This window comes from Arachis hypogaea, chromosome 20 (genome assembly GCF_003086295.3).
Source record: "Arachis hypogaea cultivar Tifrunner chromosome 20, arahy.Tifrunner.gnm2.J5K5, whole genome shotgun sequence".
Taxonomy (NCBI): Eukaryota; Viridiplantae; Streptophyta; class Magnoliopsida; order Fabales; family Fabaceae; genus Arachis; species Arachis hypogaea.
Genome location: NC_092055.1, coordinates 80625690 through 80686979, shown reverse-complemented (window position 1 = coordinate 80686979; position 61290 = coordinate 80625690). Strand labels below are relative to the sequence as shown.

The following is a 61290-nucleotide window of genomic DNA, read 5'->3' as shown; positions in this document are numbered from 1 at the left end:
GGGTGCATCAAGAAAGGATTGGTCAAAGAAGATGGATGATGCTCTTTGGGCATACAGAACAGCATTCAAAACTCCACTTGGAATGTCCCCATATCAATTGGTGTATGGGAAAGCTTGTCATTTACCACTGGAGCTGGAACACAAAGCTCTCTGGGCTCTCAAGATACTAAATTTTGACAGCATTGCTGCTGGTGCAAAGAGGATCCTGCAACTGCAAGAGATGGAGGAATTTAGATCTCAAGCCTATGAAAATGCCAAGATTTATAAAGAAAAGGCAAAGAGAAGACATGACCTGCATCTGGCACCAATGAGTTTTGAAAAGGGGCAACAAGTACTCCTTTACAACTCCAAATTGAGACTGTTCCCTGGCAAACTCAAGTCAAGGTGGTCAGGACCCTTCCTTGTCACAAAGGTCTCCCCATACGGGCACATAGAAATGATGGACTAAGGTTTAGAGAGGACGTTCACTGTGAACGGACAAAGACTCAAACATTATATGGGCAACATGGGGAAAAACCCCAGAGTAAAGTATCATCTCATTTAATTGAGGAATCATCGAGCTAGCGACGATAAAAGAGCGCTCTGTTGGGAGGCAACCCAAACTCAGGTAGTTTCCTTTTCATCTTTATTTCAATAAAGGTCACAAGTTATTTCCCATGTATTGCGAGGAGCTAAGTTTGGTGTTTCACACCAAAACAATCCAAGAGTGAAAGTGTAATTCTAAGTTTGGTGTTCCACCGAAGATATTAGTTAGAATCATACTACACTCCAATGGCAAAATGCTAGCTCCAACTAATCAGGGGAACCACTTAGCAGTAGTTTAGTCTTTAGTTAATAGTTGCTTAGTTAATAACAACGTATGAGGCCCTCTGCAAGTATGCAATCTGTTGTACTAGGCAAGGAACTAAGTTTGGTGTTCACACACCAAATTAAGTTCTGAAATTCACAAGCATACATGCAAGCTAACTATTTCTCAAGTGCTTTGGGAACAAGCAACTTCCAATAACCTTGCAGGAGCCTTCTGAGGAAATGGTGCACCATCATCCAAGGAAGTGAAGGAGTAAAAACTATGGATGATGACAACAAGGGGACAGCTAGAAACCATCACCCGAAGGACGTATTGTTACTTAATTCCATATACTTGAAATGCTAAAAAATATGGAAGTCCCAAGGTGCCCTTGATTAATAGTTACTCATTAGTTTAAATCATTAGAATTTAATGTTTGTTTTTATTGCTTTTGTCATATGTGTGCTGTCCACGATACCTGCTGCATCTTCACCTTGCTTATTTGTATGCTTGTCCTCTTTTGAATCAAATGAAAAGAGAATGAGTGTTTTATAAAAGACCAGAGTGGAGTTCATACTATGGAGTAAGTTCCTGAGTTTGTGGTGTGGTCATAAGTTAGCTAAGTTGGTTCAACCACAAGGTGGGAAGACAACTATTTGTCATGAATACTATGCTTTGAACATACCTATGAGACTAGCTAAATAATAAGATCCTAATAAGAAAAAGGGAAAGAACAATCAAAGTTGAAGAATAAAAAAAATAATAATAATAGTAAGAAAAGAGGCTAGGCACCAAGGGTTTGAGCCTTGAGGGATGTGTCTATGGTGTTCCTGTACCAAGGATCTGCTTGGATTACTAAGCTCTTAGGGGTGCTTTATCACTTGGTAACTTGGGTTAACTAACTCGGGAGTATCAGCTGAAAGTCCACTATCAAGAGCAATCTTTGCTACAGAACATTTAGTAACCCAAAGAGGTGCTGGACACAAAGACCTCAAGGAAAGAAAATAAATAAACCATGTGCCTGTGGTGTGTATGTATGGGGGAGAGACTTGAGGAAGTAAGTCCTTAGGGGTGCTTCAACACCTAGCACCTTGAACCAACTGGTTTGGGAGTGTTGGCTGAAAGCTTATTTTAAAGAGTTGCCCCCTTACAGAGCACTTAGCCTAAGAACACAAATAAGCCCTGAAATGACAACAAAAGGATTAATGAATAAAAGTCTCATGGGATGCAATCACAGTGAGTATTCTAGGACATGATAAAGGTCTAAAAGCCAGTGAAGGAATGAACCTAAGTTGCTATGCATGAAACCACCATAAAACCAGAAACATGACTTCCACAAGAATGACTCATTTCTCTTGGCATTCCATTCATCATTCTCTTATTCCAGTACTTGCTTAGGGACAAGCAAGCTTTAAGTTTGGTGTTGTGATGCCAGGGCATTTTGGCCAGTTTCACTGACCTTTTCTTTACTGTTTTTAGGGTAGTTTCTTGCATTTTCTTAGAAAATAAGCTCTTTTTGGGTAGATATTCACTTACATCTTGATTCAAGCATACATTGTGCACTTTACATGATTTCATGAGGATTTTGCATGAATTTAATGACAAATTGGATGTTGCATTTCCCATGACTTGGATTAGAACTTTGATGCACTTTATTGCTTGATTTCAGGACAAAAGAAGCAAGGAAGAACCACGTTAGCAGCCACGTTAATCTAACTAATGTGATCTCTAACGTGGAATGGGAGCTAACTTGCAAAGTTAATGAGAAAAGTAATCGCCAATAACGCCCTCGAAGCCATCATAGCCCACGTTAAGAGTCACGTTAACTTAGTTAACGTGAACTCTAACGTGGAAGAAGACAATAAGGCCAACGTTAGTGACACTCCCCTTTGTCACTAATGTTGGAGCAAGCCCATAATTGGCCACGTTAGTTGCCACGTTAACTTAGTTAACTTGGCTTCTAACGTTAAGAAGCAAAAGGGAAGCCAACGTTAGTGACATTCACCTTTGTCATTAACGTTGCCCATGCCTCCGTAAGCCACGTTAACTCCCATGTTAACTTAGTTAACGTGGAAGCTAACGTGGAGAGAGCAATTGGTCGCCAACGTTAATGACACTTACCTTTGTCACTAACGTTGGGGTGAACCACCAAGAGCCACCATGAGCAACGTTAACTCCCACGTTAACTTAGTTAACGTGGAAGCTAACGTGGATAAAGAGATGATGAGCCAACGTTAGTGACACTCACCTTTGTCACTAACGTTGGAGATGGCTAGCATGACTATGTTAGAAGCCACATTAACCTAGTTAACGTGGACTCTAACGTGAGAAATAGGGGCACATTAGAACGTTAGTGACAAAGGTAAGTGTCACTAACATTCTCGAAGGATTGGCAAGCTTACGTTAAGAGCCACGTTAACTAAGTTAACATGGACTCTAACGTAGGGAAGGGGGAGGTTTATCAACGTTATTGGGAAAGGTAAGTCCGAATAACGTGTGCGAAGGACCAAGAGGCAACGTTAGTGGCAACGTTTGTGCCACTAACGTTGAGGTTAACGTGGCTCATACTTGGGTGAGCAACGTTAGTGAAAAAGGTGATTGTCACTAACGTTCTCGAACCCACACTTTCACTTAATGTTAACACCACTAGTGAAAAAGGTAAGTCCTTGCCTACTTCACACTTTCTCTTTGCAAGCAAAGCTAAGCCCAATGATGAAGATAACTGCTTCAAACTTAGGACCCAAAGTCCCATACCCGAGACTTGAGGAGCCAACTAGAAGATCAGAAGAGTAGTATATATAGGAGTAGCTTTGAATTAGTTAAGGGGATAAAAACTTTAGGGAGCCTTTGGCCTAGAATTACTCTCTGTATTTTACTTTCTCTGCACTTCTAGTTTACTTTCAGCATGTATTCTCCATCTTTGTTTTCATTTTCCAGAGCTATGAACAACTAAACCCCTTTCATTGGGTTAGGGAGCTCTGTTGTAATTTAATCATTGTTATCCTCCAATTTAATCATTGTTGATTCAAAAATAATCCCCGGCAACGGTGCCATAAACTTGATTTCCCAATCCACCATCATTTAATGACAGACTCTCAAGGATTGAGAATCTACTTGAAGGCATAGAGAAAGAGATTCAAGACAACAAGGCATTCAAGGAGGAAGTGCGAGCAAATTTTAAGAACCAAGGAGATACCATCAAGAGGTTGGAATCTTTTCCTTTTCATCCAAATACTTGCTCATTTCCTAGAAAAATGCTTGAAACCACCCTAAAGCATACAAAAAATGGCTAGTAAAACTAGCCAAGATAACCTGGCATCACAACACCAAACTTAAATCTTGCTTGTCCCCAAGCAAGAAAAGAACTATGCACAAATAATTCTCTTAATTGAAATGTATTGAAGAATTGCTTAGGATGCCTTAGTGGGTGAAGTGAATAAGTGGCAGTGGGGTGAACTCTAATTTGTATGCTTATGCAAGGATTCCAGTGCTCATTAGTCCTTACATTTGGAAGTCTTAGATCTTAGAACTTTCATTCAAATGATATTATGGAAATCTCTTTATAGATTGTCACCTTGAAGCAGCACTTATTTTCTAGCATTTTTCTTTCTTTTTTTAGAATTTGGCCTCGACTCTAGGTGTCATGTATCAAAGCGGCTTTTTAAGATAAGCTTTCAATCAATACTCCCAAACCAGTTGGTCTAAGGTATTAGGTGTTGAAGCACCCCTTAGGATTTACTTGCTCAAGCCTCTCTCTTTGATACAAATCCACCACAAGCATTTAACTAGGACAATAACTCTTTGAGTTCTTGTTTCTTTCTTCTTCTTCCTAGTAATTGATGCTCAGAGCCTTGGGCTTGTTCTTTGTTTTTCTTTTTCTTTTGTTTTCTTTTGTTTTCTTTTGTTACTGCTTCTTGGATTAATAGATGTTCGAGAAATTCCATAATACTTCTCTAAACTTCATTTCCTGTCTATGAGCTCCCAGGCAAGTTTTCACAAACATGCAACCTCAATACACAATCATACAATCAGAACCTCCACTCCTCTTAATCTTTTGCTTGCCCCAAGATTTATAAAATTCTTCAATATTTTTCTTTCAAAAGAATGATTTCTTTGTTGTATTCTTAGAGATATTAGGTGCAAGTAAAATTCAAGATGATAATCATGATATCATAGTAACATGTTACAAATCAAATATCAAATTATGCTTATTCACAAGGAGTAATCACACATGCATACAAAGAAAATAGAAGACAATCATGCAATTTAAAGTGCTGGAAATAAGTAAGAGGAAAAAGGAACTTTACCACCTTGTAGTTCATCTTCATTGTTGTTGCCCTTTTCCTCCTATTCTTCCCCTTCCCACACCAGACATAGAATGATCGCTTATACTCAAGCAACAATTAAAACAGTGGTGATGGGGTCTATGATGGATCATGAATGTCTTAGAATGAAGTGTGTGTATACATGTGTTTCAGCAAGCAAGGTTAAGGATACAATAAAGGCACAAGAGATACAAACAGAGACATTTTGATTGCATTAATAAGTGGTGTTGGCATGGTACTTTGCATGAAAGTTAAGTGGCAACACCAAACTTAGAGTGACACTTTCAATTTAGAATGTTGAAAGTACCGAGTGAAGATTGAAAATCAAATTGTTGCATGGCAACACCAAACTTAGAATGCAATCATATGCCAAATTATTGAAAGTGAACTAAGCAAAGCAAAGAAATGTTACCTACGGTTGGGTTGCCTCCCAACAAGCGCTCTTTTAATGTCATTAGCTTGACATGTTGTTCATGCCTTTCTTCCTCTTCTTCCAGTTTGTTAAGAGGAATGACCTCAAGAGGAAAGAGGAGCCAGTTAATGCCCCTTGTTTTGAGTACTTCTCCCCAGCAAGCTTCCTTTTGTTGTTAGCTTGTGTAAACTTGCTTGTTGGGGTAGGGGTGGGATGGCTTTTAGTTGACCTTTTCTTCTTCATGGATATTGTCCTTCTTTTCTTGTTCACCATCCTCTTTTTAGTGCTCATGTTGATTGCCTTCACCACCTTGATCTCAGGACTTGGGTGATGTATTATGGTTGGAGCATCTTCTTCATCAAGATCTTCTTGAATTGGTGGTTCAATGAACTCACCTTCTATGCAATTCTCTGTTTCATTGGAGTGTGGCTTCCCTTGATTGACTTCCTCCCTTCTTCTTGACCTTTGAATGAACTCCTCTGTTTCTGGAGAGAGTGAAGTGGTCTCTCTTTGTGATCTCAGCTCTTCAATGAATTGTTCTTCAGAATAGAGTTGTGCATTCTGCCTCAATTTTTCTTTATGGTCTCTTTCTGCTATTTTCTCCTCTTCGTTTGTCTTTATTATTTCTTCAAGGAGGAGTTCTATCCTAGCGAGTCTCTCTTCTTCTCTACTTTTTTTGAGCTCTTCCATGATGACTTCCATCCTCGCAAGTCTATCTAAAGGCGGTTGGGTAGGTTGTAATGGTTGGGCGGGGTTGGCTTGTAAATGGAATTGGTTATTTTGTGGTTGTGTGTTCTGAAAGTGGTATGACTCTTGTGGGTAGTGGATTGAGTTTTGTTGATGGTGAAATGAATTGTATTGATTTAGGATAGACTTTTGTGCTAAGGCATACTCAAATGATGGAGAATTTAGGTATGTAAAACTTGGAGGTGAGGTTGGATAATTGAGAGGTGATGGCTCTTGTTGAATGGGGTATGAATGAGTGAAATCTCTTTGATTTTGATCTTCCTAGCCACAACTTGAGTAGTGATCAATTTCACCAAAATATGGACCATTTTGTGGCTGGGGAAAGTACCCCATTTCATGTTCTTGATATTTCCACCCACCATGAGCATAGTAAAGTGAATCATTCTGTGGTGGTGGAGAGTTTCCCATGAAGTTTGATTGACTAAAATATGATAGATGCTCCTTTCTTTCCTGCAGAAAGCTTTGTCTCAAACAATAATCACCAAAAGAAATTGGAATCTCTATTGTGACAGATGAGGAAATTCCCAGTGAGGCAATATCACAAACAGTTAGTTAGCAAAAGAAAATAAAGTAACAAAAGAAAACAAAGACAAAAGAAAAGTGTCTAATCTAGTAAATAAATCAACCGGTAGTTTGTTAATCACAATTAATCCCCGGCAACGGCGCCATAAACTTGATTTTGAAACTAAAAATAAAATGGCTAGTAAAACTAGCCAAGATGCCCTGGCATCACAACACCAAACTTAAATCTTGCTTGTCCCCAAGCAAGAAAAGAACTATGCACAAAGAATTCTCTTAATTGAAATGTATTGAAAAATTGCTTATGATGCCTTAGTGGGTGAAGTGAATAAGTGGCAGTGGGGTGAACTCTAATTTGTATGCTTATGCAAGGATTCCAGTGCTCATTATTCCTTACATTTGGAAGTCTTAGATCTTAGAACTTTCATTCAAATGATATTATGGAAATCTCTTTATAGATTGTCACCTTGAAGCAACACTTATTTTCTAGCATTTTTCTTTCTTTTTTTGGAATTTGGCCTCGACTCTAGGTGTCATGTATCAAAGCGGCTTTTTAAGATAAGCTTTCAATCAATACTCCCAAACCAGTTGGTCTAAGGTATTAGGTGTTGAAACACCCCTTAGGATTTACTTGCTCAATCCTCTCTCTTTGATACAAATCCACCACAAGCATTTAACTAGGACAATAACTCTTTGAGTTCTTGTTTCTTTCTTCTTCTTCCTAGTAATTGATGCTCAGAGCCTTGGGCTTGTTCTTTGTTTTTCTTTTTCTTTTGTTTTCTTTTGTTACTGCTTCTTGGATCAATATATGTTTGAGAAATTCCATAATACTTCTCTAAACTTCATTTCCTGTCTATGAGCTCCCATGCAAGTTTTCACAAACATGCAACCTCAATACACAATCATACAATCAGAACCTCCACTCCTCTTAATCTTTTGCTTGCCCCAAGATTTATAAAATTCTTCAATATTTTCCTTTCAAAAGAATGATTTCTTTGTTGTATTCTTAGAGATATTGGGTGCAAGTAAAATTCAAGATGATAATCATGATATCATAGCAACATGTTACAAATCAAATATCAAATTATGCTTATTCACAAGGAGTAATCACACATGCATACAAAGAAAATAGAAGACAATCATGCAATTTAAAGTGCTGGAAATAAGTAAGAGGAAAAAGGAACTTTACCACCTTGTAGTTCATTTTCATTGTTGTTGCCCTTTTCCTCCTATTCTTCCCCTTCCCACACCAGACATAGAATGATTACTTATACTCAAGCAACAATTAAAACAGTGGTGATGGGGTCTATGATGGATCATGAATGTCTTAGAATGAAGTGTGAGTATGCATGTGTTTCAGCAAGCAAGGTTAATGATACAATAAAGGCACAAGAGATACAAATAGAGACATTTTGATTTCATTAATAAGTGGTGCTGGCATGGTACTTTGCATGAAAGTTAAGTGGCAACACCAAACTTAGTGTGACACTTTCAATTTAGAATGTTGAAAGTACCGAGTGAAGATTGAAAATCAAATTGTTGCATGGCAACACCAAACTTAGAATGCAATCATATGCCAAATTATTGAAAGTGAACTAAGCAAAGCAAAGAAATGTTACCTACGGTTGGGTTGCCTCCTGATTAGCGGATAATTTATACGCTTTTTGGCATTATTTTTAGTATGTTTTTAGTAGGATCTAGTTACTTTTAGGGATGTTTTCATTAGTTTTTAAGTTAAATTCACATTTCTGGACTTTACTATGAGTTTGTGTGTTTTTCTGTGATTTCAGGTATTTTCTGGCTGAAATCGAGGGACTTGAGCAAAAATCAGATTCAGAGGTTGAAGAAGGACTGCTGATGCTGTTGGATTCTGACCTCCCTGCACTCAAAGTAGATTTTCTAGAGCTACGGAACTCAAAATTGCGCGCTTCCAATTGCGTTGGAAGGTAGACATCCAGGTGATGCGCATAAACTAGTTATGCCACGATTTAGGAAATTGCACGATCGGCAAAATTCCTTCCGGAAAGTGCACCGGTTATCGTCAAGTAAAAACTCACAATAGAGTGAGGTCGAATCCCACAAGGATTGGTTGAATGAGCAATTCGGATTAGAAGTGTGTCTAGTTGAGCGGAATCAAGAATTAGATGAGAATTGCGGAATGAAAAATTGGCGGGAAACATAAATGGCAAGAAATTGAAATGGCAGAATCTTAAATTGCATGAATTAAAGAGCAGAAGCTAAATTGCTGAAATTAAAAGGGAATGGGGGTGATTGCATGAATTGAGTTACAGAATGTAAAGAGAAAGTGGAAATCGGAGATGGGGAATTCATTGGGTTATAGGAGTTATTGAGATCTCCGAATCAAAACATGTTTATCTCTTCCTCAACCAATGCGTTCATTGAATTTTGCTTGGCAATCTTATATGATTAGATCCCAATCCCTTGGCTCACCAATTCTCTCTAAAAACAAACAAATTCCCAATCCCTTGGTTTAAATGTTCATAAGAAGAGATGATGCTCGATCACTGATTATACCACACAGTTTCATGAACCACAATTTGGTAGGATTACATGTCACAATATCCATCCAAACCCCAATCCAATTCACTGTGAGAAAGCTTCTCTAGCATGAATCCTCCATTCCTTTCCCAAGGTTCCGAAGGATTCCAATTATGGGTAGTTTCTTTCCCAAGACAACTACCCAATGGAATTAGATCGAGAAGCTTTCTAACAAAATTCAAGAGAAAAGATTGAAGAAGAAGATAAACTATTATTGATTCATTGAATTACAATAGAGCTCCCTAACCCAATGAAAGGGGGTTTAGTGAGTCATAGCTCTGAATTCAATTACAAAGGTATGAAAACTAGCAAAATGAAAAGGTAAAAGTCCCTCCTAACTTAAATTCTATCCTATTTATACACTTTCTATATTGAGCTTCTATTGTGTTTCTTGGGCTTTGAGGCCTCTCCCTGCTTTCCTTTTGCTTTGGGTTTATGATCCATAATCTTGATGAGGCTGCTGATCCACATTCTGTAACATTCATTGAGCCAACTTAGTGATAATCAAGTAATGACACATGACTCAACAAATTGAAATTTTAGACTCATCAATCCTTCAGGCCCAATCCCATAAACCATGATATTCAATTGGGTTTCATACCAGAGTAAGTTTAAGTTAATGTTTGTGCTCAAAAGCTAACTTAAACTGCAATATTTTTGGCCCAGAAACCTTTTCCAATAGTGGCGTTTAAGTTGCAGTTTAAGCTTAAACTGCAGCTTAAACGCCAGACACTTCCAGTGATGCCTTTTGTGGAAGCACGTTTAAGCTTCAGTTTAAGGTTAAACTGAAGCTTAAACGTGGAAATGGAAGAAGGCAGCCCTGGAGGGTAACGTAGTCGAACACGTTTAAGCTTCAGTTTAAGGTTAAACTGAAGCTTAAACGTGGAGATAGGAAAGGCAGCCCTGGAGGTCGAACACGTTTAAGCTCCAGTTTAAGGTTAAACTGGAGCTTAAACGTGGAAATAGAGAAAGCCATCCTGGAGGTCGAACACGTTTAAGCTCCAGTTTAAGGTTAAACTGGAGCTTAAACGTGGAAGCGGAGAAAGGTAGCCCTGGAGGTGTCGAACACGTTTAAGCTCCAGTTTAAGGTTAAACTGGAGCTTAAACTTAAACGTGGAAATGGAGAAAGGTAGCCCTGGAGGTCGAACACGTTTAAGCTCCAGTTTAAGGTTAAACTGGAGCTTAAACGTGGAAATGGAGAAAGCAACCCTGGAGGAGAAAACTTGGTCGAACACGTTTAAGCTCCAGTTTAAGGTTAAACTGGAGCTTAAACGTGGAAATGGCTCCCTGGTGCATTCCCCATTTCTGGCGTTTAACTTCCAGTTTAAGGTTAAACTGGAGGTTAAACGCCACTTTCACCCTTTCCTCAGCTTTCATGATTTTGGCCGTTTAAGTTCCAGTTTAAGCTTAAACTGGAACATAAACTCCACATGTGATATTCAAGCTTCCTTTATTGATTTTTGTTGCTTCCTTGCCTAGCCTCTTCTTTCCTGAAATCATCCAAACAACTGCATCAAAGTCTTGCAAATTTTCATGAGAATCTTCCATTCATAGCATTCAAGTAATATAACTAAAAACTCATGAAATTTGCATAAAAATCATACTGTTTGGATGGTTCATTGCTTTGTTATTCATTTAACCATTCTTGGTTACTTTAAGCTCAAGAAAGTGCATAAAACAACTAAAACTAACAGAAAAATGCTAGTGAAACTCGCCTAAGATGCCTTGGCATCACCAGGGCTTTCCAGCAATATATAATAGTTCATACTTTGGCCGAGTTTAGACGACGCAAAAGGGCGTTGAACGCCAGTTCTACGCTGCAGTCTGGAGTTAAACGCCAGAAACATGTCACGAACCAGAGTTGAATGCCAGAAACACGTTACAACCTGGCATTCAACTCCAAAAAGAGCCTCTGCACGTGTAACATTCAAGCTCAGCCCAAGCACACACCAAGTGGGCCCCGGAAGTGGATTTATGCATCAATTACTTACTTCTGTAAACCCTAGTAACTAGTTTAGTATAAATAGGACCTTTTACTATTGTATTAGAGATCCTGGATTGTATTTTTGATCTTGTGATCTCGTTTTGGGGGCTGGCCATTAGGCCATGCCTGGACCTTTCACTTATGTATTTTCAAAGGTAGAGTTTCTACACTCCATAGATCAAGGTGTGGAGCTCTACTGTTCCTCATGAATTAATGCAAAGTACTACTGTTTTTCTATTCAACTCAACTTATTCCGCTTCTAAGATATTCATTCGCACTTCAACATGAATGTGATGAACGTGACAATCATCATCATTCCCCCACGAACGCGTGCCTGACAACCACTTCCGTTCCACCTTAGATTCGATGATTATCTCTTGGATCTCTTAATCAGAATCTTCGTGGTATAAGCTAGATTGATGGCGGCATTCATGAGAGTCCGGAAAGTCTAAACCTTGTCTGTGGTATTCCGAGTAGGATTTTGGGATTGAATGACTATGACGAACTTCAAACTCGCGAGTGCTGGGTGTAGTGACAGACGCAAAAGGAGGGTGAATCCTATTCCAGTATGATCGAGAACCTCAGATGATTAGCCGTGCTGTGACAGAGCATTTGGACCATTTTCACAAGAGGATAGGATACAGCCATTGACCACGGTGATGCCTCCAGATGATTAGCCATGCAGTGACAGCGCATCGGACCATTTTCACAGAGAGGATGAAAAGTAGCCATTGACAATGGTGATGTCCTTACATAAAGCCAGCCATGGAAAGGAGTAAGATTGATTGGATGAAGACAGTAGGAAAGCAGAAGTTCAGAGGAACGAAAGTATCTCCATACGCTTATCTGAAATTCTCACCAATGATATACATAAGTATTTCTATCTTTATTTTCTGTCTATTTATTATTTATTTTCGAAAACTCCATAATCAATTATTATCCGCCTGACTGAGATTTACAAGATGACCGTAGCTTGCTTCATACCAACAATCTCCGTGGGATCGACCCTTACTCACGTAAGGTTTTATTACTTGGACGACCCAGTGCACTTGCTGGTTAGTTGTATCGAAGTTGTGAATGAAAAACGATTTATTAAGACGTGCGTACAGAGTTTTTTGGCGCCGTTGCCTGATATCACAATTTCGTGCACCAAGTTTTTGGCGCCGTTGCCGGGGATTGTTTGAGTTTGGACAACTGACGGTTCATCGTGTTGCTCAGATTAGGTAATTTTCTTTTTGTTTTATTTTCAAAAAAAAATTTTTTTTCAAAAATCTTTCAAAAATTTCTCATCTGTTTTCGAAAATTATTCTAAAATTTTTTTAAGAATGAATTCTAGTGTTTCAAGAAGCATGTTGAAGCCTGACTGGCTGTAAAGCCATGTCTAAATTCATTTGGACTGGGGCTTCTGATGGATATTTTTTGTGGAAAAACGAATTTCTCCAAAACTCCCAAAACTAACCGGCAAGTGCACCGGGTCGCATCAAGTAATAATAACTCACGGGAGTGAGGTCGATCCCACAGGGATTGAAGGATTGAGCAATTTTAGTTTAGTGGTTGATTTAGTCAAGCGAATCAAGATTTGGTTGAGAGATTTGTGATTTGTATAATTTAAATTGCATAGAAAGTAAAGGGAATGGGTAAATTGCATGAAATTAAAGAGAACTGAAATTTAAAGTGCTGAATCTTAAAGAACAAGAAATTAAATGGCAGAAACATAGAACGCAAGAAATGTAAATTGCAGAATCTTAAAGTGCAAGAAATGTAAATGGCTTGAATTGTAAAGGGGATTGGGAATTGGATTTGCAGAAATTAAACAAGGAAAAGTAAAATTTCAACAAGCAGAGAAGTAGAAGATCACTTGGATTGAATTGGATCTATAAACAGAAATGTAAATGAGATTGAAAAACATTAAACAGAGGATGTAAAATTGGAATTCAGATCTCAGGACCCAAGAGACTAGATAATCAAGTCTAGATCTCAATGCCTTCCTAGATCTAACAAGAACAATTGCAAAGGAAATGTAAATTGCAGAGAAAGTAGATGAAGAAGCAATTAACAGAAATTTAAATTCAATTGTGCAGTAAAGAAACAGAGAGGTCTCAGGATGAGATTGAAACATATTTCCTTCAATTCTCCAACCCAAGATCCAAGACAATTGTAATTGAAATTAAAAGCAAGAAAACTAAGAGGAAGGGAATTCAATTCTCCTTCCCCCAGACTTAGAAATTAAAATTCACTCAACACCAAAAGCTCTCCAAAAACTCTCTATGAAAACTAAAAGGAAAGCTCTCTGAAAAACTTCCAAAAAAAAAAACTCTTTGAAAAACTTAAATCCTATGCTATTTATACACTTTCTTCAAATGGTCTTCAAGCCTTCAATTGGGCCTTTGATCTTGATGGAATTGGGTTGATAGAGGCCTTGGTTGATTGCTCTTGGAGTTTGGAGAAGAACCGAATTGAACCGGGTTTGGAATCATGAAAGCTTGAGTAAAAGTTTGAGTAAAAGTTTGAGGCAAACTTTTACTCAAACTTTTCACATCAGCCACCCTCTTTTGCTGATACCAACGTTTGGGTAAAAGTTTGGGGTCAAACTTTTGCTCAAACGTTGGCCTCCCCTTGCACACTCATGGCGCCAATGTTTGCCAAAAAGTTAGAGGCAAACGTTGGCGCAAACTTTTGCTCTCCAGGGTGTGTTGTTCATGCGCCAACGTTTGCCAAAAAGTTTGAGGCAAACGTTGGCGCAAACTTTTGCTCTCCAGGGTGTTGATTTGTGATGCCAAAAGTTTGCCAAAAAGTTTGAGGCAAACTTTTGCTCAAGCTTTTTGCCCAAAAGTTTGCACAAAAGTTTGAGGCAAACTTTTGCTCCAGCTTTTTACTCCCTGGTTCATTTTCACTTATTCCAAAAGTTTGAGCTAAAGTTTGAGGCAAACTTTTGCTCAAACTTTTTGTCCTCGCTTCCTCCTATCCATTCCTCCTTGCTTCAACCTTTCTCCAAGCTTTCTTCACCTATCGTTAATCAACCAAACACATCAAAGCTATGCTCAAAATCATGAGATATTCATTCTTTCATAATATGTGACAATTATAGCATAAAACCTCATGAAATTGCATTAATTCATCTATGGTTGATTAAATCGAAGGAAGCATGAAAATCTACCCAATTGGCTTGCTTATGGCTCAAGAAAGTTCATAATTCAATTGAAAACAAAAGAAAAAGGCTAGTGAAACTAGGCTAAGATGACTTGTCATCACAACACCAAACTTAAAGCTTGCTTGTCCCCAAGCAAGAAATGATTTATTGAGAAGAAAGAATGAAATGGAAGAGGATGTTTGTGCTAGTAGAGTGTTATTGGTAGTTCATGGGGTTTTATGTGGATATGTAAACACTCACCTCTTATTGACTCTTAAGCCTAGAAAGTCTCCTTCAAGCTTCAAGTAACATACTGCTATGACCTCTCATTATTTCTTTATCCTTGGCTATTATTTTGTTCATAAGCTTTATTTGAGTGTCATGTGTAGCAAGTTCATTTCCTTTTCTTTATACTTGACACATTATTCACTATAGACACTTGGCTCACATTCCTTCTTAGAACATTGATGCCCAGCACCTCTTTGGGCTACTAAATGCCTTGTAGTTAGGTTGCTCTTGATAGTGGATTTTCAGCTGATGATCCCGGGTTAGTTAACCCAAGTCATCAAGTGTTGATGCACTCCAAAGAGCTTAATAATCCAAGCAGATCCTAATACAAAGACACCACAGGCATATATTCTAAGGTTCAAGCTATTGGTGTCCATCTTTGTTTCTTTTTGTTTTTCTTTTGTTCTGCCACTCTTTGGCTATTTTTTTTTCTCCCCTTTTTTTTTTGTCTTTTTGTTTTTCTGTCTAACCAAGGATTTTTATTTGATTGAGATTCATAGACAGTAGGCCACTTTATACATAGAAGGAGACATCCTAGTTCTCTTATTCACTAAAAGTGAGTTATCATACAATCACACATACATACCACCACTTACTTTTATTGTACTTCTATCTAACAGAGAACTATCTTACTTCACATTCAAACATTTCTTTTATTGAATTGAAAATGCAGGGGACAAAGCATGCTTTTTGTTCAGTGAAAATAAACACACAAGCACACACATAGACTAGCTTACTTATTTTAAGAGAAACAAACATGATGCAAAGACTATTAATTATAATAACTACTTAAAGATGCAAGGACCACTTAAAATAGACACAATGCATGCTTTTTTTTTCTTTGTAGTGATGAACAAGGAGCAAGTACACCTTTCATTTGTCATGCTTTTTCTTTCTTCTTTCATACACCTGGTTGCTGGTGTTCCCTGTGTCCATGTCTGTTGTCTGTTGATCCCGCCAGAAACCAGCTCTATTCATCGCTTCCTCTACTCTATCTTCAAGCTTCATTGCATTGCTTACTTCTATCTCACTTCTCCTTTTGAAGAATTCATCAAAAGTTGGAAAAGCTGGATCCATGTTGTGCAGATGCTCTCCAATATAGTTCAGCTTGATTTGACTATTTATGTTGTAGTCGGCTTGGACTTCATATCTTGCATCTTGGAGTGTTGTGAACTCTTTGAGAGCCCTCAAATTTTCAGCTTGCATTTGTTCCAACTTTCCAAATGATTCATGAGATTGAAAAGCATGCTCTTCTTGCATCACAAGGAATTTTGACTCAAATTCACTTTGTTTGTTCATCATTCTTAGCTCCCGTTCTTCTTGTTCTTGTTGGTTTTTCATGTATAGTGAATGGTATTCCTCTTGCCTTTCTTGAATTCTCATGTACTGTTGTGATAATCTTCCAATTGCTTCCTGCATTTGAGTCATGTCCAGATTGTTATGTAGGGGAATGTGCTGCTGTTCCTCCTCCTCTTGTGGCTCTTCTTCCTCTTGTAATTCTTCTCCCTCCATTGGTTCTTCTCTTTTCCTTCTTCCATGTATTCTTCGGCCTTGATGTGCTTCAGGAGCCATCATCATTCTTTCAATGGTTATAGGCATGCCTTGGCTTAACCACATTGGATTCTCCTCTTCCATTGGCACTTTAGCCTTTGCACACAACCTCGAAATGGTACTTGGATAGTATAACCAAGACCCGGCCGAGTTCTTCTCAGCAAGCTTTTGAATGTCTTTTGCCAGGATTTCATGAACTTTTACCTCTCCTCCCACAATAATGCAATGCAACATAACAGCTCTATTCCTGTTAACTTCTGAGGTGTTTACTGTGCCCAGAATTGATCTTTTCAACAACTCATACCATCCCTTTGCTTCCGGGGTAAGGTTAACTCTCTTCAAATACTTGTATTTGTTCTTGTCATCTCCTTCCCACTCTGAGTTCTCCTTACAAATATCTCTAGCAATCCCATCATAATCCGGATCACCATTTACCCTTTGGTGGTATCCCGGTTCACTAAAGCGGACTGATTTTAGTCCCAAGACTTTCTTGATTGCATCCGAGCTAAAGTCTACTTCCACTCCCCGCACATAGCTCTTGTATGTTGGGGCCTCACTCATGTCAAGCCTTGAGACATTGGCATAGAACTCTCTTATGATATTAGCATTGATTCGGGTGATTGGTGATATGAGTTCCTCCCACCTCCTCTTTCGAATTTTGTCCTTCATTTCTTGGCATCCATCATCCGGCAGCAAGAGTGGAATTTCTGGATATATCTTCTTCTCATTCATCCATTCAATTTGCATCTAATGGTACCGAGATTTGAATCTCCATCGGTCATATTCAGGGGTGCTCTCCTCCACCATGGGATCTTTCCCTCTTCTTCGTTTGGTTCTTGAGGAAGAGGCCATGATCACTTAGTTATTTGAGACTCTTGAGGTTAAAGGGAGTGTGAAGAATGTTGGATATTTTGATGTATATTTGGAGCAAGAAGAAATTTGAGGCTGAGCTTATTATGATGAGAAATGATGAAGGGAATGGAGTTTAAATGGTTGTGGTGCAAGGATTCGGTCATATGCATGGCTTGAAGGTGGTGTGTCATTTAAATGAACAATGAAGGGCTAGGATGCTATTGGATACTATGTGAATCAAAGGTGTGCATGTAGGGATGAATGAAGACAAATCTTGCTTCTTCAATTGCCTTTGTCGTGATCATCTCAAGGAGTGACAGATTCTCTTTTTGAGGCATGTGATGAGATTTTGTCCTCATGCTATGCTTTCCTTTGTCTTGTCTCTTTCATAGAGTGTTCTTTGACCACCTAGTCATCACAATAAGACAACAAGCATTAGTTTTATCAAACTGTGGCAAGAGTGCTTCTTTTCATTTACACTATATGAATAACCATTCCTTATATCCATTTGAATCGTGACTTTTCTTGGAGGACACCAAACTTAATATTTGGTCATATAGTTGAAAATATGTGTGTCTTCCTCCAACTAGTGAAATTGAAATCCCACTGTCATTCTTGGTTAAATGTTTAAATGAAATGTTTTCAAATTTTTTTTTCTTCATGAAGGATCAATTGTGTCCCCAAATCCGTGCATCAAAGTTTGATGAACACCAAACTTGTCTCTTGCTTAAGGGGTAAATGTGAGATATTAGTAGTAAATCACAATTGATGCCTTTATCACAGAATAAGATTTCTTTTTAATTGAAAAGTCTCAGTAAGAGATAATGTATGATCATTGATGCATGATTTTTAAATTTTCATGAGAAGAGAAACACCAAACTTAGTGTTTGGTCATATGCTAGGCATATAGTATGAAAATGTTTGTACCACTGGTTTGGTGTGCTTGAAGGCACACCAAACTTTAGAAGTCTTAGCATATGTAAAAAAAAAAATTTTGCATGTATTCATTAAGTATGTCCATGAAAAGAAAAAATTCATGCTCAGTTGATCATAGCTTATTGAATGTAAAATGACAATAATCTTAAATCATGGGTTGCCTCGCATGGAGCGCTCTTTTATTGTCACTAGCTTGACATTGGAGCTTTCTTTTATGGTGGTTGAGGATTGTAGTGCCTCAACTTGTCTCCCCTGACTGTGATCCTCTTCTTTGTTCTCTGGTGTTCAATTTCAGCATGTTCCAACGAGAGTATGTTGCTGACAGTGTAATAGTCATCAGTCTGTTGGCTTGCTCCCAGTTGTTGATATATCAATTGCACTTTGTCACCTTTGGAAAGCCCCTCTGTTGGAATCTTCCTGTTCTTCCAACCCCTTTTTGTTTTGTTTCTGCGTTTCATCCCCTTTTTTGTTGGTCTTTCTTTTATGGCTGTAGGCTTACCTTGGGAATCTCTTTCTTCAGTGGCTAATACTCCAATACCCTCTTGGACTTTTTCATCCTTCTGCACAATCTTCTGCCTTGGGATATTGTTGTGAATCACCTTGTCAATTTCCATAGAGTCCCTCCTCCTATTACTATACTGGGCTTCTGGTAATACTTTCAGAGTGACACTCTTATCATGCATCCTGAGAGTTAGTTCTCCTTGCTCTATGTTTATGATAGCTCTAGCAGTGGCCAAGAATGGCCTTCCCAGTATAATAGAATCACCATCATCCCCATCTGAATCCAGAACCACAAAATCTGCAGGGGTATATGAAATTGTCCACCTTGACCAGAAGGTTTTCAATCATACCCCTGGGGTATACCGTTGACTTATCTACTAGCTCTAGAGATATCTGTACTGGTTTAACTTCCTCTATATGCAACTTTTTTACCAAGGAGGATGGTATTAAGTTGATACTTGCTCCTAGATCGCACATTGCTTTAGTGATGGTTAATTCCCCAATGGTGCAAGGTAGCAAAAAGCTCCCTGGGTCCTCAAGCTTAGGAGGAAGCCCTTTTTAAATCAAGGCTCTGCATTTCTCAGTAAGCAGTATGGTTTCTTTCTCATCCCAACTTCTCTTCTTATTGATGAGCTCCTTCAAAAACTTGGCATACAGAGGCATTTGCTCAAGTGCTTCCGCCAAGGGAATATTTATCTCCAACATCTTGAAAGTCTCAAGGAACTTGTGAAATTGTTGGTCCTTTGCCTCCTTGTTGAATCTCTGGGGATATGGCAGTGGAGGTACAAAGGCCTTCTCTGCTTGTTGCTTTTGATTCTTTGTTGGCTCTTCAATTGCTTCATTACCCTTTTTTGGAATTTTTGATTGTTTCTCCTTTTCTTGAATTTGTTTTGAAGCTTGCTTTCTTGCCATTGCATCATCATTATTGGCTTCTTCTGTGTGTATTGGCTATTCCTCTTCTAGTGGTCTCTTGCTGCTCTTCAATGTTCTCCCGCTCCTTAATTGTATTGCCTTGCATTCTTCCTTAGGATTTGGGATTGTGTCACTCGGCAGTGAACTTGAAGGTCTCTCAACAGAAATCTGTTTGGAGATTTGTCCAATTTGCCTCTCTAGGCTCTTTATGGAGGCTTCATGGTTCTTGGTTGTCATTTCCTGGTGTTTCAACATTTTATCCATCAAAGTCTCCAAGTTAGTGAGTCTTTGAGATTCAGGTAATACTTGAGGTGGGTTATGAGATGTGGGTGGTGGATGGTAGGCATTTTGGTTGGTGGGTTGGTTATTGGATTGGTACTGGTTGGGGTTGGGGTAGTTGTTTTGAGGTTTTCTGTAGGGGTTCTGGTTAGTTTGCTGCTGGTTGTGGTTTTGGTTGCTTCTTAAGTTGTTTTGGTTTGAGTTCCTCTGCCATGGTTGTTGGTTTTGGGTGTGATTATCTCCCCATCTGAGGTTTGGGTGGTTCTTCCAGGATGGATTGTATGTATCACCATACACTTCATTTGGTCCTTGGTTGTGCATATACTGTACTTGCTCTTGTTGTTGTTCTTCTTGAGTTTCTTCATTTTGCCCCCATGTGGATGATGGTTGGCTTGTGTTAACTACTGCAACTTGGAGGCTATCAATCCTCTTGGCCATTTGCTCAAATTGTTGTTGAATTTGCTACTGCATCATCTTGTTTTGAGCCAAGATTGAGTCCACTCCTTCTAGCTCCATTACTCCTCTCCTTTGTGATGGTTGGCGATTTCTTTGGTGAGCAAAGAAATATTGATTATTGGCCACCATGTCAATAAGATTTTGAGCTTCTTCTGCTGTTTTCATCAGTTGCAATGATCCTCCAGCTGAGTGGTCAAGTGATTCTTGAGCCTTTAGAGTGAGTCCTTCATAGAAGTTCTGTAGCTTGTCCCACTCAGTGAACATTTCTGGTGGACATTTCCTCAGCAGAGCCTTGTATCTCTCCCATGCTTCATACAGATTTTTAGCATCCAATTGTGTGAATGTTTGCACCTCAGTTTTCAGCCTGATGACTCTTTGAGGTGGATAAAATTTGGCTAGAAATTTAGTCACCAAATCATCCCAGCTAGTGATGCTTCCTTGAGGAAAAGTTTCAAGCCATTGTGCGGCCTTGTCCCTTAATGAGAACGGGAACAGCAGAAGCTTGTAGGTCTCAGGATTCACGCCATTGGACTTGACAGTGTCACAAATCCTTAAGAAGGTAGATAGATGTTGATTTGGATCCTCCAATGGTCCTCCCCCAAACGAGCAGTTGTTTTGGACCAATGTAATGAGTTGTGGCTTCAATTCAAAGTTATTTGCATTGACATTAGGGGTGAGAATGCTGCTTCCATAATGTCTAGCATTTGCAAAGGTATAGGAGGCCAAAACTCTCCTCTGGGGTGGGTTGTTGTTGTTATTGTCTGCTCCACCAGGTGGATTGGTTAAATGTTCCTCCATATCTTGGAATTCTTCTTCTGATTCCTCTTCTCCAACAATATTTTTCCCTCTTTCAGCTCTTCTTAACCTCCTGAGAGTTCTTTCGTCTTGTTCATGAAAGGTGGGTGTGGTTCTTCTTGTACCTGACATACAAGCAGAACATAATAAACACACAAATCAGTGACACTTCGATCTACTGCTAGAATGAAGTTTTAGTTAGCTTAAGCAAAAATTCAAACAGTTAGTGGGTTAGTCAAGATTAGAGAAAAATAAAGAAAAAGTGCTTGATCTAGATCACCACCTCACTTAATCATTGTCAATCTAATCAATCCCCGGCAACGGCGCCAAAAACTTGATGTGTATTTTTGGAAAACGAATTCCAAACACACAAATCTAACTGGCAAGTGCACCGGGTCGCATCAAGTAATAATAACTCACGGGAGTGAGGTCGATCCCACAGGGATTGAAGGATTGAGCAATTTTAGTTTAGTGGTTGATTTAGTCAAGCGAATCAAGATTTGGTTGAGAGATTTGTGATTTCCAGAATTTAAATTGCATGGAAAGTAAGGGGAATGGGTAATTTGCATGAAATTAAAGAGAACTGAAACTTAAAGTGCTGAATCTTAAAGAACAAGAAATTAAATGGCAGAAACTTAGAATGCAAGAAATGTAAATTGCAGAATCTTAAAGTGCAAGAAATGTAAATGGCTTGAATTGTAAAGGGAATTGGGAATTGGATTTGCAGAAATTAAACAAGGAAAAGTAAAATTGCAACAAGCAGAGGAGTAGAAGATAACTTGGATTGAACCGGATCTAAAAACAGAATTGTATATGAGCATGAAAAGCGTTAAACAGAGAAAGTAAAATGAGAATTTAGATCTCAGGACTCAAGAGACTAGAAAACTAAGTCTAGATCTCAATGCCTTCCTAGATCCAACAAGAATAATTGCAAAGCAAATGTAAATTGCAGAGAAAGTAGATGAAGAAGCAATTAACAGAAATTTAAATTCAATTGTGCAGTAAAGAAACAAAGAGATCTCAGGATGAGATTGAAACAGAATTCCTTCAATTCTCCAACCCAAGATCCAAGACAACTGTAATTGAAATTGAAAGCAAGAAAACTAAGAGGAAGGGAATTCAATTCTCCTTCCCCCAGACTTAGAAATTAAAATTCACTCAACACCAAAAGCTCTCCGAAAACTCTCTATGAAAACTAAAAGGAAAGCTCTCTGAAAAACTTCCAAGAAAAAAACTCTTCAAAAAACTTAAATCCTATGCTATTTATACACTTTCTTCAAATGGTCTTCAAGCCTTCAATTGGGCCTTTGCTCTTGATGGAATTGGGTTGATAGAGGCCTTGGTTGATTGCTCTTGGAGTTTGGAAAAGAACCGAATTGAACCGGGTTTGGAATCATGAAAGCTTGAGTAAAAGTTTGAGTAAAAGTTTGAGGCAAACTTTTACTCAAACTTTTCACATCAGCCACCCTCTTTTGCTGATACCAACATTTGGGCAAAAGTTTGGGGTCAAACTTTTGCTCAAACGTTAGCCTCCGCTTGCACACTCATGGCGCCAACGTTTGCCAAAAAGTTAGAGGCAAACGTTGGCGCAAACTTTTGCTCTCCAGGGTGTGTTGTTCATGCGCCAACGTTTGCCAAAAAGTTTGAGGCAAACGTTGGCGCAAACTTTTGCTCTCCAGGGTGTTGATTTGTGATGCCAAAAGTTTGCCAAAAAGTTTGAGGCAAACTTTTGCTCAAGCTTTTTGCCCAAAAGTTTGCACAAAAGTTTGAGGCAAACTTTTGCTCTAGCTTTTTGCTCCCTGGTTCATTTTCACTTATTCCAAAAGTTTGAGCTAAAGTTTGAGGTAAACTTTTGCTCAAACTTTTTGTCCTCTCTTCCTCCTATCCATTCCTCCTTGCTTCAACCTTTCTCCAAGCTTTCTTCACCTATCATTAATCAACCAAACACGTCAAAGCTATGCTCAAAATCATGAGATATTCATTCTTTCATAGTATGTGACAATTATAGCATAAAACCTCATGAAATTGCATTAATTCATCTATGGTTGATTAAATCGAAGGAAGCATGAAAATCTACCCAATTGGCTTGCTTATGGCTCAAGAAAGTGCATAATTCAATTGAAAACAAAAGAAAAAGGCTAGTGAAACTAGGCTAAGATGACTTGTCATCAGCTTCCAACCAAACATTATCAAGAGCAAGCTAGTTGTTGCTAATCCACCTGCTGCAGTTCCAGATCCAAAAGATTTACATGCTAAAGCTTGACTGGCTATTAAGCCATGTCTAACCCTCAGATTGGAGCTTTAGAATAAGAGTTCAAGATTCTTGGAATTCATGTTAAAAATTTTAGAATCCTTATTTTTCTTTTTCACATTAATTTTCGAAAAATATAAAACAAAAATCCAAAAAAATTAATAAAATCATAAAAATCAAAAATATTTTGTGTTTCTTGTTTGAGTCTTGAGTCAATTTTTAAGTTTGGTGTCAATTGCATACTCATCTTGCATTTTTCGAAAATTGCATTCATGCATTCATAGTGTTCTTCATGATCTTTAAGTTGTTCTTGATAAACCTTCTTGATTGATCTTCATATTATATTGTTTTGTATTGTATGGTGTTTTTCATATGCATTCTTGAATTCCTAGTGTCTAAGCATTAAAGATTTCTAAGTTTGGTGTCTTGCATGTTTTCTTTGCATAAAAAAATTTTTCAAAAATAAGTTCTTGGTGTTCATCTTGATCTTCAAAGTGTTCTTGGTGTTCATCTTGACATTCATAGCATTCTTGCATGCATTCATTGTTTTGATCCAAAATTTTCATGCATTGCATCATTTTCATGTTTTTCTCTCTCATCATTAAAAATTCAAAAAAATCAAAAAATATCTTTTCCTTTTTCACTCATAAATTTCAAAAATTTGAGTTGACTTTTTCAACACTTTTTAAAACTTAGTTGTTTCTTATGAGTCAAATCAAATTTTCAATTTAAAAAAAAAATCTTATCTTTTTCAAAATCTTTTTCAAAAATCAAATCTTTTTCATTTTTCTTAGTTATTTTCGAAAATTCTAAAAATATTTTTTAAAAATATTTTTCTTAATTTTATCTCATAATTTTCGAAAATAACATCATCAATTAATGTTTTGATTCAAAAATTTCAAGCTTGTTACTTGCTTGTTAAGAAAGATTCAAACTTTAAGTTCTAGAATCATGTCTTGTGATTTCTTGTGAATCAAGTCATTAATTGTGATTTTAAAAATCAAATCTTTTTTAAAACTAATTTCAATCATATCTTTTCAAAAATATCTTTTTATCTTATCTTTTTCAAAAATTTGATTTTAAAATATCTTTTCTAACTTCTTATCTTCTTATCTTTTCAAAATTGATTTCAAATTTGTTTCAACTAACTAACTAACTTTTTGTTTGTTTCTTATCTTTTTCAAAACTACCTAACTAACCCTCTCTCTCTAATTTTCGAAAATATCTCCCTCTTTTTCAAAAATTCTTTTTAATTAACTAATTGTTTCAAAATTCAATTTTAATTTATTTCTTCTTTTAATTTTCGAAAATCACTAACCATTTTTCAAAAATTATTTTCGAAAACCTCCCCCTCTCATCCTCTTCTATTTATTTATTTACTTACTAACATCTCTTCCTCACCCTTGTGTTTCTTTCTTTACATTACATTCTTTTCTTCTTCTTTTCTTCTACTCACACAGGGACCTCTATACTGTGGTAAAAAGGATCCCTATTATTATTATTTTTCTGTTCCCTCTCTTTCATATGAGTAGGAGCAAGGACAAGAATATTCTTGTTGAAGCAGATCCAGAACCTGAAAGGACTCTGAAGAGGAAACTAAGAGAAGCTAAATTACAACAATCCAGCAAGCACCTTTCAGAAACTTTCGAACAGGAAGAGGAGATGGCAGCCGAAAATAATAATAATGCAAGGAGAATGCTTGGTGACTTTACTGCACCTAATTCCAATTTACATGGAAGAAGCATCTCCATCCCCACCATTGGAGCAAACAATTTTGAGCTGAAACCTCAATTAGTTTCTCTGATGCAGCAGAACTGCAAGTTTCATGGACTTCCATTTGAAGATCCTTTTCAATTCTTAACTGAATTTTTGCAGATCTGTGATACTGTTAAGACCAATGGAGTAGATCCTGAAGTCTACAGGCTCATGCTTTTTCCTTTTGCTGTAAGAGACAGAGCTAGAGTGTGGTTGGACTCTCAACCCAAAGATAGCCTGAACTCTTGGGATAAGCTGGTCACGGCTTTCTTAGCCAAGTTCTTTCCTCCTCAAAAGCTGAGCAAGCTTAGAGTGCATGTTCAAACCTTCAGACAGAAAGAAGGTGAATCCCTCTATGAAGCTTGGGAGAGATACAAGCAACTGACCAAAAAGTGTCCTTCTGACATGCTTTCAGAATGGACCATCCTGGATATATTCTATGATGGTCTGTCTGAATTAGCTAGGATGTCATTGGACACTTCTGCAGGTGGATCCATTCACCTAAAGAAAACGCCTGCAGAAGCTCAAGAACTCATTGACATGGTTGCTAATAACCAGTTCATGTACACTTCTGAGAGGAACCCTGTGAGTAATGGGACGCCTCAATATGATTTCTCAGAATCTGAATGGAATGCAAGCTGCATCCAACAGTACTCAAGAGGCGCCTTCTGAAGAAGAGGCCTATGATCCTGAAAACCCTGCAAAAGCAGAGGTGAATTACATGGGTGAACCATATGGAAACACCTATAATCCCTCATGGAGAAATCACCCAAATCTCTCATGGAAGGATCAACAAAAGCCTCAACAAGGCTTTGATAATGGTGGAAGAAACAGGTTTAGCAATAGCAAGCCTTTTTCATCATCCACTCAGCAACAGACAGAGAACTCTGAACAAAATACTTCTAATTTAGCAAACTTAGTCTCTGATCTATCTAAGGCCACTGTGAGTTTCATGAATGAAACATGGTCCTCCATTAGAAATTTGGAAGCACAAGTGGGCCAGCTGAGTAAAAGAGTCACTGAAATCCCTCCTAGTACTCTCCCAAGCAATACAGAAGAAAATCCAAAAGGAGAGTGCAAGGCCATTGAAATGATCATCATGGCCGAATCCGAGGAAGAAGGGGAGGACGTGAATCCCAAGGAGGAAGACCTCCTGGGGCGTCCAGTGATTAATAAGGGGTTTCCCTCTGAGGAACCAAAGGAATCTGAGACTCAACTAGAGACCATAGAGATTCCATTAAACCTTCTTATGCCATTCATGAGCTCTGATGAGTATTCCTCTTCTAAAGAGAATGAGGATGTTACTAAGGAGCAAGTTACCAAGTACCTTGGTGCAATCATGAAGCTGAATGCCAAATTATTTGGTATTGAGACTTGGGAAGATGAACCTCCCTTGTTCACCAATGAACTAAGTGATCTGGATCAACTGACATTGCCTTAGAAGAAACAGGATCCTGAAAAGTTCCTAATACCTTGTATCATAGGCACCATGATCTTTGAAAAGGCTCTGTGTGACCTTGGTTCAGGGATAAACCTCATGCCCCTCTCTGTAATAGAGAAACTGGGAATCTTTGGGGTGCAAGCTGCTAAAATCTCATTAGAGATGGCAGATAATTCAAGAAAACAGGCTTATGGACAAGTAAAGGACGTGTTAGTAAAGGTTGAAGGCCTTTACATCCCTACAGATTTCATAGTCCTAGATACTGGGAAGGATGAGGATGAATCCATCATCCTTGGAAGACCCTTCCTAGCCACAGCAAGAGCTGTGATTGATGTTGATAGAGACAAATTAGTCCTTCAATTGAATGAGGACTCCCTTGAGTTTAAAACTCAAGGACATCCTTCTGTAAACATGGAAAAGAGGCACAGTAAGCTTCTCTCATAACAGAGTCAACCAGAGCCCCCACAGTCAAACTCTAAGTTTGGTGTTGGGAGGCCACAACCAAACTCTAAGTTTGGTGTTGAACTCCCATATCCAAACTCTAAGTTTGGTGTTGGGGAGTCTCAACAATGCTCTGAACATCTGTGAGGCTCCATGAGAGCCCACTGTCAAGCTATTGACATTAAAGAAGCGCTTGTTGGGAGGCAACCCAATTTTTATTTATCTAATTTTAATTTATTTTTATTGTTATTTCATGTTTTATTAGGTTCATGATCATGTGGAGTCACAAAATAAATGTAAAAATTGAAAACGGAATCAAAAACAGCAGAAGAAAAATCACACCCTGGAGGAGGATCTCACTGGCGTTTAAACACCAGTAAAGAGCATCTGTCTGGCATTCAACGCCAGAACAGAGCGTGTTTCGGGTGTTGAACGCCAGAAACAAGCAGCATCCTGGCGTTCAGACGCGAGAAATGCACAGTGAAGAAGAGCTGGCGCTGAACGCCAGAAACAAGCATCTGGGCGTTGAACGCCCAGAACAAGCATCAATTCGGCGTTTAAACGCCAAAATTACATGCAAAGGCATTTTACATACCTAATGGGTGCAAGGATGCAAATCCTTGACAACTCAGGATTTGTAGACCCCACAGGATCCCCACCTACCTCCACTCACTCTCTTCCCTCTTCTCAATGTTCATCCTCTCTTCCCAATAAACACTCTTCCCCAAAACTCTTCACCAATCACCTCAATCTCTCTTCCCTATCACCACTTTACCACTCACATGATCCACTCTTCCCCATAAACCTACCTCATAAACTCTACCTACCTTCAAAATTCGAAATCAATTTCCCACCCAAAACCCACCCTTATGGCCGAACCTTACCCCCCCTCCCTTCCCTATATATAGCCCTCCATTCTTCCTCATTTTCACACCACACAACCCTCTCTTCTCTTCTTGGCCGAATACACCTTTCCCTCCTCTCCTCCATATTTTCTTCTTCTTCTTCATCTATTCTTTCTTCTCTTGCTCGAGGGCGAGCAAAATTCTAAGTTTGGTGTGGTAAAAACATAAGATTTTTGTTTTTCCATTACCATTGATGGAACCTAAGACCGAAGAATCCTCTAGAAATGGGAAAGGGAAGACAAAAGCTTCCACCTCCGAGCCATGGGAGATGGAAAGATTTATCTCCAAAGCTCATCAAGACCACTTCTATGATGTTGTGGCCAAGAAGAAGGTGATCCCCGAGGTCCCTTTCAAACTCAAGAGAAATGAGTATCTAGAGATCCGACATGAGATCCATAGAAGAGGTTGGGAAGTTCTAACAAACCCCATCCAACAAGTCGGAACTCTAATGGTTCAAGAGTTCTATGCTAATGCATGGATCACAAGGAACCATGATCAAAGTAAGAATCCGAACCCAAAGAATTATCTCACCATGGTTCGGGGGAATTACTTAGATTTTAGTCCAGAAAATGTAAGGTTGGCGTTCAAATTGCCAATGATGGAAGAGAACGCACGCCCCTACACAAGGAGAGTCACCTTTGATCAAAGGTTGGACCAAGTCCTCATGGACATATGTGTGGAAGGAGCTCAATGGAAGATTGACTCAAAAGGTAAACCGGTTCAACTGAGAAGACTGGACCTTAAGCCTATAGCTAGAGGATGGTTGGAGTTCATTCAACGCTCAATCATTCCCACTAGCAACCGGTCTGAAGTTACTATAGACCGGGCCATCATGATTGGAGAAGAGGTGGAGGCTCATGAGATTATACCTCAAGAACTGTACAAGGTGGCTGACAAGTCCTCCACTATGGCAAGGTTAGCTTTTCCTCACCTCATTTGCCATCTATGCAATTCGGCTGGGATTGACATAGAAGGAGACATTCCCATTGAGGAAGAGAAGCCCATCACTAAGAAAAGGATGGAGCAAACAAGAGAGCCCATTCATGGAGCTCAAGAGACGCATGAAGCTCATCACCATGAGATCCCGGAGATGCCTCAATTGCATTTCCCTCCACAAAACTATTGGGAGCAAATCAACACCTTCCTAGGAGAATTAAGTTCCAACATGGGACAATTAAGGGTGGAACATCAAGAGCACTCCATCATCCTTCATGAAATTAGAGAAGATCAAAAAGCAATGAGGGAGGAGCAACAAAGACAAGGAAGAGACATAGAAGAGCTCAAGGACATCATTGGTTCCTCAAGAAGGAAACGCCACCATCACTTAGGTGGACTCATTCCTTGTTCTTAAATTCTCTGTTTTTTGGTTTTCTTTATGATTAAGTGCTTATCCATGTTTGTGTCTTATTACATGATCATTAGTATTTAGTAACTTTGTCTTAAAGTTATGAATGTCCTATGAATCCATCACCTATCTTAAATGAAAAATGTTTTAATTCAAAAGAACAAGAAGTACATGAGTTTCGAATTTATCTTTGAACTTAGTTTAATTATATTGATGTGGTGACAATACTTTTTGTTTTCTGAATGAATGCTTGAACAGTGCATATGTCTTTTGAAGTTGTTGTTTAAGAATGTTAAATATGTTGGCTCTTGAAAGAATGATGACAAGGAGACATGTTATTTGATAATCTAAAAAATCATAAAAATGATTCTTGAAGCAAGAAAAAGCAGCAAAGAACAAAGCTTGCAGAAAAAAAAATAGCGAAAAAAAATATAGAAAAAGAAAAAGCAAGCAGAAAAAGCCAAAGCTCTTAAAACCAAAAGGCAAGAGCAAAAAGCCAATAACCCTTAAAACCAAAAGGCAAGGGTAAATAAAAAGGATCCCAAGGCTTTGAGCATCAGTGGATAGGAGGGCCTAAAGGAATAAAATCCTGGCCTAAGCGGCTAAACCAAGCTGTCCCTAACCATGTGCTTGTGGCGTGTAGGTGTCAAGTGAAAACTTGAGACTGAGCGATTAAAGTCAAGGTCCAAAGCAAAAAAAAGAGTGTGCTTAAGAATCCTGGACACCTCTAATTGGGGACTTTAGCAAAGCTGAGTCACAATCTGAAAAGGTTCACCCAATTATGTGTTTGTGGCATTTATGTATCCGGTGGTAATACTGGAAAACAAAGTGCTTAGGGCCACGACCAAGACTCATAAAGTAGCTGTGTTCAAGAATCAACATACTGAACTAGGAGAATCAATAACACTATCTGAACTCTGAGTTCCTAATAGATGCCAATCATTCTGAACCTCAATGGATAAAGTGAGATGCCAAAACTATTCAAGAGGCAAAAAGCTACAAGTCCCACTCATCTGATTGGAGCTATGTTTCATTGATAGTTTGGAATTTATAGTATATTCTCTTCTTTTTATCCTATTTGATTTTCAGTTGCTTGGGGACAAGCAACAATTTAGGGTTGCCTCCTGATGAGCGAATAATTTATACGCTTTTTGGCATTGTTTTTAGTATGTTTTTAGTAGGATCTAGTTACTTTTAGGGATTTTTTCATTAGTTTTTATGTTAAATTCACATTTCTGGACTTTACTATGAGTTTGTGTGTTTTTCTATGATTTTAGGTATTTTCTGGATGAAATTGAGGGACTTGAGCAAAAATCAGATTCAGAGGTTGAAGAAGGACTGCTGATGCTGTTGGATTCTGACCTCCCTGCACTCAAAGTGGATTTTCTGGAGCTACAGAACTCAAACTGGCGTGCTTCTAATTGCGTTAGAAAGTAGACATCCAGGGCTTTCTCGCAATACATAATAGTCCATATTTTGGCCGCGTTTAGATGACGCAAAAGGGCGTTGAACGCCAGTTCTACACTGCAGTCTGGAGTTAAATGCCAGAAACACGTCACGAACCAGAGTTGAATGCCAGAAACACGTTACAACCTGGCGTTCAACTCCAGAAAGAGCCTCTGCACGTGTAACATTCAAGCTCAGCCCAAGCACACACCAAGTGGGCCCCGGAAGTGGATTTATGCATCAATTACTTACTTCTGTAAACCCTAGTAACTAGTTTAGTATATATAGGACTTTTTACTATTGTATTAGAGATCCTGGATTGTATTTTTGATCCTGTGATCTCGTTTTGGGGGCTGGCCATTCGGCCATGCCTGGACCTTTCACTTATGTATTTTCAACGGTAGAGTTTCTACACTCCATAGATCAAGGTGTGGAGCTCTGCTGTTCCTCATGAATTAATGCAAAGTACTACTGTTTTTCTATTCAACTCAACTTATTCTGCTTCTAAGATATTCATTCGCACTTCAACATAAATGTGATGAACGTGACAATCATCATCATTCCCCCACGAACGCGTGCCTGACAACCACTTCCGTTCCACCTTAGATTAGATGATTATCTCTTGGATCTCTTAATCAGAATCTTTGTGGTATAAGCTAGATTGATGGCGGCACTCATGAGAGTCCGGAAAGTCTAAACCTTGTCTGTGGTATTCCGAGTAGGATTCTGGGATTGAATGACTGTGACGAACTTCAAACTCGCGAGTGCTGGGCGTAGTGACAGACACAAAAGGAGGGTGAATCCTACTCTAGTATGATCGAGAACCTCAGATGATTAGCCGTGCTGTGACAGAGCATTTGGACCATTTTCACAAGAGGATAGGATGCACCCATTGACCACGATGATGCCTCCAGATGATTAGCCATGTTGTGACAGCGCATCGGACCATTTTCACAGAGAGGATGAAAAGTAGCCATTGACAATGGTGATGTCCTTACGTAAAGCCAACCATGGAAAGGAGTATGATTGATTGGATGAAGACAGCAGGAAAGCAGAAGTTCAGAGAAACAAAAGTATCTCCATACGCTTATCTGAAATTCTCACCAATGATATACATAAGTATTTCTATCTTTATTTTCTGTCTTTTTATTATTTATTTTCGAAAACTCCATAATCAATTATTATCCGCCTGACTGAGATTTACAAGATGACCGTAGCTTGCTTCATACCAACAATCTCCGTGGGATCGACCCTTACTCACGTAAGGTTTTATTACTTGGACGACCCAGTGCACTTGCTGGTTAGTTGTATCGAAGTTGTGAATGAAAAACGATTTATTAAGACCTGCGTACAGAGTTTTTTTGGCGCCGTTGCCTGATATCACAATTTCGTGCACCACCTCCCAACAAGCGCTCTTTTAATGTCATTAGCTTGACATGTTGTTCATGCCTTTCTTCCTCTTCTTCCAGTTTGTTAAGAGGAATGACCTCAAGAGGAAAGAGGAGCCAGTTAATGCCCCTTGTTTTGAGTACTTCTCCCTAGCAAGCTTTCTTTTGTTGTTAGCTTATGTAAACTTGCTTGTTGGGGTAGGGGTGGGATGGCTTTTAGTTGATCTTTTCTTCTTCATGGATATTGTCCTTCTTTTCTTAGTCACCATCCTCTTTTTAGTACTCATGTTGATTGCCTTCACCACCTTGATCTTAGGACTTGGGTGATGTATTATGGTTGGAGCATCCTCTTCATCAAGATCTTCTTGAATTGGTGGTTCAATGAACTCACCCTCTATGCAACTCTCTATTTCATTGGAGTGTGGGTTCCCTTGATTGACTTCCTCCCTTATTCTTGACCTTTGAATGAACTCCTCTATTTCTGGAGAGAGTGAAGTGGTCTCTCTTTGTGATCTCAGCTCTTCAATGAATTGTTCTTCTGAATAGAGTTGTGCATTCTGCCTCAATTTTTCTTTATGGTCTCTTTCTGCTATTTTCTCCTCTTCATTTGTCTTTATTATTTCTTCAAGGAGGAGTTCTATCCTAGCGAGTCTCTCTTCTTCTCTACTTTTTTTGAGCTCTTCCATGATGAGTTCCATCCTAGCAAGTCTATCTAAAGGCGGTTGGGTAGGTTCTAATGGTTGGGTGGGGTTGGCTTGTAAATGGAATTGGTTGTTTTGTGGTTGTGTATTCTAAAAGTGGTATGACTCTTGTGGTTAGTGGATTTAGTTTTGTTGATGGTGAAATGAATTGTATGGATTTAGGATAGACTTTTGTGCTAAGGCATACTCAAATGATGGAGAATTTAGGTATGTAAAACTTGGAGGTGAGGTTGGATAATTGAGAGGTGATGGCTCTTGTTGAATGGGGTATGAATGAGTGAAATCTCTTTGATTTTGATCTTCCCAACCACAACTTGAGTAGTGATCAATTTCACCAAAATATGGACCATTTTGTGGCTGGGGAAAGTACCCCATTTCATGTTCTTGATACTTCCACCCACCATGAGCATAGTAAAGCGAATCATTCTGTGGTGGTGGAGAGTTTCCCATGAAGTTTGATTGACTAAAATATGATGGATGCTCCTTTCTTTCCTGTAGAAAGCTTTGTCTCAAACAATAATCACCAAAAGAAATTGGAATCTCCATTGTCACAGATGAGAAAATTCCCAGTGAGGCAATATCACAAACAGTTAGTTAGCAAAAGAAAATAAAGTAACAAAAGAAAACAAGGACAAAAGAAAAGTGTCTAATCTAGTAAATCAATCAACCGGTAGTTTGTTAATCACAATTAATCCCCGGCAACAGCGCCATAAACTTGATAGCACAGAAACTTGTCTCTCAACAAATTTCCCTTCGGCAAGTATACCGAATTGTCGTCAAGTAATAACTCACAAAAGAGTGACGTCGAATCCCACAGAGATTAACGGATTAAGAAATTAATGGTTGATTAATTATCCTAGTCAGACGATTCATATTGGAGTGATAAGCAACAGGGAACTGTAAATTGACAGAAAAGTAAAGAAAGCAATAAAGTGCAGAAAAGTAAAATGGCAAAAAAAGTAAATGTAAGAACTAAAAATAAAATGAACATTGGGATCAAGAGATATTGCAATCCTCCGGATCATGTTCATTCTCATCTCTTCCTCAATCAATGCGTTCATTGATCTCCTTGGCAATCTTAAGTGATCGAATTACAATTCCTTGTAATTCAATCTCTCAAATCTTGATCAATAGCCAATTCCTTGGTCAATTGCTCATGAGAAGAGATGAAGTATGGTCACTGATTATACCACATGCATTCCCAAATCAAGTGTTGGTAGAATTATAGTCACCATATCCTTCCAACCCCAATTTGGTCCAACATGAGAAAGCATTTCTAGCATGATCTCTTCATTCCTCTTCCAAGGTTCAGAAGAGATCCAAGTATGAATAGCTTCTTTTCCAAGATAACTACCCAATTGGATGAAGATTGAAAGCTTTCTAGTAAAATCAAGAGAAAAGAAAGAAGAAGAAGAATGAGAACTACAATTGATCCATTGAATCACAATAGAGCTCTCTAACCCAATGAAAAGAGTTAGTTGATCATTGCTCTACCAAAATAGAAAAGAAAGAAAGTGCAGAAAAGTAAAGGTGAAGATTAAAATAAAAATTAAAACTTCAAAATTCATAAATGAAAAATACAAACTAGAATTAAACTCCTACTAAGAAAAGAAAAAGAAGAGAAAAGGAAGAAGAGTGTAGGAGGGGAGGGGTCCGAAGACCCACTCCCTTTGGAGTGTGCCAACTCACAGAAGTTCGAATTGATCTTCACTCTCTCCCACTTCCTTCAATTCTCCGTTTCCAGTTCATTTTCAAAGTAAAAGCTAAGGCCTTTATATAGGCTCTCCTAAATTACAAAATAAAATTAAAAGCAAATTACAATGAAATGAAAATTTCTATTCTAGATGCTTCTTGTGGCCTTGATTGGTTGACACTTGTGAGCTTGCTTGCTTGAGCTTTGAAGTAGACTTGAGAGAGAAGTGAATCAAATTGAGGTCCAAGATGACTTGGTGTTGTTGTTGCCGTTAGCCCTACTAACGCTACAAGTGTGGCGTTAGTGCTAAAGTTAGTGTGGCTAACATCACACTTGCTACCTAGTTGGTGTTTTGGGGCTTAAAAGATGCCTCCGGTTTCTACTCAAATTTTATTCCCACTATAGAGTATTATATATCTTTGGAAAGCTCTAAATGTCAGCTTTCTAATTCAACTGAAATCATCTCAATTGGACCTCTGTAACTCAAGTTATGCTCCTTTCAAGGGGACAGGGTTGCTGGCATAGTGGCTGGCGTTATTGGCAAACGTGAGTGCCAATAACATCCGCGATCAGGGGCTGAAAATTGCCCGTTTCTGAAGCTTAACTTAATGTCCATCCCATACTATTATATATTGTTGGAAAGCCCTGGATGTCTGCTTTCCAACGCCTTTGGAAGCGCATCATTTGGAGCTCTACAACTCGAGTTATACTTCATGGAAGGTGATGAGGTCAGCTGGCCTTACTACAGGTTGATACCATGTTCATCTTTGCACTTTCCGGGCAGGTTTTCTCCCTCAAATTTAGTGTCCACCATGTAGTGCCATATATGCTTGGAAAGCTCCAGAATCCTACTTTCCAATGCCACTGGAACACCTCATTTGGAGCTTTGTGGCTCAAGTTATTCTTGTTTGAAGAAGGCATGGTCAGGCTGCCGGGTGATATTTTTGCCTACGTTAATGTCCAAGTTAACTACACTAACGTGGCCATTAACGTGGGTCTTCCTTTGCTTCGCCAACGTTAGTGGCACTCACCTTTTCCACTAACGTTGGCGTTTTTCTTTCCTTCCACGTTAGTCCCCACGTTAATGTAACTAACGTGGAAGCTAACGTGAGTCTTCTAGCCTTCGCAAACGTTAGTGGCACTCACCTTTACCACTAACGTTGGCGTTTCCCTTTCCTTCTTTAAAGTTAATGCCATTAACTTTCTCACTAACATTGGGACTTCGCTTTTCTTCCACGTTAGTGCCCACGTTAGTGAAGCTAACGGGGTCGCTAACGTGGGTCTTCTTGCCTTTTGCTAACGTTAGTGGCGTTAACGTTCTCACTACCTTTCCAAGCTTTCCTTCCTTCCACTTTAATGGCCACGTTAGTGGCGCTAATGTAGCCACTAACGTGTCTCTTCTCTGCTTCTTTTGGTCTGAAATCAAGCAAACAAAGTGTATCAAAGTAACATACAAGATAAACTTTACTATACTAAGTGTGCTAATAATGCTCAAAATCATACTTTCACTTAGTGTGATCTATTTCATCATATTTACCATGTATATTAACTAAAATTCACCTATGCTTGAGATTTTGTTTCATGCAGAGATTTTTCATGCTTTTGCTCCCTTATCAGCAGAAATTGTATGAAAACTGAATTAAAATCTACTGAAAAAACATAGAAAAACAGGCCATGATGCCCTGGCATCACAACACCAAACTTAAATCTTGCTTGTCCCCAAGCAAGAAGAGAATCATGCAATAAGGTTTGACATCCAAGGTAAGAAGAGTAGCAGTGTAATGTTCATGGTTAGCTAGCTTTCTATACATGCAACAATCACAAAAGAAATTCAGATGATTGATGCCTCTATCTAGCTCATTTTATGAAATCTTTTCTGTATGTTTCTTCCTTGAACAAGCTTGTCATTCTCTTTTTATCTTATCTTCTCAGGTGCTTTGCACCATGATTTGAAAGCTACGACTCTAAATGCTTTGTTTTCAAGTATTACCACTTGATACATAAGCACCACAAGCATTTAATCAGAGGACTCTTTTAGCTCATTTTGTTTTCTTGTCTTCTTGACTCTCTAATCATTGATGCTCAGAGCTTTGAGCTTTGAGGGAGTGCTTTTGCACTTGAGCTTAGCCTTGACTCTAAATGTTTTGTTTTCAAGCTTTTTGCTTGATACATAAACACCACAAGCACTTAACAATTGAATTGTCATTGGTACTCAGAGCCTTCAACTTTCTCATTCTCTCCCTTTTCTTTTCTTGCCTTATTTGCAATTGCTTTTTCAAGGTTTTCATGATTTCAAAAATTTCATAAAATGTCCTAGATGAAGACTTCAATTAAATAAATTCAAATGCAATTGAGCAACAATAGTCATGCTAGCTTCCCAATACTTATATGCTAATGCTAACTTCTTCTTAAATGACCTTGTTTGTTTATGATAATGAAACTTCATTGCTTTGGACTCACAAAAATTCAAGATGGCAATCATAATGTCACAGCAACATATTGTAATTCAAAAATCAAACTATGCTTATTCATAAGGAGCAAGCACACATACATACAAAGAAATTAGAAGACAATCATGCAATTGAATGTACTGGAACTAAGTAAGAGAAAAAAGGAACTTTACCACCTTGTAGTTCATCTTCATTGTTATTGCCCTTTTCTCCTACTTTTCTCCCTTCCCACACCAATTTAGACTAATTACTTGTCTTCAAGCAGCAAATAAAACAGTGGTGGTAGGGTCTATGATGCATCATGAACGTCTTACATACTGAAATGTAAGTGATGTATGTGCTCAAGCAAGCAAAAATTAAGGATAACACTACAAGCCAAAGAAGCACAGACATTATGATTGTACAAACAAGTGGTGTTGCTGGATACATTGCATAGAAAAATAAGTGGCACACTAAACTTAGTGTGACACTTTCTCTTGGAATTGATGCAAGTATCCAGAAAGATTGAAAACAGATTGTTGCAGGGCAACACCAAACTTAGAATGTGATCATATGCCAATTTTATTTGAAAAGAAGCTAAGTAAAAGGAACTGTTGTATTAATAACAAAATCACCAAGAGCCAGAGCTGTCACGAATAGGGGCTTCTTGGTAAGGCATTAACACAAACAGTTGCAGAGCATAGAAAACAAAGAACAAAAATAATTACATGAACAAGCCAAAACAAAAGAAAATGTCTAATCTAGGTAATCAACCAACCGGTAGTTTGTTAATCACAATCAAACCCCGGCAACGGCGCCATAAACTTGATAGCATGGAAAACTTGTCTCTCAACAAATTTCCCTTCGGCAAGTATACCAAATTTTCGTAAAGTAATAACTCACAAAAGAGTGAGGTCGAATCCCACAGAGATTAACGGATTAAGAAATCAATGGTTGATTAATTATCCTAGTCAGACGATTCAGATTTGGATAATGAGCAGCAGGAATTGTAAATTGATAGAAAAGAAAGGAAAAGCAATAAAGTGCAGAAAATTAAAATGACAAGAAAAGTAAATGTAAGAACTAAAAATAAAATGAACATTGGGATCAAGAGATATTGCAATCCTTCGGATCATGTTCATTCTCATCTCTTTCTCAATCAATGCGTTCATTGATCTCCTTGGCAATCTTAAGTGATCGAATTACAATTCCTTGTAATTCAATCTCTCAAATCTTGATCAATAGCCAATTCCTTGGTCAATTGCTCATGAGAAGAGATGAAGTATGGTCACTGATTATAACACATGCATTCCCAAATCAAGTGTTGATAGAATTATAGTCACCATATCCTTCCAACCCCAATTTGGTCCAACATGAGAAAGCATTTCTAGCATGATCTCCTCATTCCTCTTCCAAGGTTCAGAAGAGATCCAAGTATGAATAGCTTCTTTTCCAAGATAACTACCCAATTGGATGAAGATTGAAAGCTTTCTAGTAAAATCAAGAGAAAAGAAAGAAGAAGAAGAATGAGAACTACAATTGATCCATTGAATCACAATAGAGCTCTCTAACCCAATGAAAAGAGTTAGTTGATCATTGCTCTACCAAAATAGAAAAGAAAGAAAGTGCAGAAAAGTAAAGGTGAAGATTAAAATAAAAATTAAAACTTCAAAATTCATAAATGAAAAATACAAACTAGAATTAAACTCCTACTAAGAAAAGAAAAAGAAGAGAAAAGGAAGAAGAGTGTAGGAGGGGAGGGGTCCGAAGACCCACTCCCTTTGGAGTGTGCCAACTCACAGAAGTTCGAATTGATCTTCACTCTCTCCCACTTCCTTCAATTCTCCGTTTCCAGTTCATTTTCAAAGTAAAAGCTAAGGCCTTTATATAGGCTCTCCTAAATTACAAAATAAAATTAAAAGCAAATTACAATGAAATGAAAATTTCTATTCTAGATGCTTCTTGTGGCCTTGATTGGTTGACACTTGTGAGCTTGCTTGCTTGAGCTTTGAAGTAGACTTGAGAGAGAAGTGAATCAAATTGAGGTCCAAGATGACTTGGTGTTGTTGTTGCCGTTAGCCCTACTAACGCTACAAGTGTGGCGTTAGTGCTAAAGTTAGTGTGGCTAACATCACACTTGCTACCTAGTTGGTGTTTTGGGGCTTAAAAGATGCCTCCGGTTTCTACTCAAATTTTATTCCCACTATAGAGTATTATATATCTTTGGAAAGCTCTAAATGTCAGCTTTCTAATGCAACTGAAATCATCTCAATTGGACCTCTGTAACTCAAGTTATGCTCCTTTCAAGGGGACAGGGTTGCTGGCATAGTGGCTGGCGTTATTGGCAAACGTGAGTGCCAATAACATCCGCGATCAGGGGCTGAAAATTGCCCGTTTCTGAAGCTTAACTTAATGTCCATCCCATACTATTATATATTGTTGGAAAGCCCTGGATGTCTGCTTTCCAACGCCTTTGGAAGCGCATCATTTGGAGCTCTACAACTCGAGTTATACTTCATGGAAGGTGATGAGGTCAGCTGGCCTTACTACAGGTTGATACCATGTTCATCTTTGCACTTTCCGGGCAGGTTTTCTCCCTCAAATTTAGTGTCCACCATGTAGTGCCATATATGCTTGGAAAGCTCCAGAATCCTACTTTCCAATGCCACTGGAACACCTCATTTGGAGCTTTGTGGCTCAAGTTATTCTTGTTTGAAGAAGGCATGGTCAGGCTGCCGGGTGATATTTTTGCCTACGTTAATGTCCAAGTTAACTACACTAACGTGGCCATTAACGTGGGTCTTCCTTTGCTTCGCCAACGTTAGTGGCACTCACCTTTTCCACTAACGTTGGCGTTTTTCTTTCCTTCCACGTTAGTCCCCACGTTAATGTAACTAACGTGGAAGCTAACGTGAGTCTTCTAGCCTTCGCAAACGTTAGTGGCACTCACCTTTACCACTAACGTTGGCGTTTCCCTTTCCTTCTTTAAAGTTAATGCCATTAACTTTCTCACTAACATTGGGACTTCGCTTTTCTTCCACGTTAGTGCCCACGTTAGTGAAGCTAACGGGGTCGCTAACGTGGGTCTTCTTGCCTTTTGCTAACGTTAGTGGCGTTAACGTTCTCACTACCTTTCCAAGCTTTCCTTCCTTCCACTTTAATGGCCACGTTAGTGGCGCTAATGTAGCCACTAACGTGTCTCTTCTCTGCTTCTTTTGGTCTGAAATCAAGCAAACAAAGTGTATCAAAGTAACATACAAGATAAACTTTACTATACTAAGTGTGCTAATAATGCTCAAAATCATACTTTCACTTAGTGTGATCTATTTCATCATATTTACCATGTATATTAACTAAAATTCACCTATGCTTGAGATTTTGTTTCATGCAGAGATTTTTCATGCTTTTGCTCCCTTATCAGCAGAAATTGTATGAAAACTGAATTAAAATCTACTGAAAAAACATAGAAAAACAGGCCATGATGCCCTGGCATCACAACACCAAACTTAAATCTTGCTTGTCCCCAAGCAAGAAGAGAATCATGCAATAAGGTTTGACATCCAAGGTAAGAAGAGTAGCAGTGTAATGTTCATGGTTAGCTAGCTTTCTATACATGCAACAATCACAAAAGAAATTCAGATGATTGATGCCTCTATCTAGCTCATTTTATGAAATCTTTTCTGTATGTTTCTTCCTTGAACAAGCTTGTCATTCTCTTTTTATCTTATCTTCTCAGGTGCTTTGCACCATGATTTGAAAGCTACGACTCTAAATGCTTTGTTTTCAAGTATTACCACTTGATACATAAGCACCACAAGCATTTAATCAGAGGACTCTTTTAGCTCATTTTGTTTTCTTGTCTTCTTGACTCTCTAATCATTGATGCTCAGAGCTTTGAGCTTTGAGGGAGTGCTTTTGCACTTGAGCTTAGCCTTGACTCTAAATGTTTTGTTTTCAAGCTTTTTGCTTGATACATAAACACCACAAGCACTTAACAATTGAATTGTCATTGGTACTCAGAGCCTTCAACTTTCTCATTCTCTCCCTTTTCTTTTCTTGCCTTATTTGCAATTGCTTTTTCAAGGTTTTCATGATTTCAAAAATTTCATAAAATGTCCTAGATGAAGACTTCAATTAAATAAATTCAAATGCAATTGAGCAACAATAGTCATGCTAGCTTCCCAATACTTATATGCTAATGCTAACTTCTTCTTAAATGACCTTGTTTGTTTATGATAATGAAACTTCATTGCTTTGGACTCACAAAAATTCAAGATGGCAATCATAATGTCACAGCAACATATTGTAATTCAAAAATCAAACTATGCTTATTCATAAGGAGCAAGCACACATACATACAAAGAAATTAGAAGACAATCATGCAATTGAATGTACTGGAACTAAGTAAGAGGAAAAAGGAACTTTACCACCTTGTAGTTCATCTTCATTGTTATTGCCCTTTTCTCCTACTTTTCTCCCTTCCCACACCAATTTAGACTAATTACTTGTCTTCAAGCAGCAAATAAAACAGTGGTGGTAGGGTCTATGATGCATCATGAACGTCTTACATACTGAAATGTAAGTGATGTATGTGCTCAAGCAAGCAAAAATTAAGGATAACACTACAAGCCAAAGAAGCACAGACATTATGATTGTACAAACAAGTGGTGTTGCTGGATACATTGCATAGAAAAATAAGTGGCACACTAAACTTAGTGTGACACTTTCTCTTGGAATTGATGCAAGTATCCAGAAAGATTGAAAACAGATTGTTGCAGGGCAACACCAAACTTAGAATGTGATCATATGCCAATTTTATTTGAAAAGAAGCTAAGTAAAAGGAACTGTTGTATTAATAACAAAATCACCAAGAGCCAGAGCTGTCACGAATAGGGGCTTCTTGGTAAGGCATTAACACAAACAGTTGCAGAGCATAGAAAACAAAGAACAAAAATAATTACATGAACAAGCCAAAACAAAAGAAAATGTCTAATCTAGGTAATCAACCAACCGGTAGTTTGTTAATCACAATCAAACCCCGGCAACGGCGCCATAAACTTGATAGCATGGAAAACTTGTCTCTCAACAAATTTCCCTTCGGCAAGTATACCAAATTTTCGTAAAGTAATAACTCACAAAAGAGTGAGGTCGAATCCCACAGAGATTAACGGATTAAGAAATCAATGGTTGATTAATTATCCTAGTCAGACGATTCAGATTTGGATAATGAGCAGCAGGAATTGTAAATTGATAGAAAAGAAAGGAAAAGCAATAAAGTGCAGAAAAGTAAAATGACAAGAAAAGTAAATGTAAGAACTAAAAATAAAATGAACATTGGGATCAAGAGATATTGCAATCCTTCGGATCATGTTCATTCTCATCTCTTTCTCAATCAATGCGTTCATTGATCTCCTTGGCAATCTTAAGTGATCGAATTACAATTCCTTGTAATTCAATCTCTCAAATCTTGATCAATAGCCAATTCCTTGGTCAATTGCTCATGAGAAGAGATGAAGTATGGTCACTGATTATAACACATGCATTCCCAAATCAAGTGTTGATAGAATTATAGTCACCATATCCTTCCAACCCCAATTTGGTCCAACATGAGAAAGCATTTCTAGCATGATCTCCTCATTCCTCTTCCAAGGTTCAGAAGAGATCCAAGTATGAATAGCTTCTTTTCCAAGATAACTACCCAATTGGATGAAGATTGAAAGCTTTCTAGTAAAATCAAGAGAAAAGAAAGAAGAAGAAGAATGAGAACTACAATTGATCCATTGAATCACAATAGAGCTCTCTAACCCAATGAAAAGAGTTAGTTGATCATTGCTCTACCAAAATAGAAAAGAAAGAAAGTGCAGAAAAGTAAAGATGAAGATTAAAACAAAAATTGAAACTTCAAAATTCATAAATGAAAAATACAAACTAGAACTAAACTCCTACTAAGAAAAGAAAAAGAAGAGAAAAGGAAGAAGAGTGTAGGAGGGGAGGGGTCCGAAGACCCACTCCCCTTGGAGTGTGCCAATTCACAGAAGTTCGAATTGGTCTTCACTCTCTCCCCCTTCCTTCAATTCTCCGTTTCCAGTTCATTTTCAATGTAAAAGCTAAGGCCTTTATATAGGCTCTCCTAAATTACAAAATGAAATTAAAAGCAAATTACAATGAAATGAAAATTTCTATTCTAGATGTTTCTTGTGGCCTTGATTGGTTGACATTTGTGGGCTTGCTTGCTTGAGCTTTGAAGTGGACTTGAGAGAGAAGTGAATCAAATTGAGGTCCAAGATGACTTGGCGTTGTTGCTGCCGTTAGCCATACTAACGCTGCAAGTGTGGCGTTAGTGCTAAAGTTGGTGTGGCTAACGTCACACTTGCTACCTAGTTGGTGTTTTGGGGCTTAAAAGATGCCTCTGGTTTATGCTCCAATTTCATGTGCACTATAGAGTATTATATATCTTTGGAGAGCTCTAAATGTCAGCTTTCTAACGCAACTGGAACCACCTCAATTAGACCTCTGTAACTCAAATTATGCTCCTTTGAAGGGGACAGGGTTGCTGGCATAGTGGCTGGCGTTATTGGCAAACGTGAGTGCCAATAACGTCCGCGATTAGGGGCTAAAAATTGCCCGTTACTGAAGCTCAACTTAATGTTCACCCCATACTATTATATATTGTTGGAAAGCCTTGGATGTCTACTTTCCAACACCTTTGGAAGCGCATCATTTGGAGCTCTAGAACTCGAGTTATACTTCTTGGAAGGTGAAGAGGTCAGCTGGCCTTACTATAGGTTGATACCATGTTCATCTTTGCACTTTCGGGGCAGGTTTTCTCCCTCAAATTTAGTGTCTACCATGTAGTGCCATATATGCTTGGAAAGCTCTAGAATCCTACTTTCCAATGCCACTGGAATCACCTCATTTGGAGTTTTGTGGCTCAAGTTATTCTTGTTTGAAGAAGGCATGGTCAGGCTGCCGGGTGAGATTTTTGCCTACGTTAATGTCCACGTTAACTACACTAACGTGGCAATTAACGTGGGTTTTCCTTTGCTTCGCCAACGTTAGTGGCACTCACCTTTTCCACTAACATTGGCGTTTCCCTTTCCTTCCACGTTAGTCTCCATGTTAATGTAACTAACGTGGAAGCTAACGTGAGTCTTCTAGCCTTTGTAAACGTTAGTGGCACTCACCTTTACCACATACGTTGGCGTTTCCCTTTCCTTCTTCAAAGTTAATGGCATTAACTTTCTCACTAACGTTGGGGCTTCTCTTTTCTTCCACGTTAGTGCCCACGTTAGTGAAGCTAACGAGGTCACTAACGTGAGTCTTCTTGCCTTTTGCTAACGTTAGTGGCGTTAACGTTCTCACTAGCTTTCCAAGCTTTCCTTCCTTCCACTTAATGGCCACGTGAGTGGTGCTAACGTAGCCACTAACGTGGCTCTTCTCTACTTCTTTTGGTCTAAAATCAAGCACATAAAGTGTATCAAAGTAAGATACAAGATAAACTTTACTATACTAAGTGTGCTAATAATGCTCAAAATCAAACTTTCACTTAGTGTGATCTATTTCATCATATTTACCACGTATATTAACCAAAATTCACCTATGCTTGAGATTTTATTTCATGCAGAGATTTTTCATGCTTTTGCTCCTTTATCAACAGAAATTGTATGAAAACTGAATTAAAATCTACTGAAAAAGCATAGAAAAACAGGCCATGATGCCCTGACATCACATTTGATACGCGGAAAACTTGTCTTGCAACAAATTTCCGTCGGCAAGTGTACCGAATTCGTCGTCAAGTAAAAACACACAATAGAGTGAGGTCGAATCCCACAGAGATTGATTGATCAAGCAACTTTAATTAGAGGAATGTTCTACTTGAACGAGTCAGAATTTGAGTTGAGAATTGCAGAAAATTAAATGGCGGGAAAGTAAATGGCAGAAACAGTAAATGCTGGAAATAAAGAGCTGAATGTAATTGGCGGAAAGTAAATTGCAGAATCTTAAATAGGAATGGGGTAATTGCTCATAAAAGTAAATGCAGAAATTAAAGAAAATGGGTAAGATCAGAAATGGGAGTTCATTGGGCTCAGGAGATGTTGCATTCTCCAGATCAAGTTCATTTTCATTTCTTCCTCAATCAATGCATTCATTGATCTCCTTGGCAATCTTAAGTGATCAAATTATAATTCCTTGTAATTCAATCTCTCAAATCTTGATCAATAGCCAATTTCTTGGTCAATTGCTCATGAGAAGAGATGAAGTATGGTCACTAATTATACCACATGCATTTCCCAAATCAAGTGTTGGAAGGTTTATAGTCACATATCCATCCACACCCAATTTGGTCCAGCATGAGAAAGCATTTCTAGCATGATCCCTTCATTCCTCTTTCAAGGTTCAGAAGAGATCTAAGTATGAATAGCTTCTTTTCCAAGATAACTACCCAATTGGATGAAGATCGAAAGCTTTCTAGTAAAATCAAGAGAAAAGATAGAAGAAGGAGAATGAAAACTAAAATTGATCCATCAAATTACAACAGAGCTCCCTAACCCAATGAAAGGGATTTAGTTATTCATAGCTCTGGAAAATGAAAACAAAGATGGAGAATACATGCTGAAAGTAAACTAGAAGTGTAGAGAAAGTAAAATACAGAGAGTAATTCTAGGCCAAAGGCTCCCTAAAGTTTTCAGCCCCTCAACTAATTCAAAGCTACTCCTATATATACTACTCTTCTGATCTTCTAGTTGGCTCTTCAAGTCTTGGGTATGGGCCTTTGGATCCTGAGTTTGAAGCAGGTATCTCCATCATTGGGCTTAGCTTTGCTTGCAGAGAGAAAGTGTGAAGTAGGCAGGGACTTTTAGTTCAGGACGTTAGTGGTGTTATCGTTAAGTGAAAGTGTGGGTTCGAGAATGTTAGTGACAATCACCTTTTTCACTAACGTTGCTCACCCAAGTATGAGCCACGTTAACCTCAATGTTAGTGGCACAAACGTTGCCACTAACGTTGCCTCTTGGTCCTTCGCACACGTTATTGGGACTTACCTTTCGCAATAACATTGATAAACCTCCCCCTTCCCTACGTTAGAGTCCACGTTAACTTAGTTAACGTGGCTTTTAACGTAAGCTTGCCAATCCTTCGAGAACGTTAGTGACACTTACCTTTGTCACTAACGTTCCAATGTGCCCCTCTTTCTCACGTTAGAGTCCACGTTAATTAAGTTAACGTGGCTTCTAACGTAGTCATGCTAGCCATCTCCAACGTTAGTGACAAAAGTGAGTGTCACTAACGTTGGCTCATCATCTCTTTATCCACGTTAGCTTCCACGTTAACTAAGTTAACGTGAGAGTTAACGTTGTTCATGGTGGCTCTTGGTGGTTCACCCCAACGTTAGTGACAAAGGTAAGTGTCACTAACGTTGGCGACCAATTGCTCTCTCCACGTTAGCTTCCACGTTAACTAAGTTAACGTGGCTTATGGAAGCTTGGCCAACATTAGTGACAAAGGTGAATGTCACTAACGTTGGCTTCCCTTTTGCTTCTTAACGTTAGAGTCCACGTTAACTAAGTTAACGTGGCAACTAACGTGGCCAATTATGAGCTTGGCCCAACGTTAGTGACAAAGGCGAGTGTCACTAACGTTGGCCTTGTTGTCTTCTTCTACGTTAGAGTTCACGTTAACTTAGTTAACGTGACTCTTAACGTGGGCTTATGATGGCTTCGAGGGCGTTATTGGCGATTACCTTTCTCATTAAGTTTGCAAGTTAGCACCCATTCCACGTTAGAGGTCACGTTAGTGGTTCTTCTTTGCTTCCTTTCTCCTGAAATCAAGCAACAAAGTGCATCAAAGTTCTGGTCCAAGTCATGAGTCATGCATCATCCAATTTATCATATAATTTATGAAAAATCCTCATGAAATCATGTAAAGTGCACAATGTATGCTTGAATCAAGATGTAAGTAAATATCTACCCAAAACTAACTTATTTTCTAAGAAAATGCATGAAACTACCCTAAAAACAGTAAAGAAAAGGTCAGTGAAACTGGCCAAAATGCCCTGGCATCACAACACCAAACTTAAAGCTTGCTTGTCCCTAAGCAAGTACTGGAACAAGAGAATGATGATTGGAATGCCAAGAGAAATGAGTCATTCTTGTGGAAGTCATGTTTCTGGTTTTATGGTGGTTTCATGCATAGCAACTTAGGTTGATTCCTTCACTGGCTTTCAGACCTTTATCATGTTCTAGAATACTCAATGTGATTGCATCCCATGAGACTTTTATTCATTGATCCTTTTGTTGTCATTTCAGGGCTTATTTGTGTTCTTAGGCTAAGTGCTCTGTAAAGGGGCAACTCTTTAGAATAAGCTTTCAGCCAACACTCCCGAACCAGTTGGTTCAAGGTGCTAGGTGTTGAAGCACCCCTAAGGACTTACTTCCTCAAGTCTCTCCCCCATACATACACACCAGAGGCACATGGTTTGTTTATTTTCTTTCCTTGAGGTCTTGGTGTCCAGCACCTCTTTGGGTTACTAAATGTTCTGTAGCAAAGATTGCTATTGATAGTGGACTTTCAGCTGAGAATCCCGGGTTAGTTAACCCAAGTTACCAAGTGATAAAGCACCCCTAAGAGCTTAGTAATCCAAGCAGATCCTTGGTACAGGAACACCACAGACACATCCCTCAAGGCTCAAACCCTTGGTGCCTAGCCTCTTTTCTTGCTATTATTATTATTTTTTGTCTTCAACTTTGATTGTTCTTTCCCTTTTTCTTATTAGGATCTTATTATTTAGCTAGTCTCATGGGTATGTTCAAAGCATAGTATTCACTTATGACCACACCCCAAACTCAGGAACTTACTCCATAGTATGAACTCCACTCTGGTCTTTTATAAAACACTCATTCTCTTTTCATTTGATTCAAAAGGACAAGCATACAAATAAGTAAGGAGATGATGCAGTAATGACATTCAGACTAGCCAACACAACCCTAATCAACAAAAAGTTTAAAAGACAGAATTGAAAAAGGTTCAAACTATCGTGGAAGCATGTTCTATCTCATACAAGATCTTCCTTATTTAAAGCATAGAAAAAGATGGACCAAAGAAGGAACTCCACCACCTTTTACTCATGTGGATGCCCATGCTCTCCTCCTTGCTTGTCCTCTTTGTGTCCTCTTGCATTTCCTCGCACCCGTGCCAATCTTGCTTGCTTCCAATCCTCAAGTGCCTTCCCCACTGATTCATGACTCTCTTCCACCCTTTATCTTTCTTCTCGTGCTAATTCATCCCTTATTTCTTCATACCTTGCGATTCCTGGATGCAATATAGGCAGCTGTCCTACTAAGTATCCGAGCCTAGCTTGAGTGTTTATATGATGCCCAGTCTCGCTTATGTAAACTCCTTCTGTGAATGCCCTTTGCTCGTCCAATAGTTCTGCCTGTTCTATTTGTCTTCGATGCATCTCATGTATGTGTGCACCTTGATGTGCTTGGATGTTGATTAGCTTTTGGATAGATTCTTGTTGTTTATTTTGCCTTTGTTCTATCCTGTGGAATGTTTCACTCCATTGTTGTCCTTGACTCAGTTGCTGCTCCATCATTTGCTTTTGCCACTCCCCTTATTGAGTCATCCATCTTGAGAGTGATTCCTCTTGCTGCCCCATCATCTGTAGTTGAAGCTCTTTCTGTGCTCCTTGGCTTTCCAAATAGTGTCGAGATAGGCCATCAATGGCTTCCTGTAGTTGGTGCATATCCAAAGTGGCTGGTGCTTGCCCCTCTAAGACTTGTCCTTCTACTACTTGAGGGGCTGGCCTCTTCCTTTGCTTCCGTTGAGGCAGGGGAGATGCGGTAGCATGCATCCGTCGAACGGTTATTGGAATGCCTTCTTTTATCCACACGGGGTCCTCATCTTCAAACACCACCCCAGCTTTCTTGCATAGTCGGTAAATAGTGCTGGGGTACCTTAACTTTCCTCTTGAGTCGCTTTTCTCTCCCATCTTTCTAATTCCTGCGGCTATGAGTTCATGAACCTTGATCTCTCCTCCTTTGAGTATACAGTGCACCATTGTGGCTCTCTTGAGATTCACCTCCGAGTTGTTCCCTGCTGGGAGGATAGACCTCCTTACAATTTCGAACCACCCTTTTGCTTCCGGAGTGAGGTCTGCTTTCTTAATGAACCTTGGTCTCCTATCCGCATATCTTTCCTAGTCAGCTCCGGGTACACAAATATCTTGCACAATCTGGTCATAATTGGGGTTATTGTCCAGTCTTGAATGATAACTCTCTTCTTCAAACGGTATGGACCGTAGCTTTAATGCCCTCATGACACTCATGGGACCAAAATCCACAGTCTTTCCTCTCACAAAGCTTGTATATGACTCATCTGCCTTATCATATTGGACCGTATTTACATAAAATTCTCTTACAATATTTGCATTCACGTTAATGACCGGATCAGTGAGGAGCTCCTATCTTCACTTTTCTACCTCCTTTGTGATTTCGGGACACTCAGTTTTCCTAACTTGAAACCCCAGCTCATAAATGATCTCCTTATCCACCATCCATCCGTATTGCAATGCATGGTGCAAGCTTCTAAATCTCTTTTCATCATACGGGTGTTGCTCCATAGGATCCTTTCCTTTCTTTCTTTTAGAGCTCGAAGATGCCATGAATGAGAGTAAATGTGTGAAGGTGGTAAGGGTGTGGAGACTTTTGGCTGTTTAGGGTTGAGTGTAATGAAGGGAGTGAGTGGGAATGTTTTTAATGGGATAGGAAGTTCTTGGTTCCGAAAGGGAGAGGTGTGAAGAGTGGGATACGGAGCAAGGGTCACTTATATAGGGAGGTTGTGAATGAATGTAGGGTGTGGATTAATGGAGTGATTGTTTGATGGACGGTTGGGGTTGTGCATGGGGAAAGGACAAGGATCATCACTTTATGAGGGCTATTAGGTCGGTCTTCAAGGGTCTCCTTTCTTCAATGTTGCATGGCAACATTTTCCAATGCATTCCCCTTTGGGGCACGTGTGTAATCCCTCTTCATGAAGTGGCCGAACCTTCTTCATTTAATTGTCCAATCAATCTTCTCCAATGCTCCTTTCCTTTTTCCTATAAAAATAAAATAAAAAAAATCAATATCATAAAAAAAAGATTTAAACTTTACGGCTAGAATAATAAAGAAAAAGAATTAGATTGTTTATTCATGAATACCAACTAACTAATTAACTGTGCATCCTTATATGCATATTCGTGGTACCTTGGATGACACCAAACTTAGTTTGGAACACTGTGATGAAAAGTTTGTGTTCAAAGCTCCAAGACTAGCATGCTCTGGGTTGCATTCATGCTTTCTTGGCATGCTTTGAACACCAAACTTATTCTTCACTATATACTGCATAATAAGGATTTTACCAAGTGTTTGTCAAGTTTGGGTTGGAATTCATAAATATTGACTTATTCACTATTTTCTAAAAGCATATAAAATATGGGTTGCCTCCCATGAAGCGCTTCTTTAGAGTCACTAGCTTGACGTTTCACCTTCATCAGGGAGGTCGATAGTGCTTCAAGTCTTCTCCTCTGGCAGTAGACCTATATCCAGTAGTTGTATCAATGATCTCTACATGTTCCAAGGAGAGAACTCTGTTGATAGCGAAGACCTTAGGTAACTGAGATGGCACAGTGGGGAGATCAGGGGGGATATTTGGGAAGTAAGCTGAGATCACTTTATCCCCTGGAGAGAAGTCCTCTGTAGGGATCTTTTTGTTCCTCCACCTCCTTGGTACCTTCTTCTTTGTTCCTTGTGATGTTGTCTTACTCTTTGTGGTCTCTTCTTCTAAAGGAATTTTGAAGTTATCTTCACATGCCTCTGGTGGTTTAGGTTCTTCCAGCTTTTCCTTGAGCTGTGACAGCTGCTTGTTTCCTTGTCCATCAACCAAGGAAATCTTCGGAAGAGCTTGTTGTTCTTTAGTACTCATCTCTTTCTTCAGTATCTCACTGTGATCCTTCCTTGGTTCCTTGTTCTCTTGATCTGCTTCTTGTGAGTGTTTGAAAACAGTGAAGGCGAGCTGTTCATCATGGATCCTCAAAATTAGCTCCCCTCGCTCCACATCTATGAGTGCTCTGGCTGTAGCTAGGAATGGTCTTCCCAATATGATTGGGTGAGTGTTTCTCTCTTCCATGTCCAATATGACGAAGTCTGCTGGGAGGAAGTATTTCCCAACCTTTACTAACACATTTTCCACCACTCCTATTGCTTATTTTTGAGTTTTGTCAGCCAGCCTGATGACTACATCTGTGGGCATTATCTCATTGATCTGCAGCCTCTTCACAAGGGACAAGGGCATTAAATTGATGCTTGCTCCCAAATCGCAGAGTGCTCTATCAAACATTGTTTCTTCTATGGCTCAGGGTATGTGAAAACTCCCTGGGTCCTTTCTTTTTGTAGGCAACTCTGGTTGAATGAGGGCGCTGCACTCCATGTTCATCACTATAGTTTGGCCTCCCTTGAGTGAGCTTTTCCTGGGAAGCAGTTCCTTCATATACTTGATGTATGCAGGCATTTGTTGGATGGTCTTGATTAATGGTATGTTTACATGCAGAGATGCAAACAAGTCAAGAAATCTTGAGTATATTCTCTTCTCCACAGCACCATTGAGTAGTTGAGGAAAGGGTGCATAGAGTCTCAGTAGCTCCTGTTGTGAGATTTTTAGTTCTTGGTGATCTTTTTCCTTCTCCTCTGCTGAGGTATCTCCAGGTTGTTCTGATGGCTTGTTTGGCTTGTCCTCAGTCTCCTTATCACTTATAGTGACCATCTTGCAATCTTCCCATCTTACTTTCTTTGTTTCTCCTCTCGGATTTTTCTCTGTGTCACTTGGGAATCCATCTGTAGGTTTGGGAATCTGCTCAGAGAGATACCCTACTTGAGATTCCAACCTCTTGATGGTGTCTCCCTGGTTCTTAAAATTTGCTCACACTTCCTCCTTGAACACCTTGATGTCTTGAATCTCTTTGCCTATGCCTTCAAGTAGATTCTCAATCCTTGAGAGTCTGTCATCAAATGATGGTGGATTGGGATTAGAGGTGGAGGGATGAGAAATGTTATTTTGGTTTTGATATGGATGTGGAGAGGTGTTATCATGGTGGTGTTGATATGTTCTCTGTGTGAATTGTTGGTGAGCTGCATTGTTGTTGGGGTTGTGACGTCTCTGATCTTGGCCTTGATCTTGTTGATTCCCCCACCTAAAGTTTGGGTGATTCCTCTATCAAGGGTTGTAGGTCTTGGAGTATGGATCATGGTTTTGCCTAGATGAATTCCCAATGTAGTTGCCTTGCTCCTGACTACCCTATGCTTCTTCATTCACTCATTCTTGGGTTGCTGATGAAGTGGTGATTGCTGCTACTTGGTTCCTCTCCATCTTCTTGGTGAGGTCAGCCAGCTGCTTGGTAATGAGCTTATTTTGGGCCAACAGAGCATCTACATTGTTTAGCTCCATCACTCCTCTAGTGTTCCCTCTTTCAGAAGCATAGAAATAGTCCTTTTCTGCTACAGTTTCAATGACATATATGGCCTCCTCAATGGTCTTCTTCTTGTTCAGAGATCCCCGGAAGAGTGGTCTACTGCTTTCTTTGATTCATAAGAAAGGCCTTCATAGAAAATGTGTAGCTGCATCCATTCATTGAACATATCTGGTGGACACCTCCTTGTCAGATCCTTGAACCTCTCCCATGCATCATATAGAGTCTCACCATCTTGTTGCCTGAAAGTTTGGAACTCAGCTCTCAGCCTGTTGATTCTTTGGGAAGGATAGAATCTGGCTAAAAATTTATTCACCACATCTTCCCAAGTTGTCAAACTCTCCTTCGGAAAAGACTCTAGCCACTTGGCTGCCTTATCCTTGAGTGAGAATGGAAATAAGAGCAGTCTATAGGCGTCAGGATGAACACCATTAGACTTCACCGTGTCACATATCCTCAGGAAGGTGGTTAGATGTTGATTGGGGTCTTCTTGGACTCCTCCTCCTCCGAACAGTTGTTCTGAACAAGGGTGATGAGCTGCGGTTTTAGTTCAAAATTATTGGCATGGATGGTCGGCTTTTGAATGCTACTTCCACAGTTTCCTGGGTTTGGATTGATGTAAGAGCCTAAAACTCTTCTCTCCTCCCCAGCATGATTTGCTCGACCTTCTCTGCCATGGTTGTGAGCCTCTTCTTCATGATGGTTTTCCATGTTTTCTTCCATGTTTGCTTCAAAGTATTCCTTCTCTTCCTCGGCACCCACTACTCATTTTTCTCTTGCTTCCCTTCTTAATCTGAGGAAGGTCCTCTCAGGTTCTAAATCAAAAGAAGTTGAAGCCCCGCTTCTTCTCCCTGTCATACAACCAACAAAGCACAAGCAAGGAAAATAGATGCAGGAAGTATTTCTGTTAGAATTACTGTTAGTGTGAGTGATGCAATATATCAAACCGTTAGTGGGTCAGTGAACTGAATTGTAAATAACTAAAAAAAAAACAAAAAAGTAGGGGGAGGGGAAGAAATTAACTAAAACTGAAAGTAAATTACTCAAACGGAAAATTAAATCAAACAAACTAAAAATGCTCAATCTAGATATCCTCCAATTTAATCATTGTTGATTCAAAATCAATCCCCGGCAACGGCGCCATAAACTTATATTCCCAATCCACCATCATTTACCACTGGAGCTGGAACACAAAGCTCTCTGGGCTCTTAAGATACTAAATTTTGACAGCATTGCTGCTGGTGCAAAGAGGATCCTGCAACTGCAAGAGATGGAGGAATTTAGATCTCAAGCCTATGAATATGCCAAGATTTATAAAGAAAAGGCAAAGAGAAGACAAGACCTGCATCTGGCACCAAGGAGTTTTGAAAAGGGGAAACAAGTACTCCTTTACAACTCCAAATTGAGACTGTTCCCTGGCAAACTCAAGTCAAGGTGGTCAGGACCCTTCCTTGTCACAAAGGTCTCCCCATACGGGCACATAGAAATCATGGACGAAGGTTCAGAGAGGACATTCACTGTGAACGGACAAAGACTCAAACATTATATGGGCAACATGGGGGAAAACCCCAGAGTAAAGTATCATCTCAATTAATTGAGGAATCGTCGAGCTAGCGACGATAAAAGAGCGCTCTGTTGGGAGGCAACCCAACCTCAGGTAGTTTCCTTTTCATCTTTATTTCAATAAAGGTCACAAGTTATTTCCCGTGTATTGCGAGGAGCTAAGTTTGGTGTTTCACACCAAAACAATCCAAGAGTAAAAGTGTAATTCTAAGTTTGGTGTTCCACCGAAGATATTAGTTAGAATCACACTACACTCCAATGGCAAAATGCTAGCTCCAACTAATCAGGGGAACCACTTAGCAGTAGTTTAGTCTTTAGTTAATAGTTACTTAGTTAATAACAACGTATGAGGCTCTCTGCAAGTATGCAATCTATTATACTAGGCAAGGAACTAAGTTTGGTGTTCACATACCAAATTAAGTTCAGAAATTCACAAGCATACATGCAAGCTAACTATTTCTCAAGTGCTTTGGGAACAAGCAATTTCCAATAACTTTGCAGGAACCTTCTGAGGAAATGGTGCACCATCATCCAAGGAAGTAAAGGAGCAAAAACTATGGATGATGACAACAAGGGGACAACTAGAAACCATCACCCGAAGGTCGTATTGTTACTTAATTACATATACTTGAAATTCTAAAAAAATTGGAAGTCCCAAGGTGCCCTTGATTAATAGTTACTCATTAGTTTAAATCGTTAGAATTTAATGTTTGTTTTTATTGCTTTTGTCATATATGTGCTGTCCACGATACCTGCTGCATCTTCACCTTGCTTATTTGTATGCTTGTCCCCTTTTGAATCAAATGAAAAGAGAATGAGTGTTTTATAAAAGACTAGAGTGGAGTTCATACTATGGAGTAAGTTCCAGAGTTTGTGGTGTGGTCATAAGTTAGTTAAGTTGGTTCAACCACAAGGTGGGAAGACAACTATCTGTCTTGAATACTATGCTTTGAACGCACCCCATGAGACTAGCTAAATAATAAGATCCTAATAAGAAAAAGGGAAAGAACAATCAAAGTTGAAGAATAAAAGAAAAAAAAATAATAGCAAGAAAAGAGGCTAGGCACCAAGGGTTTGAAGCTTGAGGGATGTGTCTGTGGTGTTCCTGTACCAAGGATCTGCTTGGATTACTAAGTTCTTAGGGGTGCTTTATCACCTGGTAACTTGGGTTAACTAACCCGGGATTATCAGCTGAAAGTCCACCATCAAGAGCAATCTTTGCTACAGAACATTTAGTAGCCCAAAGAGGTGCTGGACACCAAGACCTCAAGGAAAGAAAATAAATAAACCATGTGCCTGTGGTGTGTATGTATGGGGGAGAGACTTGAGGAAGTAAGTCCTTAGGGGTGCTTCAACACCTAGCACCTTGAACCAACTGGTTCGGGAGTGTTGGCTGAAAGCTTATTCTAAAGAGTTGCCCCTTTACAGAGCACTTAGCCTAAGAACACAAATAAGCCCTGAAATGACAACAAAAGGATCAATGAATAAAAGTCTCATGGGATGCAATCACAGTGAGTATTCTAGGACATGATAAAGGTCTGAAAGCCAGTGAAGGAATGAACCTAAGTTGCTATGCATGAAACCACCATAAAACCAGAAACATGACTTCCACAAGAATGACTCATTTCTCTTGGCATTCCATTCATCATTCTCTTGTTCCAGTACTTGCTTAGGGACAAGTAGGCTTTAAGTTTGGTATTGTGATGCCAGGGCATTTTGGCCAGTTTCACTGACTTTTCTTTACTGTTTTTAGGGTAATTTCATGCATTTTCTTAGAAAATAAGGTCTTTTTGGGTAGATATTCACTTACATCTTGATTCAAGCATACATTGTGCACTTTACATGATTTCATGAGGATTTTGCATGAATTTAATGACAAATTGGATGTTGCATTTCCCATGACTTGGATTAGAACTTTGATGCACTTTATTGCTTGATTTCAGGACAAAAGAAGCAAGGAAGAACCACGTTAGCAGCCACGTTAATCTAACTAACGTGACCTCTAACGTGGAATGGGAGCTAACTTGCAAAGTTAATGAGAAAAGTAATCGCCAATAACGCCCTCGAAGCCATCATAGCGCACGTTAAGAGTCACGTTAACTTAGTTAACGTGAACTCTAACATGGAAGAAGACAATAAGGCCAACGTTAGTGACACACCCCTTTGTCACTAACGTTGGACCAAGCTCATAATTGGCCACGTTAGTTGCCACGTTAACTTAGTTAATGTGGCTTCTAACGTTAAGAAGCAAAAGGGAAGCCAACGTTAGTGACATCCACCTTTGTCACTAACGTTGGCCAAGCTTCCATAAGCCACGTTAACTCCCACGTTAACTTAGTTAACGTGGAAGCTAACGTGGAGAGAGCAATTGGTCGCCAACGTTAGTGACACTTACCTTTGTCACTAACGTTGGGGTGAACCACCAAGAGCCACCATGAGCAACGTTAACTCCCATGTTAACTTAGTTAACGTGGAAGCTAACGTGGATAAAGAGGTAATGAGCCAACGTTAGTGACACTCACCTTTGTCACTAACGTTGGAGATGGCTAGCATGACTACGTTAGAAGCCATGTTAACATAGTTAACGTGGACTCTAACGTGAGAAAGAGGGGCACATTGGAACATTAGTGACAAAGGTAAGTGTCACTAACGTTCTCAAAGGAGTGGCAAGCTTACATTAAGAGCCACGTTAACTAAGTTAACGTGGACTCTAACGTAGGGAAGGGGGAGGTTTATCAACGTTATTGGGAAAGGTAAGTCCCAATAACATGTGCGAAGGACCAAGAGGCAACGTTAGTGGTAACGTTTGTGCCACTAACATTGAGGTTAACGTGGCTCATACTTGGGTGAGCAACGTTAGTGAAAAAGGTGATTGTCACTAACGTTCTCTAACCCACACTTTCACTTAACATTAACACCACTAACGTCCTGAGCTAAAAGTCCCTGCTTACTTCACACTTTCTCTCTGCAAGCAAAGCTAAGCCCAATGATGAAGATAACTGCTTCAAACTCAGGATCCAAAAGCCCATACCCAAGACTTGAAGAGCCAACTAGAAGATCAGATGAGTAGTATATATAGGAGTAACTTTGAATTAGTTTAGGGGGCTGAAAACTTTAGGGAGCCTTTGGCCTAGAATTACTCTCTGTATTTTACTTTCTCTACACTTCTAGTTTACTTTCAGCATGTATTCTCCATCTTTGTTTTCATTTTCCAGAGCTATGAACAACTAAACCCTTTTCATTGGGTTAGGGAGCTCTGTTGTAATTTGATGGATCAATTTTAGTTTTCATTCTCCTTCTTCTATCTTTTCTCTTGATTTTACTAGAAAGCTTTCGATCTTCATCCAATTGGGTAGTTATCTTGGAAAAGAAGCTATTCATACTTGGATCTCTTCTAAACCTTGAAAGAGGAATGAAGGGATCATGTTAGAAATGCTTTCTCATGCTAGTCCAAATTGGGTGTGGATGGATATGTGACTATAATCCTTCCAACACTTGATTTGGGAAATGCATGTGGTATAATCAGTGACCATACTTCATCTCTTCTCATGAGCAATTGACCAAGGAATTGGCTATTGATCAAGATTTGAGAGATTGAATTACAAGGAATTGTAATCCGATCACTTAAGATTGCCAAGGAGATCAATGAATGCATTGATTGAGGAAGAGATGAAAATGAACTTGATCCAGAGAATGCAACATCTCCTGAGCCCAATGAACTCCCCATTTCTGATCTTACTCATTCTCTTTAATTTCTGCCATTTACTTTTATGAGCAATTGCCCCATCCCCATTTAAGATTCTGCAATTTACTTTCCGCCATTTACATTCAGCTCTTTATTTCCAGCATTTACTGTTTCTGCTATTTACTTTCCCCCCATTTAATTTTCTGTACTTCCCAACTCAAATTCTGGTTCACTCAACTAGAACATTCCTTAAATTAAAGTTGCTTGAACAATCAATCTCTGTGGGATTCGACCTTACTCTATTGTGAGTTTTTACTTGATGACGAATTCGGTACACTTGCCGAAGGAAATTTGTTGCTAGACAAGTTTTCCGCATATCAAATTTATGGCGCTGTTGCCGGGGATTGATTTTGAATCAACAATAATAAAATTAGAGGATAACTAGATTGAGCATTTTTAGTTTGTTTTATTTAATTTTCTGTTTGAGTAATTTACTTTCAGTTTTAGTTAATTTCTTCCCCTCCCCCTACTTTTTCGTTTTTTTTTTTAGTTATTTACAATTCAATTCACTGACCCACTAACTGTTTGATATATTGCATCACTCACACTAACAGTAATTCTAACAGAAATATTTTCTGCATCTATTTTCCTTGCTTGTGCGTTGTTAGTTGTATGACAGGGAGAAGAAGCGGGGCTTCAACTTCCTTTGATTCAGAACCTGAGAGGACCTTCCTTAGATTAAGGAGGGAAGCAAGAGAAAAACGAGTAGTGGGTGCCGAGGAAGAGGAGGAATACTTTGAACCAAACATGGAAGAAAACATGGAAAATCATCATGAAGAAGAGGCTCACAACCATGGCAGAGAAGGTCGAGCAAATCATGCTGGGGAGGAGAGAAGAGTTTTAGGCTCTTACATCAATCCAAACCCAGGAAACTGTGGAAGTAGCATTCAAAAGCCGACCATCCATGCCAATAATTTTGAACTAAAACCGCAGCTCATCACCCTTGTTCAGAACAACTGTTCGGAGGAGGGGGAGTCCAAGAAGACCCCAATCAACATCTAACCACCTTCCTGAGGATATGTGACACGGTGAAGTCTAATGGTGTTCATCCTGACGCCTATAGACTGCTCTTATTTCCATTCTCACTCAAGGATAAGGCAGCCAAGTGGCTGGAGTCTTTTCCGAAGGAGAGTTTGACAACTTGGGAAGATGTGGTGAACAAATTTTTAGCCAGATTCTATCCTCCCTAAAGAGTCAACAGGCTGAGAGCTGAGGTCCAAACTTTTAGGCAACAAGATGGTGAGTTAAGGACCTGACAAGGAGGTGTCCACCAGATATGTTCAATGAATAGGTGCAGCTACACATTTTCTATGAAGGCCTTTCTTATGAATCAAGGAAAGCAGTAGACCACTCATCCGGGGGATCTCTGAACAAGAAGAAGACCATTGAGGAGGCCATAGATGTCATTAAAACTGTAGCAGAAAATGACTATTTCTATGCTTCTGAAAGAGGGAACACTAGAGGAGTGATGGAGCTACACAATGTAGATGCTCTGCTGGCCCAAAATAAGCTCATTACCAAGCAGCTGGCTGACCTCACCAAGAATATGGAGAGGAATCAAGTAGCAGCAATCACCACTTCATCAGCAACCTAAGAAGGAGTGAATGAAGAAGCAGAGGGTAGTCAGGAGCAAGCCAACTACATTGGGAATTCACCTAGGCAAAACCATGATCCATACTCCAAGACCTACAACCCTGGTTGGAGGAACGACCCAAACTTTGGGTGGGGGAATCAACAAGATCAAGGCCAAGATCGGAGACATCACAACCCCAACAACAATGCAGCTCACCAACAATTCACACAGAGAACATATCAACACCACCATGACAACACCTCTCCACATCCATATCAAAACCAAAATAACACTCCTCATCCTTCCACCTCTAATCCCAATCAACCATCAATTGATGACAGACTCTCAAGGATTGAGAATCTACTTGAAGGCGTAGGAAAAGAGATTCAAGACAGTAAAGCGTTCCAAGAAGAAGTGATGTCCAATATGCAGAATCAGGATGCTGCCATCAAGAAACTTGAGACACAAATTGGCTACCTTTTCAAGCAAATTCCCAGCCACAACCTTCGCAGCAACACTAACTCAACCCAAAGGGAGGAGTGTCAGGCTATCACCCTTTGGAGTGGGAAAGAACTGAAGGAAACCCCCAGAAACCACAAGAAAAGGACTCAAATAAAAAGGAAGAAGAGCAGGATGGAGCTCGAGTTCCCACTTTGAGTTCACAAAAAGGGGAAGGAGTGCTAAAGCCAGACGTCCCAAGAGTCCCATACCCTCAGCAATTGAAGAAAAAGGGGGATGATAACCAGTTTTTGAGATTTTTGGAAATCTTCAAGAAACTGCAAATCAACATACCTTTTGCTGAAGCGATAGAACAAATGCCACTCTACGCCAAGTTCTTAAAGGAGCTCATGACCAAGAAGAGAAGCTGGAAGAACAATGAAACTGTGATACTAACCGAAGAATGTAGTGGTATCATTCAGCACAAACTGCCCCAGAAATTGAAGGATTTCGGGAGTTTTCAGATCCCTTGTATCATAGGGAAAATTACAGTGGAGAAGGCTCTTTGTGACTTAGGAGCCAGCATCAATTTGATGTTAGTAGCTATGATGAGGAAGATGAAGATCGAGGAAGCTAAACCAACAAAAATGGCTTTACAGTTGGCAGACCGATCGTTCAAGTTCCTTCATGGCATAGTAGAGGATTTGCTGGTGAAAGTGGGAGACTTCATATTCCCGGCAGATTTTGTAGTGCTGGACATGCAGGAGGAAGCCAGGACCTCCATTATCCTGGGAAGGCCGTTCTTGGCCACTGCTGGAGCTGTCATTGATGTCCAAAAGGGTGATCTCACCCTGAGATTACACAATGAAAAGATGACATTCAATGTGTTCAAGGCCATGAGTTACCCACAAGAACAATTGGGGGAATGTATGAGGTTGGACTCACTTGAAGAGGAAATGCAGGAGAGTTTGGAAGAAGAAGAGTCCGAAAGGTTAATAGAGGAGGAGTCTACATCAAGTGAAGAGGTTGCAACAACAGAGATTGGCATACAAGGTACACCAAAGGAAGAGGATGAAAAGATAGAGGCACCCAAACTTGAGCTCAAAGCACTGCCACCCACTCTCAAATATGCATACTTAGGAGAAAACGAAAGTTACTGGTGCACGAAATTGTGATGTCCAGGCTCGAACAATACCTGGCATGTGAGCAACTTGGTATGTGTAATCGTGATTACACATTCATAATTTGTCACAACTTCGATACAACTAACCAGCAAGTGCACTGGGTCGTCCAAGTAATACCTTACGTGAGTAAGGGTCGAATCCCACGGAGATTGTCGGTATGAAGCAAGCTATGGTCACCTTGTAAATCTCAGTCAGGCAGATATAAAGTGATAATGGTGTTTTTGAATAATAAATAAAAGACTAGGGATAGAGGTACTTATGTAATTCATTGGTAGGAATTTCAGATAAGCGAATGGAGATGCTTTTCGTTCCTCTGAACCTCTGCTTTCCTGCTATCTTCATCCAATCAGTCTTACTCCTTTCCATGGCTGGCTTTATGTGATACATCACCACTGTCAATGGCTACTTTCGGTCATCTCTCGGGAAAATGATCCAATGCCCTGTCACGGCACGGCTA

The 61290-nt window shown here is 39.2% G+C and overlaps 2 non-coding genes across 2 annotated transcripts; one reads left to right on the top strand and one right to left on the bottom strand.

Moving 5' to 3' along the window:
• Positions 1-25342: 25342 nt before the first annotated feature.
• Positions 25343-25450, bottom strand: LOC112787895 (small nucleolar RNA R71). The gene has a single exon (XR_003195281.1). It is a non-coding gene; the product is annotated as a small nucleolar RNA R71 (small nucleolar RNA).
• A 27044-nt stretch (positions 25451-52494) lies between these two features.
• On the top strand, positions 52495-52601 carry LOC112787641 (small nucleolar RNA R71). Its single transcript, XR_003195042.1, has one exon. It is a non-coding gene; the product is annotated as a small nucleolar RNA R71 (small nucleolar RNA).
• Positions 52602-61290: the final 8689 nt, after the last annotated feature.